The sequence below is a fragment of the Trachurus trachurus genome, assembly GCF_905171665.1.
Source record: "Trachurus trachurus genome assembly, chromosome: 10".
NCBI classification, from domain to species: Eukaryota; Metazoa; Chordata; class Actinopteri; order Carangiformes; family Carangidae; genus Trachurus; species Trachurus trachurus.
The window spans coordinates 16,096,351-16,150,306 of record NC_139894.1 but is presented as its reverse complement, the minus strand read 5'-3'; the positions used below and the strand labels follow the sequence as shown (position 1 = coordinate 16,150,306).

The 53,956-nt window shown below is 42.2% G+C and overlaps 3 protein-coding genes across 3 annotated transcripts; 2 read left to right on the top strand and 1 right to left on the bottom strand.

The window, feature by feature from the left end:
• The first annotated feature begins 6,934 nt into the window (after positions 1–6,934).
• On the top strand, positions 6,935–20,844 carry sesn4 (sestrin 4). The gene is made up of 9 exons (XM_083980706.1): positions 6,935–7,141; positions 13,618–13,815; positions 14,008–14,190; positions 14,897–15,142; positions 15,866–15,980; positions 16,214–16,335; positions 17,662–17,828; positions 17,951–18,095; positions 18,852–20,844. Exons 1-9 carry the CDS (start codon positions 7,076–7,078, stop codon positions 18,939–18,941), a joined length of 1,332 nt encoding a protein of 443 aa, XP_083836832.1. The 5' UTR covers positions 6,935–7,075; the 3' UTR covers positions 18,942–20,844.
• A 3,593-nt stretch (positions 20,845–24,437) lies between these two features.
• foxo4 (forkhead box O4) lies at positions 24,438–32,108 on the bottom strand. The gene is made up of 3 exons (XM_083980704.1): positions 30,531–32,108; positions 27,203–28,720; positions 24,438–25,733 (listed from the first exon to the last, which is right to left on the bottom strand). Exons 1-2 carry the CDS (start codon positions 30,981–30,983, stop codon positions 27,233–27,235), a joined length of 1,941 nt encoding a protein of 646 aa, XP_083836830.1. The 5' UTR covers positions 30,984–32,108; the 3' UTR covers positions 24,438–25,733; positions 27,203–27,232.
• A 5,882-nt stretch (positions 32,109–37,990) lies between these two features.
• ubl3b (ubiquitin-like 3b) lies at positions 37,991–48,761 on the top strand. Its single transcript, XM_083980724.1, has 6 exons — positions 37,991–38,127; positions 38,771–38,892; positions 42,429–42,537; positions 43,856–43,942; positions 46,701–46,778; positions 47,153–48,761. Exons 2-6 carry the CDS (start codon positions 38,866–38,868, stop codon positions 47,203–47,205), a joined length of 354 nt encoding a protein of 117 aa, XP_083836850.1. The 5' UTR covers positions 37,991–38,127; positions 38,771–38,865; the 3' UTR covers positions 47,206–48,761.
• The last annotated feature ends 5,195 nt before the right edge of the window (positions 48,762–53,956 follow it).

The window sequence follows — 53,956 nt, the reverse complement described above, 5'->3', positions numbered from 1 at the left end:
CTCATCTGAGTTCAAGGTGAGTGGCTCTGCTTGTTGGCCGGACCACAACAAAGGCCAGTCATGACACCACAAATGTCACCGACTGACTGAACCGCAGTCAAGCCGAGCTTGGATGCTGCAGGGAAGCAGAAGAGTACAATACACAATACCGGAGCCTCCCCTCTATTACAGCAAATAAACAACCTTCATTACTATATATAACATTGTTACTAGAGGAGGCTGAGGAAAAACTGAACATAAGCTACATTGATCAGAGAGAGCAGAGGAAGACCGTTTGCTAGAAGTGTAATAAAAGAAAAGGACTGAAAAAGAAAGATAGTTCGCCTCCTGATCATTTTATTTCATTTTATAATTTAGTACAGCTGAAATGACGAATCAGTCTTTGTCTTTCAATTACGTGTTTGGTAATTTGTTAGATTTTGTCGCAGCAATAAGATATACTAGTTTTTTACCTTGTCTTGCCATTTATTATGTCACTTCTTATACATATTCCTCATGTTGCCTTCCTCAAGACAGCTGCTTTGTGAAACTAGAGATGGAAAATACTTAATGCCAACCTCTAATTTCAGACAAACCAACTCACGGCATCTGTTTTATAGGCATCGCTGTTCACTAATATATGCGGCCACACAGCTCTTTAAAGCTTAAACTTATGGTGAACTTATATCTAATACTTCATTAGTAGACTGCTCTGTGTGTGAAGTCCAGACGGCTCTCTTCTCTATAGAGACTCAGATCGAACCTGCTCCGCCTGTAAGTCGGTCATTTTGCATTTTTCTTATTCTTTTGTTTCTTCCTGTCCCAATGCTGCAGGCTTTTCTCTTAACTGTCGGCCAAGGACACACCGGAGGGACCTAAAACTGCATAAAAATGTAAATTTATGTAAATTGAGGTCACAGAGTATATTTCATCAAAGGTGTCTATTATGAAGTAAAAATCTGAATAATCTAATCGAGACTGTACGTGGCTGTCTGAATATTAATTCACATTTCCATCTAACCTTCATTTATTAAAAAAAACAGACAAAATGCCACTTTGGTGTAAACAGCTACAGATAAACTACAGCACAGAGATACTAAAGGAATTTGCTGCATCACTGAGAGGAAAGTTGTACCAGTTCTTGCCACAAGGGTGAGATGATGTTTAAATGCATGACCTTGTAGGTTGCTTATCATGTGTCCTCTCAGCTCGTAGTGGAGCGTCGACCCACAGTGTTTGCCCATCCTGTTGTTCAGCTCTGAACTAAAGTCCGGTGACACTTAAATTTCAGCTTTAAGGGGAGACACTACAGGTGAATAGGGTAACAGATTTAAATAACAGATATCACCATGAAACTTCCCAAGTTTATCACTTACATTAAGACAAATATTTTTTGTATTACAAGTTTTGTCAAATTTTATGTTTAAATATGTAAATTAGGCAATATCTGATGAAATATGCGCTAATTTGCATACATTTCCAGAACCGAAATCTGAAAAATTCTTGTTTTATTTTGTTGACATATTAGAGTCAGAAGTTTTTACAGAGGGGATTTTGGATATCTCTTTTAATCACTCTGTAAATGAGAAAATACTGTCACCAGCCCTAAAAAAATCCTATTTCGCCATGTTTTTACGAATAAAATGTTGTATAAATCAGGCTTTGAATGATATATCAACAATCCCCTCTGTAAAAACCTTCAGAATATAGACAGGAATAAAACTGGAAGGTTTGGTGTCTGTAGATGCTGCTGAAGTGGAGGTTTCGCACCCAGAGTCCGAGGAAAAACTAATTTTGAGAAAACGGCCTTTAAAGATTGTACTGTAAAATTCCATAGATTGTTAATGTAAATCATACTTTAATGATTGGTTGCTGATACGGAGGAAATGACCATTTTTGAAGCCTACATCATTGTTCAAGAGAGAGAGAGCTTTACAATGATACCTGACATGACATGGGTCAGACAACAGGCACAGCACAGTATGTCACAGTAGCATGCTAACTTTTGGTGAATTTAGGAGAAATCTACCAACAAAAGAGACAAAGATATGTAAAATAACCACCTTAATGTGGATTTTCTACCATTTTGTTTGACTTTTATGAAAGAATACATGTTAAGGAAGAAAAATAGCCAAAAATCTCAAAATTGATCAGTGCATGAAAAAACAGTGTTTTTGCCTGGGGTGTCTCGCCCTATTTATAGTGTTTATTAACATAACTACATTTGTCAATACTTACTTAGCCTATAAGTGCCTACAAGCGTGTTATACTACAGTTATTACCCGTTTTATTCAATGATTATAAATGCCAAATAAGAAATTAGATCCGTCCTCAAATATCTCTGTATGTTTCATGACCTATTTTCAACAAAGATGCATCGTAAAATGTTTTTCTTAGCTGAGAAGAGGCACCACCATCTGCTTCAGTGATCAGTGTTATGAGAGGTCGTAAATCATAAAGATGCACCAAAGATGTGTACAATGTGTTTATTGGACCAGCCCGGGATTCGTTTCAGCTGGTTGAGAGTGACTACTTTTTATATTTATGCAAAAAATAACCTTGCAATACTGGTTTTTGTGCTGATGTTGATCAGACTGTGTTGATTCATCATTTCTTGTAGATACAGTTTCTTCACCAGGAGTGTTTTTGTTTAACAGGAAATGTTGAGTGAGAGGCAGCACGTAGTCGGGTTCATCCTCTGATCAGGGTTTAGTCATCACAGGAAGCATTTGGTCCACTAAATGCTGCAAAAGCCAGAGAGGCAGAGAGATTCAACAGAATTTTTAATTTCCCATTGGTTGTTTTTAGCTTCTTCTTTTTTAAATAATAGGACACTGTGGGGTGGTTTCTTCACTAGCCTCTTCTAGGCCCGACTTCCTTCCTAGGAATGACGCTCCTGTTTGTTTATAATTTCTAAGGAATCACTGGGAGAGGCACCTCTCTAGACTGGTGACATTTTTCAGTTCCTTCCCTCAGTCAAAGTCTTTCTGAAAAGGGCAGTAAATTAGTCTTTCATTTTCGGATTCTTTGGTTTACACCAGACAGCTGTCGTACCACCTCAGCTGATGTTAGGAAGTGGTTATCTTTGACAAAATAAAAATAAAGCCAGACTGAGGTCACAAAACAACAACACAGTCAAGTGGTCAAGAACGCTTGTTTAGTCTCACAACCCTCATCAGACTTCCAGCTAATTTCACTGAGACACAAATAATGTTGTGTAACTGTAACTTATTTAAAGTTTTACAGACAAGGGTCAATTAAATCGTGTTTAAGTCTAATCCAGCAAAAAAAAAAAAAAAAAACCCTCACTGCAGATATTTTAGGCCACAACCTTGCGTGGCTTTTCCTTAATTCAATTCAACTGTAGTTATTTGGTTCTCTCTGCCACCCCAGTATGATTCACATGATGTTTGTCCAAACTGCATGTTAATCTAATTGAGATGGACACTGGTCCAGTTTAACTTGTTTTCCTCTCACGCTGAAGCATGTCCTCCATCTTTGTTTTCATTTCAAGCTTGTTGTTTGATTCTCTGAGTTTCCCTTATTAATAATGATAATATATATAGTTGGTTTATGAGCAAAGTACCAATCTATCTTAAATTTAACCCTTATTTTATCAACACTCACACAAAATGTGGTTTTATATGATATAATTTCCTTGCACATCAGTTCATATATAGATCCAAGTCAGGCGGGGTGGCACTAAATTATTGTCTAAAGTGTATTTCCTTATTCGGCGAACTCTTTTCTTCATGTTTTGTTCATTTTTCATCATGCTTTCATTTTTGTTTCCACCAAACTGAAATTTCCAAAGAGAGAAAACTTTTTTTGGTCTGTGGTTGCTCTTCACAGGAAGAGTTATCTGAAGAAAGAAAGAAGACTGCAGCATTGAGCAGTTAATAACAAACTGTACATGGCTGATCATCTTATCCTAGGGGTTATTAAGAAAGTACAAAACACAGAGAGGACTCTTGTGTGTAACTAATTGAAATAAAAGTCGCAACTCCTGCACTCAGAGAGAAAAAAAACAACCTGATTTGAACCAATGCTACACCAAGATTTCTGATAAAGAACAAACTCCCCATTCATTAAGACAAGAATGGACTGAATAAGTCCATACAAGAAGAAACAAAGCAGAGGGTTCGTCAAACCAGCCTGAATGCAATGGTCAGCCGTGAATATCACATGGGAAGAGGGGCTGTTTTCAATGCTTGTTGTGTGTTTAGATCAACAAACAAAGCATGAATGATGCATCTCCCCTTTGCCTATAGGACATTTAAATGATTTGATGTGTGACAGATTTTATTGTCTCCTTTGTTAAGTCTTGCACGACACGGATGATATTTGAAAAAGATAATCAACAACTATCCAGTGATGGTTTTACTCCTGTAAACAACCACTTACAGTTTTGAAAAGTCAGATATCAATCCACCCAACTCCATTAGTGTCACTGCTTTAGACTCAATAGTTAAACCCAGTTTGACGCTACAGTCTTTACTGGGTTACTGGTGTCAGAGTTGTGCACAAGCCAGTCAGGTTCTTCCCCACCAAACTGGGAAAACCATCTCTAAAGGGGCATGGCTTTGTTGGCAGGGACATGCCATGTTCAAACAGGAAAGAGTCTTCACAAACTGTTACCACAAAGTTCAGAGCACACGAATATTGAAACATTGTTCTTAGTTTGCACGTCATAGATGGACTTTTGTTATGTGTCTCTGAAGGGGCTTTGTCAAGTATCTTAAAGAAAAACCCCTGGTTGTGTATCTTTGTCCATTGGGCCTAATTAAAAGACATTGGTCTTCATCAAACTGAGAGAGAACCAGTAGTTTGATGTACATGCAGAGTGTCAAGTGTCAAACTGTTCATGATGAATTAACAACTTCCTCTTAGGAATATCCCTCCTGTTTGTTTCTAGACGAATTTAAATGACTTTCTTCAGTTCCTTCCTTCAGTCAAATGCGTCACAGCTTAAAAACATAAAACATCTCCCTATGAAAAATAAGGGTCAATAAGTCAACAAATTTATCAGGAACCAGTATTTTTGCTGTGTATAAATTTCTTATCACAAAATCCAGTTGGATAGTTGGATACCATACTTTTGCCATTCATTAAATCTGTCTTGAAATAACTTAAGTAAACTACTTAAGTCTGTTGCACCACTGAATGAGTTCACGATCCAAAACCTCGATATGAGGCTTTTTATAGTCCTGCAAGCAGATACAGGAGCCTCCAGGTATTACTCAGCTAATCCAGGAAACCATGTAATGGCTGTCTGATGCAATACTTTTAACCAAAGTATATGTTATTGCTAAAACTACACAGTGAGCTCAAAATGGAGTTTACACAAGGACACTAAGCATGTTTCAAAAAACTAGATACGTCGATCGACAGAAACTGTATGGCAACAACTCTAGTTGGTTAGTAATTGGTGAAGTCTGTCACAGCTTTTTCGACACTGTGGTAGCATCTGCTGTCCTCTAAATTAATGTATGTTCCTCATGTTATTTCCAAGAAAAAGAAAAAAAACTTCTTCATGGACTTAAAATGGCTTGGATGTAACTCTACACCTTTGCCTCATTTATTTGCAGATCTATAAGTGAACTGGCCCAGCCTCTATTTACACCCACCCGACGGTCAGACACTATCTTGCAGCTCTGCTCCTCCTCCTCCTACTTGTTTTCTGTTTTGCTAGCTACTGTACATTGCACAATGGAAAGTGGTAATATAAAGGGGATTAAGGCGTGGGCTACATATATACATGTTTGAACTAGAAAATGAGGACAAAGAAGAGCAAATTGTGCAGGGTCTGCTATAAGTTGATTTATGGGACTGATGCCTTAGGCTTAACTACATCATCAAAAAGCTAATATGATGCTTATTCCACATACCCACTGGTCTTATTTGGGATTCTGACTCTGATACCTTACCCAGCTACTACGTCCACACTACTATGTTTTAAAATGCATCTCTTTGGCTATGTCTTGGCCTCTAGTTCACAGTACTCCTTTGTTTCCATGCACCATGAACAAGCACTTTGGAAATGCTGGTGACTAGTTTTAGTTTGTAAACCCTAGGGGTGTGTTGTCTGGACAGGCAGGCATCTACCAAAATACAGTTAGTTAGCTACACCTGGTTTCACCTTTGATACCACTCATTTCCAGTGAGAGGCTACAAGTTGACAGGTTTCCAATTATCCATTTTGTGGGAATACTCAGCCATCGTTATGTGTTTTTGCATAGCTCATGATATACAGTATCATCAAAACACCATGGGTATGTAAAAAAAAAAATGCAGTGAAAGATGTCTTTAGAAGACACAAAGACATGGGAGACAATCACAAAGGAATATTCAGTGAGCAGAAAGATGATAAAGACACAAAACATCCACAAACATGAAAAATTACTACATTTTTAGTCAGCAGGTCAGGTGTAGAAGTGAGGGCCTTTTGCTTGTCTGTACTTGGGAGTCAATTTTCTCATGATCCACCCATGATGGAAAAACATTACCTTGCCTGAGGGTTTCTCTGTATTAATGACTTGGCACACACGCACAAAAATTAAAGCAGTTTGATTAGGCATTAAAAAAAACAAAAACAAAAAAACAGCGCAAACTAAAGTTAAGGACTTTCACTTTAAAAACAAAAACAAGATGGAGGACATGTCACGGCTAATTCTTTATGCGAAGCAAAATGAAGTAAATCTGAGGGGCCTTGTTTCCGTGAACTTGTCTGAAGTTGGTAGTCTTACTGTGGGAGTCCTGCTGCTCTGCCTGTTTTTGCCTCTGCCTCTCTGTTGTTTGCAGATGTTCATTAGCATTTGGATATGACCAACCCTCCCTCAGCCAGCCAGTCAGTCAGCCGGCTCCGCCTCCTGCGCCCTGTGATTGGGCACACTGTTACCGGAGCTGTCAGCTCTGCTCCGGGAAGCTTTCCTCTCCTCAGTCCACTCTTCAGCTGAGGACTGACGGACTGACTGCGGCCGGCGGCGGGGCAGCCTCCTCTTCGCCTTTTGTTAGCCTGAGCTGGGGAGAGAGAGAGAGCACCAAGAAAAGACAAGAGCCGCCTCCATGCTCCAATAGCACACTTCTTTTTTGGAAAATGATCATCTGTACGAATAAAATGGAGTACCCCCTGAGAACCCAGTGCCAACGAGTCCAGAAACAGGTCGGTTGAAGCTGACATTAAAAAAAAAAAGTGTTAACACAATAAAAGCTAGCGGCTAACTGCATTAGCCTGAGTACCGTTCATTCATTTGTCCGAGCGACTATTTTATATCAAAGAGAGAGAAAAAGCTAAGTCTCTCTGCGAGCCGTTTGCTTTGCTTTGCTGCTTCCCTTTAGCTTTATTGAAAAACATTTTGTAGAGTTAAGAGTCGACGTGTGACATTAAAAGTTAAGGTTAATAGTTTTTCAGTCTGTAAACTTTCTAACAGTGTCAAGTGAGTGACGTTACAGCAAACTTCTCGTCCAGCTAACTCGGCTAGTTAACGGTTTATCGAGCAAACGAAAACGTAACTGTGACAAAAACACACTGGACTGACTGACTGACTGAATAGTGTTGTTGCTGTTTTGGTGTGAGTGCGATTCAGTTAAAGATTAAAGAGCTGACACATTTCCTCACCGTCAAGATCGTAGAAACGTTATTTTGTTGTTTCCATTCCCAGCCGTTAGAATGTCACGTAAAGCTCGTTCCGTTCCAGAACCGAATCAGCGAACGGTTGGTTACTAAGCGACAGAAACTTAAATATAAACGGTTTCCTTTCTTAAAAAACAACAGCAGCCGAGTTGTTCAGATTAACATCACGGTGGCTGCTGCTCTACCACCTCTGCTTGCTTTTTGCTTTTGTTCCTCCTCTACCAACGCTGATCTTTTAAAAAGCTTCCTTGTCATACGCGGGTATAGTGTTAAGTTTTTAACACAATATTTCCTGAAATGCTGACATTATAATGTATACCGTGGCCACCTGAAGTCGTTGCAGTGTGTGAGCAGAGGGGCTGTAGGTGAGGATGACATCATCTGAGGATTTGGGGGAGATGTGTCTCAAGTAATGCAGTGTCACTTATTTACTCATAAATAAGATATAATGTCTGGTGGAGGAGACGCAGCTGCAGTCTCTGTGCTGCTGTTAAATCGCAAAGAACCGATGGAGATTTTCTTTCTTTTTCTTTTTATCTTTTTTGTCCGGTTTTCCTGCTGAAGGGTTTGCGACTTTTATTGTGCTGTTTTTGCTGGCTGAACTGGACTGCCAATCAAAGTTGTTTTTCTCCTCTGTCGCTGTTTTTGCATTTTGCAACAGAAAGGGGGCGCTGTCTCGACTCCAGTCCAAAAAGGCATGTTTTGCTGCAGATTAGAGTCCAGAAATGGAGCAAAAAACAGGGAGGAATGTGAGCAGCAAGGGATTCAAAACCCCTCTGCTGTGGTTTTCAAGCACAGATTTGTGTTGTTTTTCACCAACAACATCTCACTGGCTTGCATTTACTGGCCTCTTGTGTATTTGGCCGCATAATTGTTTTGTAATTGTCGAAAACATTCAGTATCTGTAATAAAGCAAAATGTTGTTGCAGAGGGGGGAATAATCCAACATGCATCCCAAAAAAGAAATGATGTCTGTCTGTGAAAATAAACAACAAAAATATTTGGCAGCCGTTTGAGCACAACATAAATTCAAACACCTGACTTTGATGTGCTCGTTTATGAACAAGATGAGTAATGAAATACCCTGTGATCAGTGAGTCTTAACTCGCTCTACCTGCCTGCCATGTTTTCTGACAGGTCCAATCACTCATCATCTGTATGTGGGTTTGACTATGGGGCTGTTTTGTTTGTCTTGTTTTCACCCCTCCACCCCAACTCTGCCCCCCCTCACCCCCCCACCCCCCCACCCACCCCAAACCTCTTTGGGCTGCAGCTGGTTTGTTTTGTGCTACTCTCTGAGTTCAGGTTGCAGAGCCAAAACCGTCCCCTCTACTCGGCTGCTTGTGTTTCTGGTGTTTAGGGAGGGGAAGCAGTGGAGTTATGGGGGTGTGTGGGGGGTGTAAACGCTGTCAGGACGCCGGTGCATGATAAGGATGGACCCCTTCCAGGCTCAGTAGGAATGCAGATTGGATGTCCTTCTCCTGTATCTGCAGCAGCCCCCCCCCCCCCCCCCCCCCCCCCTCCCTCCTCCTCCTGCAGCCCACCAATACTACCACACACACATGCGTACAGACACTACATGCACACATGCACGTCTCATCTCAAGCTGACACATTTACCCTTGGTAAGACCGGCGGTGGCATCGTTTTTCCACGTCTTTGTCTGTCACCACGCTGCGCTCTCCTTCGTATTCCTGCTCGTACAGTGCTGCTGTTTTGTTTGTCAGCCTGCTATCAAAGCCCGTCTTTGTCTCCATTTACCTTTCCTCCCCTCACTGACGTCACCCCTGTTTTTCATTTCATCCCTGCCTCTTGCTCCTCTCTGATCAATAAACAAATGACCTCTCCTCCTGCGCTGGGAAAGGAGAACATTTTTTTTTTGAATGTCAAATGATCTGCACCTATGATTTTTTTTTTTTTTTTTTTTTTAACTCACAACAGGCTCTCTGTGAGTTGTTGTTATTTGTCTTTTAGCAGGCAGGCCACAAGTTTGAATTCATCTTGTGATTTGAATACAGCAGCTCTAATATCAACATCGCTGTCTCGCGTTTGTCGCCTGGGGCTTGTTTTTCACTTGCAAAAAAATGTTTCTCTTTTAAAATCTGCTGCGGGGCCTTCTGTAAGTAGAATTAATAGGTTTTCTGTGCACAAAGCCTCAGTGTGCTTGTGCTTTATGAGACTGCGTGCATCTATAACCAAATACCGTGCTCGACTGCCTAAACAATGATGTGTTCCTTTTCCCTCTGTTTTCTGTTTATTCATCCTCACGTACTTGTAACCAGCTTTTTTTCTTTTCATGCAGGTGTTTTTTAAATCGCGTGTGTCGCCTTATCAAAAATACTGCTGTGTGCAGCTTTGTGGCTTGTTTTCAGACAGCAGAGATGAAGCAGCGTGGATGAGTGTCTGCACAGATTTAACAAAGGACATCTGCCCCAAACCACCTTCCACTAGTGTACATACATCACAGATATTGATTAGTTCTGATGAAAGTTAAATAATGTGGGATGGATCACTTTTGTGCTTAAACACTGCAAATTTTCAGGCAATTTTTGCCTCTCGAATCGAGTCCGTGACAACCGTGAAAAGGGGAAAGTGTCATTTTAGCTGGACCTTACCTTTAAAAAAGAGCTCTTTCAGTGGATATTTCATGAAATTAATGTATGAGAAATATTTATCATTTTGAACAGGAGTTATTGTTGAGTTTTCAATTTAGCTTTTGTGTGCATGTGTCAGCAAAGTGTAGGATGTGTCATTTCCTGCTGCACGACCATGCACGTCAGCTCCAGTTCCTGTTTCAATTTGACTTTTGCTGTGTATTTGTTCAGACATGTTTGTGGGATTACACAAAATACCAATTTCCCCTTTGATTGTGTGATGCCAGTAGCGGCAAATCACGTCTGTCTCGTCTGCGCAAGAGCGAGTGTCGTCACTTACTTTACCGTCTTTGTTACAGCTCTGGACTTTACAGTGGCTGAATAAATGACAGGACCTGGCAGGTAAATCACTGGTCTGTAGAGATTGTTTCCGTTTATCTGTTTGTCTTTACTTCTCTGCGGCTGTTACATGTATTTTGTCTTGATGAAAACTGCGATGTGTTTATTACCGGTGGTGGCTGGTGTGGGCACTGGTGTCACAGTGTCATGAGTGGGCACAGGGCTCCGTGTTCGTTACACAAGACTTGTCATTTCAGCCTCTGCTGGTCTGACAACAGCAGTGACCTATTAATCTATCCACTCTCATACAGAAATGGTGTTTTTCCCTTATTTCCTGTACAAGGATCCACAGCGCAGGCAGACCAGTACCCAGGTTCATTACATCACCTGTTCATTTCCGATGACCCACTTTGATAAGGTTTTTTTTTTTTTTTTCAAGACCCAGTGGGATCTGAGTCGTCTGGCTTTTCATAAACGACTGTCAGTGTCGGATATGTATTTCCAGATTGAAATGTTTTCCATACCTAGAAGAGCGGTGCACGTACGAAACCTAAAGGCCAAATATACTTATCATGAAACTTAGATGCTATTTAAAGTGCAACCGATGATGATTTTATTGATAGAGAAATTGTTTGGTCTCTAGAATCTGTCTGCTGAAATACCAAACCAAATATATGTTAACAATGATTTATAAACACTGATGTTACCATTACATGTAGTAAGTCCCTGATCTGACACAACCAAATTGTTTTTTTTTTAAATGTCCTAAATTTATTGTAATCAGATATATATTTTTAATTTTGATCATATGTATCTGAGCTGAAGAGAGCAGTAGAGCACTGAACATTTTTGCGTGGCTCGCTCATAATCAGATGAAAGTACCAGTTAATGTTACAACCCCAGCTCTTTCTGCAGCCATAGAGGGGGAAATAGGTTAAGTGGTCTTTAGAGGACTTAATAAGTTGCATGTTTTGTGTATGGTGTCTCTCTGAAACGCAGGCTAGTCCAACAGCCCTGTTCCTTGTCTGATGGAGCAGTAACCTAGATTCTGCGGTGCAGCATACTAATCAGTAGCTCTTGTGTTTGGAGAGAGATACTTGTGTGAACGTACTCTCGTCAAAAGGCCTTTGATTGGCAGGCACCTGTGTGCTCTGCGTCCCCCCTCTCAGCCATTTCCCATGTCCGTTTGGCGTTGACAGACGAGAGTGGGTCAGGGTCTGTGTCCGAGTTTCATTTAGGGTAAACTCCCCTCGTTCAGTCGGTGCCTTTTCTTTTTTTATCTTCTTGCTCCTTTCAAGATTTTTTTTCTCTGTTGCTTCATATAAACGGTGAGATTAAGGGAACGTAAACACCAGAATGAGACTCGAGGTTTGTTTAACGTGTCGTATGTTAACATGTCTTTTAAGATTCAAGCTTGGACTTTATATAGGTCAAGAGGTGGAGCCTGTTGCAGGATCGGGAGGAAACCCTCATTCACTGCAGGAAGAAGTGATATATCACATGGAGCCACTGGCCAGATAAACACAGTGCTGAATGTTAAAGAGCCTAACTTAACCTGGCACTATCGTCTCTGACTATCTGTGACACAAGCTGGAGTGATTTGACAGGACAGTAATAATCCTAGACAGCAGCCTGCGCTGTTAAAAGCAGAAGTCTGCGCCAACTACTCGTATGGTTCAAACTGCAGTGAACCATTTGGCTTTGATCAGCGCCGAGCACTCGGGTTTCACATGGAGGAGAACTGAGTCCTCGGCCGTGGCCTCGCTCCCAAACACCTTCTCCTAGACCTAGAGGCTATTGTATGAGAGAGGTAATAAACGGCTGCACCTATGAGGGCAGGCCAGCTTCCCTCTCCACATGGGTCTGTTTCTCTTGGCCCCGGGCTCGGCCTAGTCGTTCCTATGTTTGTGTGTTTGGTCTCATCCGCTTCTTTGCCGCTGCTCGGCTTCCCTCTTTAAGGCCTCCTAAGCCCAGCAGTCACATTAGTTCCTTCATCTGTGGTTCCTCCCAGCATGTAAATCCCCTTTTCAAAGGACAACGCTGGGTGTTTTCTTGCCTCTGGTTTCAGCTGTGAATTGGGCTTTTATTGTTTTGTTTACTTTAGTTTCAGAAGTGAAATGAATACCTACTAATGCACGGTGCTTCGTCTACATCTGACGATGGAGTAAGTGGAGTTGTACGGAGCGTCAGACTGGACAGGAGTCGGTGTCTGTCTGTCGAGCTCCCAGCTGAGCGCCGTTGTTTGCTTGTTTTATTTGGAGAAAGAATAATGTAAGGAATGCACTGACTTGCCAGTGGCGCCAGTATCTCAGCATCGCGGCTGCTGCTGCTCTTCCAAGACTTGCCTGTCTTCGGCTGATTTAAGGTGTGGAACATGAGCTTAGTCCAAAGCACAGCCTGAGCCTGTCATCACACGGAGCGGATGCTGAAGGCCGACCGACCTTATCATGAGCCAACCTACTTTGGCTACCAAATGAGTTTCAATAATTCCCCAAAGGACAAAGCGTGTTACTGGTTGCTTCTTTGACTAGTCTGCTGATGACTTTCACGCCTAACTGATGAAGTCTATGAACGAACATGAAAATAAAACTGTTTTGGTCCAACCCACTAAACTGAATCGATGGGCATGTAACAAAGAAAAGCAAAAAAAAAAAATCATTGTATTCAAATAGCAAATGTTGTTGACCTTGTTTTTGTGCTTAAACGGGTTTATAGATTATATAGCTGCAACTACAGTTCATCATTTTTGCTACAAAATGACAAACTTTACAAAATACTGAATACTGAACAAAAGCAAAAGCTGTTCAGTTTAGTGTCCTGTATTATGAAGAAAATCATCAACTCCTCACATGAGAAGCTAAAATCAGCAAACATTTGTCTGTTTTCAAGATGAAAAATATGATTTAATTCTCTGTCACTTTACTTGGTTCCTGGCCTTGGCTGCTGGCTCGACACAAGCTTCACAAAAACAACATCTCCTGCTTGTTCTGCAACAACAAGCGGCCAAATGTTCGTGTCCTTCCCCATCGGTAGATAAATAACCTTCTCCGCCCTCTGTGTCCTGTTTCTGTAGGTGATGGTGAACAGTGAGAAGGAGCGAGTGTCACTGCTGTTCATGAAGGCTCTGGTCAGCAGGGGGAGCGTGGACGCCGTGTCTCAGCAGATGGCCTCTCACCCTCAGTACTTGGAGAGCTTCCTGCGCACACAGCACTACATCCTGCACATGGACGGCCCCTTGCCGCTGCCCTACCGCCATTACATCGCCATCATGGTCAGTGACCTGCGCTGACTGTGCAGCACGTAACAAAACTAAACACATAATCGTTTGTTAACCGTCTGTTAAAGCAGCAGGAATCAGCGCGGATCATAGCAGCATTATCCAAAATGAAAGAATAACAAGACGCGATGTTGGAGTTGGTCATTTCTCTAAATCTGTTCGACCCTCTCTTCCCACGACCTCCAGGCTGCAGCACGACATCACTGCAACTACCTGGTGTGTCTGCACTCGGCTCAGTTTCTGCGGGTGGGCGGCGACCCTCTGTGGTTGCAGGGTTTGGAGGCAGCGCCCCCTCGCCTTCGCCTCCTCGACCACATCAACAAGGTGCTGGCTCACCAACCCTGGCTCACGGCCTGCCCACACATCCAGGTACGGCGAAGCAAAACACACACAAACCCATAAAACAACATGTATATTAAAGGGATAGTTCAACATTTTGGCAAATTGGCCCAACGGTGGAGCAGAGCCGCGAGCTGCTCAGAGCTACGCTACGGAGGCTCATGGGATTTCTTGGTGTCCCTCATCAAACTCATCAAATACACAATCCAACAACTCCAAAACGCTCTGGTGGACAAGTTGCGACCTGCACATTCACCACGCTATGAGATAATAATGGAACATTACGAGACAGAGTTGTTTTCGAGGTAAATTCATGCAAAACCGCTGATGCTCGTTCCCGTCGGGGGCAGTTTTTCAGCAAGCAGTCTCTGCATTTACCTCAAAAACAACTCTGTCTCGTAACGTTCCGTTATTATCTCATAGCGTGGTGAATGTGCAGGTCACAAGGTAACGAACCTACTCCTAAGACTATAGGGAATATGGCAATGGGCCAATTTTCCAAAATGTTGAACTATCCCTTTAATTATAAAAGACGCTATTGAATGACCAAATATGCCAAATTACAGAGAAGCTGAATTATTTATCATGATTATTGTTGTTACTCTTTTGATCACTACTTTTATAGGTAGTTAAACTTGTGAAATGTTCTCTGGTGTTTCTGTTTTTATTTGTGCAGTGAATTTTAATAAGACAATTATTATTTTTCAATCCGACCTTGTGGCCCTGTTCCCTCCAGACGCTGCTGAAGTCCGGCGAGCAGTGCTGGTCGCTGGCGGAGCTGGTGCAGGCCGTGGTGATCCTGGCTCACTGCCACGCCCTCTGCAGCTTTGTGTTTGGATGCGACACAGACTCAGACTTTGTCCCCCTCTCCAAATCTCCAAACGGTACCCCGCCGACCTTCTGCCCCTTCGATGCTGCCAACGGCAACACCAACGTGCCTCAGTCTCTCGCCACTCCCTCGGAGCACAAAACACGACGACGGGTAACTAACCAGGCTTGTATTTTATTATCACAAGTGTCATAGAGAATTAGAGCATGAGAAACATGTTTTAGACCTATACCTCCCATCTTTTCAATTTCTTAAGTAGAATATGTGGAAATGGACATGAAGGCTTATGTTTGATGTTTCCATGCTGATCTGTCTGTGCTTCATTTAAGACGGCAAAACATTTATTCTTTAATCCTACGTGAATTCTTAAAATGATATGTTTCGTTCAGAATCTGCTAATATTTCATATACGATGATATGACGCAGAGAAAAATTAGAAATAATCACAGTGATGAGGCTGAAACCTGTGGAGGTTTGATATTTTTTGTATAATTCATTAATGAAAAATCAGCATTTATTTGTTCAGTGACTAATCAGTTTATTGACAAGTTGCCTCCGCATGATAATATTGACGTGTTTTGCAGGAGTATGGAATTTTTGAAGATTCAACATTTGTAATTGCAGAAAAGATAAAGTTAGAAATAGACAACATTTCATACAGTGGTGTGAAATAGGGAGATGAATTTAGTATTTGTCTGCTTTAAATCTGAACTAACGCAGATCCACAAAGATCTCATTTGTATAAATACAAGGTAATAAGAGAAGATAATACGTGTATGATTAGATTATTTCCCCCCACAGTCGTTGATAGTTAATTTCTGTTTCCCCTGTGAGTGTTTAATTTAACTTCATCAGTCTGGATATTTGTGTCAACAGTCTCTGGACTCCAGCTGTGACGTGGTGTGTCTAAAGGAGAGGATTCAGAAGTCCCAGGAGGAGCGAGAGAAGAGAGAAGAGCGCCTTCTGCAGACCCAGACACTCCAACAAGCAGGTAACCTACTTGGCAGACGAGCAGAGACACACACACACACACACACACACACACACACACACACACACACACACACACACACAGATGCTGCTTAGATTGTCCCACTCACTTCTGATGGTTATCTTGAGCGTAACATTTCATTCGCATGATGTGAAACTTTAGCGCCGACCAAGTTGCACCGTTATTGACGCCCTCTCTCCACCTCCTTTGCTTTCGTTGTCTCTTTCTTGTAGATATGGAAGAAGAGGAGGAGATGATAGGCTTCGCAGATCCGTCACGTTTTATCACAGACCCCGACTTTGGCTACGAGGAGTTTCGCAGGGAGGAGGACCACTTTCAAGTATTTAGAGTTCAGGTGAGAACACAGGAATATGTAATTATAATTAGTCAGTAGATTCATGAGCCAGTTGTTAGCAATAAAACAGACAGTTTTTTAATTTACCATCAGTTTATCTACAGCAGAATGACATGTATATATGATAAAACCCCTGATATAAATGCAAACTGGAAGTGGGCCATTAAGTCAGACAGAGTGCGAGTGCACTTCCAAGTGGTCAGTGACCAAATTAAGATGTAAATTAGGTGTCTAAAGTCTGGCAGCCCCCGGGCACAGCAGCTTTATCAATATTGATTTTGACATTTTAATACATTTGTTTGGCTCCAAAAAACTCAAATGAGTTCTGTGAGAGAACTCATTGCAGAGAAAATAATCACAGGGACGAAGGTTTGTTTATTCCTTCATGAATTGGCAATTGTTATGTGTTTTTTTTTTTTTTTTTCCCCGTAGTGCACAAGACTGATAAATTAAATCAGGTTTAACATGTTCCACTGTTCTCCTGGCCAGTTGTTTAGTGTAACTGAACTGATTGCACGCCCCAGTAAAATAAAGTTATGGGTTATTTTTTCACACGTTACCTCCTCTCCACCATCTTACCTCCTGAGGCCTTTAAAGGGATAGTTCAACATTTTGGCAAATTGGCCCATTGCCATAATCCCTATAGTTTTAGCAGTAGGTTCGCTACCTTTAATTGTCGGTGTAAGCTATTTTTAGATACACTGAGCAGAGCCGTGAGCTGCTCAGAGCTACGCTACGGAGGCTAATGGGATTTCTTGGTTTCCCTCATCAAACTCATCAAATACACAATCCAACATCTCCAAAACGCTCTGGTGGACAAGTTGTGACCTGCACATTCACCACTATGAGATAATAACGGAAGTTGACTTGTTTTAGAGGTAAATTTGTGCAAAATAGCTGATGCGCGTTGCCTTCAGGGACAGTTTTTCAGCAAGCAGACTCTGTATTTACCTCTAAAACAACTCTGTCTCGTAACGTTCTGTTATTATCTCATAGCGTGGTGAATGTGCAGGTCACAACTTGTCCACCAGAGCGTTTTGGAGTTGTTGGATTGTGTATTTGATGAGTTTGATGAGGGAAACCAAGAAATTCCTTTAGCCTCTGTAGCGTAGCTCTGAGCAGCTCTCGGCTCTGCTCCGCCGTCCTAAAAATAGCTTGCACCGACAATTAAAGGTAACGAACCTACTGCTATGACTATAGGGATCATGGCAATTGGCCAATTTGCCAAAATGTTGAACTATCCCTTTAAAAACTACTTAAATAACAAATAAAAAACATATATCTCTGTGGTGGAAGGCGTCTCTAACAGCAGATGTGTCGTTGCAGGACTACTCGTGGGAGGACCACGGCTTCTCCTTAGTCAACAGATTATATTCGGACATCGGGCACCTCCTGGACGACCGGTTCAGGAGCGTGACCACCCTCCCCTCGTTGCACAGCCCCGACCTGAAGAGGGCAATCTGGAATTACATCCATTGTGTGTTAGGAATACGGTGAGACTAACAACAAAACATACACACACAGGCTCCTTTTATTTTTTCAAATCACACAAAAGTTTAACTTTTCTTTTATAGTTTGTAGTAAATAAATGTGTTTTGAATTCACGTGTTTACAGCTACGACGATTATGATTATGGTGAAGTGAACCAGCTGCTGGAGCGGGATCTGAAGCTGTACATCAAGGCTGTGGCCTGTTTTCCAGACGCCACCAAAAACCGAGTGTGTCCGCTGAGTTGGGCTGTACTTAAAACTTCAGAAAGGGTAAGAAGAGTGGGTGTTCACTGACAAAAACATTCGATTCAATTCAATTTATTTTGTTTGGGAGGGACAGTGCAAGTTAATGGACATCACTGTATGCAATACAATAATGTAAACATGCCAGATCTGTTGTCCCTAGCAGATGTCCCCTAGATAAAAATAAAAACACAATATAAAGAGTTAATCACATTCTTAAAACAAGAGAACAGTACATTCAGTAGCTACATCAGGTAAAGTGCGGACAATGGACATACCTCGATTACAAACAACAACAAAGTGCAATCAGTCTTAATAAAGTGCATACAATAGCAGTACATTGTATCGTAAAGTGCAATAGCCTGGATAACAGTAAAGTGCAGTCGTCATTACATGTTTCAATATCAGTCAAATATACATTCAGTGATGTAATTCTAAAGTACACCGTTGTTATATGCATTGTACCTGTATTATTTACACGTATTGCACAATCATAGCCAAAACTACATAATATTTTCACATATTGCACATTATCATGCCTACACTGCATAGTGTTGAGCACGCCACGCACACACTCACGCAAAAATACCTATTTCCTGTACACATTCTAATACAAAAGCTATGGTGATAATAGTACAAGTTAGTAAGTTATATCTCCCGGTGATTGTTGTATCTGATAAGAGCTATGTTACTAATAATTACGACTAGTGATATTAATCTGTAAACAGGAGGCGCAACACGTCAGATAAAAATAACACGTCCATGTTGTTTCCCTTTTTTTAGATACACGTGAATTTACTAATCATGGAGGCGCGGCTGCAGGCGGAGCTGCTATACGCCCTGAGAGCCATCACTCAGTACATGATCGCCTAAAGTGCTCGAGGGAGGCACCAAGTCAAAACTCTTCGCCGGTACAGAGAGACCCAGAGACACAAGGATAAAGACGCAGTGAAGTGGGACGAGAGCGGCACTTTTAAAGGACACAGAGCTCCATTGTTTAGTGGCTGTGCCTCATGAATGTGCTTCTCTCTTTCTCAGAGTTAATGTATTTATACCATAGTGTGCCACAGTCCCCTCCTCCTCAGCCCTTTCTGCAGACTCTCTTATTGTGAAGTCCTCGCATCAAACATCTCGGCTCTCGAAAAAAAAAAAAAAAGGTTGTGTGCAATTATTACTAGCGTTGTTTTAATTTTTACCTGTTGTCATGTGTTCCAGCTCAGTCTGTGATGAACTGCTTGGTTGTAGCAGCGTGTTACAGTGGCCAATACTCTCCTTCTCAGTTCAATCAGTCTCCCTTTGTATTAACTATGCTTACCCACCCCCCCCCCCCAAAAAAAAAACTTTTTGTACAAGTTGAATGAATGTTAATGGGAGACCAGGGCCTTTTGTTTTGATTTGTGTTTTTTTTTTTTGACAATCCTAGTCAGTGTTGGAGGAGGACGTTAAGTGGACTGTGAAGGACGACCGCTTTGCTCTCCCTGACATTTCATGTATTAATGCTGGTCAAGAACAAACACAACGGTGACACTGCTGGAAGTTATCACATCACTATAGTTTCTTTTAATAAGCACTTTTTAAAACTTTATATATTTATAATGCAAGGTAGCTCGTTAGTAGACATTGAGACGCACAGTGTGTGGGTCTGACGCCTTTCTCGTCACTGTATGATGTGTAACGAACATTTTTAGACTGTTTGTCCTCAAAACTTTCAGACTTTGCTTTTGTGCTGAACCCCAGATCTCTGAGTGAAGTGTCTTCTTAATCCCAGATGTTACATTTCAATAAGTTGTTGGAAGGATTTTGAAGTTAATGACGTTTGAAAAACAGAGAATTTACACCTGGAAAAAAAGAGAATTTGTAACTAAACTAAGCTGAAGTGGTCAGTGGGTTGTTTCCTATAGAGAAGATTAAGCTGAGCCATTTGCAAGAATGATTGTTTTGTTGTTTTGTACTGACGTGCTTCAGAAATGATCAAATCAGAGACGCAATTTCAGACCAAAGGTCGTTTAAAAACAAACAAAAGAAAACTTGTAAAGTGTTGAATTGGACAGAAGAGAAGTTCACAGTTGTAGATCTGCACTGGTCATAAGTTAAGGTTAAGTTCAGACTTTTGCTCCAAGCTTTATGCTAAAGCTTTCTTTGTGCGTGAGCTGTATCAAAGCCGATTATCAAGTCAAAATCCACGGTACGGCTCGGAGAGCAGAACAATGTGCAAACTAGTTGTTGAGACATTTGTATCTTTTTCTCTGTCTTTTTTTATTTTATTTTTACAGTTTTTGGAAACTATAGAGTACACTCTGTTTTTCTGTTTTGTTTTGTTTCTGGGTGTGACGGTAGGACCTGCTTGTTGTGCTGCAGCCTGGGTAGATGTAGAGGTGTGACCGACTGTTTAGATTTAGATTTAGAAAAAAGAAACAAGTGCATATCGGCAAAAGCAAAAGCGCTGTTAACACAGGTGCCTTCAGGCTAAAACTGGAGTGCTGCTGAAGTGGAGGGATGTGACTACTGGAGGTTGAATGTGGGCTTTGGTTGCAACTGGGAAACGCCTCCACCTGACAAAATGGAAAACTCGTGGTGTGTGTGTCCGACGTGAACGGGGACTTGTTTTCTCCTCGTGTTGGTCGGCTCCATTTCTGATGAATTACCGCGGTTGTGTTTTCTATCAGGCACCTTCTACGAGCCCCAGCAACTCAGCCAGAGCCTTTGACACAGATGGATGTTCCAAATGTTCAACCTTAGCAGATTAAAAAAAAAAAAAACGAAAGGAAAAAAAAAAGGACAATTATCTAAAAATAAAATGACCAAAAAAAGAGAACAAGTGGAAAAAACAAAAAAATGTTTTTTGAAAATGTGAAGAAATGTTTTCTATAAAGATGCTCTATGAAAATAACAGCTGCCTACTGTCATTTATTTATTTATACAGGAAGGTGTTTGTGTGAAAATCATATGAACCTTTATGTTGTGGTTAAAGCAATCACTTGGTTTTATACATTTATTTTTAAGCACAGTATATTCAGAAACTTCCTTGTTTCTTCACTTTGCAGCTTCATGCTAAAATCAAAATAAACTCACATATCTACATTCAGTACCCTACAACAACATGTTCAACAGAATTATAGATCATTTTCTTGCAATTTGAATTCTACTAAAAAGTAAAAAACTGAAATGTCACATTGTCTTAAAATATGAAAATAATATTCAGATTCTTTGACACTTGAATTTCCGTCTCTCCCACTTTGGGGCTGGAGCTCACCTGTGGTCAATCAGCTGATGATTGGGACACACACACACCTGTCGGAGGTTTCACAGCAGACGAGGAGGAGGAGGAGGAGGAGGAGGAGGAGGAGGAGGAGGAGGAGGAGGGAGCTGGCTGCTGCACAGCTCAGAGATAATAATGTGTTAAAGACCTTCACACTTTGTCCGTCCTGGCCACGGTGGCTGTGAGGAACCCCTCTGATGTAGCTGAGTTACAGTCTTTCTCCTCTTTCTGTTTGCTCAGCTTCTCCACGCCGAGCTGTAGTGGGCAGTAGAAACAAAGGTAACACTGCTCTGAACCACAGTGACTTTGAAAGGTAAATCAAACTAAATCAAACCTCTGACGTCCTGCAGCAGGTTTCAGTAACAGAAATGCACATTTTTTTTACAGACTATATCACTGAAATTGCATTAAGAAAGAATCTGCTCAGCTTCTATAGACAGGAGGAACGACTGCAGCAACCAAAGACTGTACACAAGCATGTGAGTACTATTATTATCACCTCAGGACAAAACAAATGAACACTGTGATTGGCAATATGTAAGATTAATTTGATTTGTACTAAATATGACAAAACTGGTAAAACATGTGCCTCTTTTGTGTTCATAACTTGTTCACTATCTAATATTTTGAGGAAACTATTTCCAAAGTTGGAAACAGTTGAATTTTTCAGTTTATTTTTTTGTAAGTTAAAATAATGTACAGTTTAAAGTACCTTGATGTGTGATTGTTTATATGTAGTGTATTTGTTTGGTTAATACTCAGATGTATTCATGGAGAGTAGCACCACCTTGTGGCAAACCTGCATAACTAAATTCAAAAACAAACAAACATACAAACTAAAATATGAAACACCAACAGACAAAGTGGGTTAAACAGTTTATTGAATTTATTTCTGCTGTTCAGAACTGTTTTGTCATCTGTGGCTGACTTTACAATGTGTAAAGAGAAAAATAAAGACTTGAAGGGGGGAGAAGAAAAGAGAAAAACTATTGACATTAATCAAAAAAATCATTAACACAATTGGCTTATGCACAATTTATTGTCACCCCCCGTCCACCCCACCCTCCCCTATGGAAAAAAAAGGAACCAAAACAACCCTCGCCGAATACTAAAATACTGTACCAAATGGGGCCATTTAAAATTTAAAAGCAAAAACATACAGGGACTAACAGCTACTTTAAGAAAAATGAAGGAAAAATAATATGTAGATAGTTGTAATTACATAAAGGGGGGAGGTGGAGAAGGGTGGGGAAGGGGGTATAAAGGAAGTAATAACACCACACCTGCCCTTTTTTAAGGCGGCAAAAGTAAACTAGAGACATCACAGCCTGTTGCGGCCGATTCTCATCAACCAACCACCTTAAACACGCTGCTGCAGCCCGTCCTATCAACTGTTAACAACATTTCCAACACCCGACCATTAGTGAAGAAAAACAGGGGGTTCGATGCACATACAACATCCTAAAAAATAATTACACGTTATGATTTTAAAATAATAACAATACAGAAAATCATGCAGTTTTAACAAGCTGGTCCTCTTGTTTCCAGATCTTTTAAAGTGACCAGTTTGTGGGGGATTATCATCGTAAATATATATATTAAAAAAACATAGAAAAGAAGGGAAAGGACCGTTGATCGTGTGCCAACACCGAATCAAAAATCCTCGTGCTGCTGAATACAGAAGATTCAGAGATTCAAGGGCCCTGATATGTACCCACTGCATCATGGCGTACTCCCTCCAGGGTACGTCTCAAATGACAACTAGCACCATTCAAAAAATAAAAATAAAAACATTTGAGGAAAAAAAAGAGAGTGCTTTTATATAAATCAGACATAACATATCCAGATAGCTACAGTGAAATGATGAATATTACAAGTTTAAACTGCTGGGATGTTACTGCTGATCAGCTATGAACAGAATTACATACAAACACAAAAACACAACATTTCAAGAGAGAGGGGGGGAAGATGAGGAAATAAAAAAAAGTCCATCCTGCTACAGAGTCACGTCATGCTATAGTGTTTTTAAATATTGGCAGTCAAAGAAGAAGAAAAAGAAGAACACACAAAAACAGGACAGGCGAGTGAGTACTGGTAGACACGGCTGGAGAGCTAAAATACTTTCTCTAGAGGAGGGAAGAAGTCAAATTTGAGATCAACTCGTTCCATTACAGAAATGTCTCCAGGAAAACAAAAAGACAAAGATGCTGCGTGTTGGTTTCCAGTCTGTCGTAACAGAGAGAAGTTAAAATGGGTAGGAATAGGATGAACACTTTTCCGCTATTGCCACGTGTTTTTGTGTGATTATGTCGTCTGTGCAGAGTTGTTTTCCTGTCGTCTTTTCTTCCAAAGTGGCCCTGAGAGGTAACGGTTGCATTAGTCTTGTTGTGAGATGAGAAAGTGACGTTTCCACCACGTTTCAGAGCAGATTTTTTCTTTTTTTTGTCTTTCTGTTTTGTTTTAAACTTGGATCCACAATTAACGCAGAAAACAATGAGGCAGATCACTGGGAATCTTTTTTTCTTTTTTTTTTTTTAGTTAAAATGGTCAAGTATCGATGCACTTTGCCTCATTCAAAGTCAGATTTCATGTTACAGGCGTCTTTTTTTTTTTGCAAAGCATATGTACACTGAGATACTGTGTCAGGCCCAAGCGCTCCCTAAATGCCATGCGAATGCAAAATATTAGTGTTCCTTTGGTTATGTAAAAAAAATCTACATGCATCTCATCCTTTACAAAAATAAACGTATAGAAAATTACCGTTAAAAATTATCTGAAAATGCTTCCTCCAATGTAAAAAAAACATCACTTGTCATTAGTAATATATTCATATGTATTAATATCTCATTTATTACCTCCATCTAAAATGTATATTAAAACTATAATCAAATATATTCTTTTTTTGTACTTCTCACACTGTGAATTAATTTCTTGAATGTTAGTACAGAATAATTAAAGTGTGAGAGGATCTGACATGAAGTGACCCCCCCCCTCCCCTTCCCTCCCCCGACCCTCCCAAAAAAAAAAACATCAGGAAAATGTTAAATAGCAAAACCCTTCAAGAAGACATTTTTTCAAATTTCCTTCAAGATTTCATTTTGTTCTCCTGATAAATCTGCATAGTGTGTCATCATGTACATGTGCAATGTGTACATTACATGTTTTGTCTTTATATTTTACAGGATTTAAACTCTTTTATAATGAAATGGCGTAACCCTAACGTGGATGTATTCTCTTAGTTTGGGGTCCCTGTGTTGCAGGAAACCTAAGTGCTTTGGAAATGCACAGACTCTAAAAAATAAAATTCATACTAAAGGAAGAAAAAGGAAGAGAAAACTCAGGTAGACCGACTGACAGTGGAGGCATATTGCTGTCTAAGACGATATAATACTTGGCCAACCAATCACTTGTTGGCAAATAAATTTACCCTTGAATGCCCCGTGTATGTCACAAATCACATTTCTTCATTTTGTTAGTTTAACTGCACATCAGGGATTTAAAAAAAAAGAAACACCATCTAACTGACATCTACCTTAACACACTGGATTGAAAAAAAAATGCCAAACTGCAAATACATACCCTCTTAACTGAATCACCAAATATAACTGAAAAAAGAAGCATCTTGTAAGTTTTTCTTTCTCTCAAGTGAGAAATTAAATCGTATATATAATCGTAGTCCGAGTACACAATGTGTAGCCGATGTTCAAATGTTTTATGCCTCCAGTCGTCCAGTCTTTTGTCTTTCACCCCTTCACAACACACTCGCGGTCCTCAAGGTTTTGTTTTTACCGACCCTCCTGCGACGAAGCGTCTCCTGGTTGAGGCGAGGCGTCGGTGCAGCATCGTTAGTACGTGTACCTCGTTCAGACAATCAAACAGCATTTGGTCTGGCAAAGTCATCGTAGGCAAGTGTCGATGGAAAAACTGGCCACTTCTCCAAAAAACAAAACAAAACAAAAAGAAAAGTCTTCAATACCAAAGCCATCGCGATCAGGGGGGGGGGGGTACCGTATCGACCCTAAAGCTATTCTGGTGAAACATAACTGTGATATAAACTCCCAGCAGAGGGGAGTTCATGATTTGTCTTTTCACTCTAAAAACATTATTTCACACGTCTTAAAAAAAAAAAATCATCATCAGTTCAGATTAAAAGATAAAAATGGCTAGCAGCCAAATTGTTGCAAGTGTTAACTTTGTTTTTCTTTCTTTCTTTTTTTTAAATTGTGCATAGTAGCCTGGATCTCCTCCCTGTCCTCTGCGTGCCTTGGCACATGACATGAGTGAGGTCTGGTTTTGTCTTTTAAAGTCCAAGTGAAGCGTCGTGTTTGAGAAATCAGCCAGCAGGGAGGAGGAATGCACCGGTTCTTCTGTCTCATTGTGAGGTCATCTTGATTGGGGATCAATTTCTGCAAGACAAGACGATCGGACATCACGTCAAATGTGAGGAAACGCTCACCTGAACGTCTTCAAACTAAAACCTCTGGAAACTGTGCTCTACAACAAACATAAAACACATAGAAGTAACACGTTCTCACATTGGAGACGGTAAAAACCTAAAACATTTATCTTCGGACAGTGACTGAAATACATTATTATTGCAGTTGTTGAGAATTTAAAGGTTGGGTCTGGAGTTTTGTGTCCAAAAATAAACACTAGACTTATACAAATGAAATCTGTCTTAATCGTCACCTATGGGCTTCTAGTCCTGTGTGGTGGTGGCTGTGTCTGCAGCGCCCCCTCCTCCTGCCTGTATTTTGGTCTTTTGCTGTGTTTTGTTATGCACGTGGACGTTTCTGGGTGGAGAGCAGAGTCGCGAGAGCATAGATATCTATGGCGAGAGAGTCGGTGTTTTCTCTCCAGCCAATGACGGAGCTCGGGTGAAGCTACGTGCAGCGGAGTAGGAGGCTCAGGGCTGCTAGCCGCACGAGCTGTCCCGGATGCTGCTGAGTGCTAGCGCGTCTCTCCCTCTCAGCAGCAGCAGCAGTCAGGATCTCAAGGAGAAAAAAGTCACTCTGAGTGAAGCGCTGGAGCCGCGGACCGATTCCCGACCGTCACCGACACTGGTAACAAGTATTAGGGCCGTTGTAGTGAGCTAGCTCGATGCTAACTTCGGATAGCGGTAGCGGTTAGCATCCGCCGCTAACACCGTCTTCCCAGCTCACCACAACGGCATAAAAACATACACGGAGGCTCCCGTTGTTGGTGATGGTCGGCTATCGGCCCACGGCTCCAGCGGTTCTATCGGACTGTATTTCCTTTCCATGGCGGTCCTGACAACGGCTGCTGTCTGGGGCAGGAGGCTACACAGCTTAGCCCGAGAGGAGGGGCTGAGTTTCAATGTTTTGTTTACAAACTGCAACGAACAAAACTACAGACTCTACCTTCAACTAAAATCTAATCAGTTGTTAATGGAGCCAGAAACAAAATATTGGGAAACCCATTCATTTACAGGCTGCTGATTAGTGATAATGTCAAGAAATAACAAGTTAGAAATCACGGTCACTTTCATAGTAATGTCGAGAAATACAACCAAGAAACGATTGATTGCGTAGAAATAGCCCAGAAATAATTGATTGTAATTGACAATTGCAACGACTTGCTGGAGAAAAATGACAAAAACATGACGTTATTATGAAATTAACTGTTATTTCTAGACTATTTCTTGACATTATCACGTAATTAGCAGCCTGTAAATTAAAGAGTTACCGGATATCGTCTTAATTTCAGCTTCTAAAATGTGAGGATTTTCTACTTCTTCATTTCTGACACATCGATCAATTTCTTTACAAACTCAGAGACTAAACGATCGATCAACAGGAGATTAATCGATACTGATCGATCGGTCTCAGCGCCTCTGTGGTCGTGATCACGTTACCTGGCCGACTCCGTGTGGTCAGCGGAGGAATTAGCTGGGCACCCAGTTGTGGGCGGAGCCCTGCGTGGTCGCCGGGCCGGCGTAGCCTTGGCCTCCGGGCAGAATGGGGTCAAAGTTGAAGTCGACGTCTCCGTCCATGAGGTCGCTGTTGATGATGTAGTCAACGTCACAATCCAGGTTCTCCGTGAACATGTCAATGTCCAAGTCCGTGGGCAGCCGGTCCTGGCCGCCGGGGAAGCAGGACGGCGCTCCGAACTGGCCCATCGCCTGCAGGCTCAGGCCGGGGTTGGCCGAGGTGGCGCCGTGGTGAGAGCCCACGGGCGGCCCCGCGGCGTGCTGGGCCTTGAGAGCGGAGAGCTGCGACAGGTCCTGAGACATACCTGAGAGGAGCATCCCCAGCCCCATGGGCGCGTGATGCTGGTGCGGCGGCGGCTGCTGGTGAAGGTGGAGCTGCTGCTGCTGCGGCGGCGGCGCCATCTGGGCCTGCAGCGCCATCGGAGCCACCGCGTTCGGCTCCAGCCCTTTACCCAGGAGCAGCTGGGTGGGTTTGGACCGCACGCCGACCACGGCGGCGCCCAGACCCATCAGGCCGACGCCGCCGGGACTCGGCATGAGCGGGTCGACCTGCGTCATCATGACGTCGCTGGGAGGCGGCGAGTCGGAGGTGAGCAGCGCCTCCAGGCTGGAGGGCACGTGGCCGCCGTAGTGGCCGCCGCCCCGGGACGCGGAGCTCGCCATCGGGTTGAAGAGGGAGTTGCTGAAGGTCGCCGGCTCCTTGTTGCCGGGGCCGCACTGGGAGATGGCGGCCGGGGTCCCGGTGTGGGCGGCGGGCTGCGGGAGGCTGGAGGGCTGCAGCTGGTGGAAGGAGGAGAAGCTGGAGCCGCGCGGCAGCAGCGTGGAGGCCGACGGCAGCGGCGTGGGCGGTGCCGGCGGCGCCGTGCTGGGGCTGGCGCCGCCCTGCTGCCCGGTCATCAGCGTGAGCCCGTCGATCAGGTCCAGCTCCTCCATGAGCGTCTCGGTGAGCGTGGAGGTCAGGCCGCCGGCGGCGTAGCGCCCCAGCAGCCCGTCCTCCGGCAGGTTGTCGTCGTCCTCCTGCCCGGGCGCGATGGGCGACAGGCGGCCGCTCAGCGTGCTGGCGTTGGAGCTGGTGCGCGGGCGGAAGGTGGTCCACATGTCGGCGTCGTCCAGGCTGCCGCGGGACGACGGGCTGCTGCTGTTCACCCCCCACTTGGGGAACTGCTGGGACGAGTTGGGGCTGTCCGCGCCCGCCGACCCCGTGCTGCCGTCGCCCTGCAGGGCGCCGCCGGCCGCCGCGCCCGCCTGCTTCTTGGTCTGCTTGGCCCGCATGCGGCTCTTGAGCAGTTTGCTGCTGTTGTCCATGGAGGCGGCGCGGCGGCGAGGAGCCTTCCCCGTCTTCCCGCCCTCCGGGTTGAGCATCCACCAGGAACTCTTCCCCGTCGACTCGTTGTGAACTCGCAGGAACTTGTTGTGGAGTGAAAGATTGTGGCGGATCGAGTTCTGGAAACAGATTAAAGAGAAAAATGTTGTTTCTACTCATTCAACTTTACTGTATTTACTCATTTATCTCATTAAGTTTAAATGAACTGAGAGTGAATCAGCGACGCGACTGCAGATAAATGACACTTAGCGGTGATTTCTGATGATTATTACACAGAGTTTTGTCTAAACTTGTGAAACTCAATCCGGGAGTCTGGACTTTTCTCTATATTTACCTCTTTCTTTGTGACACAGTGGATCATTTTACATCCTCTGATTGGAGCGTATTCGTTTTCTTCCCTTGTTTTGTTGTTTATGGGGGCGGGGTGAAAACTAAAACACAGACTGTGACGATGAGCCACAGGTGGTTTTAGCTTCGGGGAAATAAGTTGTTAACATATACACACACACTGATTTGTGTGTGTATATGTTTTATGTTTTGTTGAATGGACGAATAAAATTACTACTACTAAGTGCTATATAAATAAAATTGTACTTACTTACTTGGCCATGAATTTGATTTCACTGAATTGTGCAGCCCTATTAGTAATAATACAACGCTCCAGATTGTCCCTAAATGGATCATTTTGCCTCTAAAATTTGAGACAGTGCCAGTAAATTTTTCATCTACCTGCACATGTGCAACCAGTAAAATAGCTGTTCTTTTTGGTGAAACGTGGAAGAGGCGACTCAAAGAATCTGGACTCATCACAGGTGTCAGGCCAATGTGTGTGAGGATCCTGAATGAAAAGTTAATGTCAATATTTGTTTTGCAAGTCGATTTACACCCCTAAATCTTCTGATTGCACTCCTAAAGATTTATAGTTTGGGGGTCCCTGTGCTCCTCCTTTTTTTTTTAAGTAGCTAAGTCTGGAGTCCTGTAATAATAATAATAACATTGGTAATGTGATACACTTTAATATTGGGATGGGCTCCACTGGCTGCTGTGGCGTTTCCTTTCAGATTGACCGTACACATAAACCCCCAAAGAAGTTTAAATCAAAAGCAACTGGACTTGGTTATTTGTCTAGGAAGACGTTTCACCTCTCACGCAAGAGGCTTCATCAGTTCATGTACGCATCTGACCAGGCTGAGACTGGTCCTAACCAAGTCCAGTTGCTTTTGATTTAAACTTCTTTGGGGATAAGGATGTGACCTGGACAAATGAGAATATTCACAGGCTCATACACACAAACACAATGCAACAGTTGTAACATACAGACCACCACCACCTTTGGCTTTTACATCACTGCTTCTATGTAAATCAGTCAAATACACTGTAAAACAATAAACTTGAGGCTCTTGAAGCATCATATGTGTTGTAGCCAATTTGCATTTGTTTGTGTGTGTGTGTGTGGGTGTGAATGAATGAGTGTGGGTGTGTCAGTGGTGAGGCACTGTGGTTGGTAGGGTCTACCTGCACACCTGTGGGCTTGGGTGGTTAATCAGGCAGACAAAGGTTAGATGAGGGAGACACAGCTCAGTAGTGTCAGGGAATCAGGATCAGGGAAGCCACACAGTTTTTCAACCGTGTCTGTGTGTGTGAGAGGGCTGAATGAGTTTTGTATCACCGTCTTAGCATTTTTGTATGAGCTCATTTTTAAGTTTAATTAGCACCCGGCCTTTTGTAGGTGTTTTTTAAAGATGTAAAATTAATAAAGTGTTGAACTTATTGCCAATGGAGGACCTCATTTTTCACACACCACCAGGAGTTGAAAACGACTTCAGATTCCCTTAAGTGGCCTTTTTTTTTGTTGGTAGCTAGATTGCCACTACAATATGGTTACCACAGGTGAGACCACCGCCCCACATCCCCCTCCCTCCCCCTCACCTTCCAGCCGGCCGAGCTGTTGCTGTCTCCCTTGTCTCTGAAGTAAGGCACCGTCTTCACCATCCACTCGTAGATCTGGGCCAGGGTCAGCCTCTTCTCCGGCGAGTTCTCGATGGCCTGGCTGATCAGGTCCGCGTAGCTCTGGTTCCCCCACGCGTTGCGCCGTGAAGACCCCTTGCGCGGCGTGGCTCCGGCTCCGCCCACGCCCCCGCCGGCCGCGACCCCGCCCTCGGCCGCCGCTGAAGCCTTCTCCGGCTCGGACGTGATCTGCTGCGGCTCGGTCTTGATGCCGTCCTCGTCGGCGGGCGGCGTGCCGGCGGCCGACTCGGAGCCGTCCGCCGCCTCCGGTTTGACGGCCGAGATGTCGGGCCTGGGCAGCGGCCATGTGCAGGAGCGGGGCCTGCTCTGCGGCTCGAAATCTGGGTCGATGGGGGGCACCGAGGGGTCCTCCATGGTGGCGGTGGGTGCACTGACTGCAGCTTCCTCTCAAGCACAGAGGTGGGAGCCACTTAAAACATTTACCTTTAAAAAAAAAAAGTTTAGACTTGGCCTGAGTCTGAGCGGATGATGGGTGGAGGAATACAAAAAAAAAAAAAATCCTGACACAAAAACAAGATGCTTCACCCACTGAGGGGTCTGGAAAAGAGACGTAATAATCTGGACACACCAATAGCCTCGGTTAATCCTCAGATTGGAGATTAGGGAACCCAAATAATCTCCTTAATAGTAACTATCATAAACCTTCCGATTTATATAGCATGAAGGAGGAGGGCTGCGACCAGAGCCCCTTTGTTTGAATGAAATAAAAACAAAAGTGGCAGAGAGGCGGTGAGCACCAAAACATCTGGATCTACAGAGGTTCCGGCTCGCCTGGAAATGAATTACAAACTCATGAATAAAGCACGTGGATCCACAATAATGTCACTCGTGTTGATAAACACTCAATTTAGATGTTTTGTCAAAAGGGTAAAAGTCAGAAAACTATAACAGCCTACTTTTTTGGCTGTTTACTAAAATATAACCAGACAACGATTTAAGATAATTCAATCATATATCGATCTAAAAATTTGTTTCGTACCAGATTATCAATTCAAATAAACATTTTCAGATTCAAACCCACTTTTTTTTTTTTTAACTCCACACGGATTAGCCGGCTATGGTTGTAAAGGGGCTCCTCAGGAGAGACCCTGTCCGTCTCCACTTGTAAACAACGTGATGTCTGGTCTCTCCACAAGATAAAATACCTCCACCCAAGCTTTTTCTAAAAAAAAAAAAAAAAAAAAAATCCAGACAAGTCCGGTAGATCAAAGTGTAAAAACAACAACAAAAAACAGACAGATTATCCGAGCAGCGTGTTTGTTCACCGACTGTCTATCTAAAAGTGCCAAAATAATGATAATAAACAGCAGCACCGAGAGGCCGTGGTCTGTGAGTTAAAGGCTGGTGACAGTTTAATAGTGTTTTGAGTTTATATAAAATAAAATAAAAGAGTGAAGGCGACAGAAATGCGCTGACAAAAAAAAAAGTGTGTCCGTGCTTCAGGTCTGCTGGGTCCGCCACATTGCGGCCAGGCGCATGTCACCATCTGCCATGTTTCTCCGCTCTCCTGCCGCGGCACACGATGCTCCGAGAGGCGGTTACACAACCTCCTCCGCCGCCGCCGAGGGCTCGTCCGGCTCGGGGAAAGTGTCGGTAAACGGGGCCCCTCGGCCGGTCGGTGGCGGGGAAGCGGGGTGAACGCCGGAGGGGAAGCCGTGCAGCCTCGGAGCTCAGTCGGCTCCCACTTTGAAAACAGCACGACAGCCTCCGTAGCGTTAGCTGCTGTTGGTTAAGCTCCTGCTACTCCAGAGTTTACAATCCGTGGAAAAGTCCGCGAAAACCCGCACATACCTGCCTCCAAGTGACGGTTTTTGATCAGCGGTGAGTTTTGTAGGAGTTCCTGTCGTCGTTTCCGTCCGGATTTTCACTCCTTCGGTGTCTTTTTCACTTGTTTTGTTTTGTTTTGTTTTGACTCGAGGCGAAGACTCCCTTCTGACGTCTGTTTACCACTGTCAGGCGCCGCGCTCTGCGCATGCGCCGCCGGGGCGCCGCGGGGGCTTCTGGGAAACCGAGTCATTCACGTGACAGCGAGCAGCAGCGTAAACAAATCAGTAGCTCAGGGTGTCAATATGTACCTGTAGTGGGGCATTATGTAACTGTTTATGGCCTGCTTCCAGGGCTCAGGTTCACTTAGAGTATTAAGGCGTTGGTGGCGGAAGAACTAGTTAACCTACTTAAGTTACAAACAATGGTAAAAACAAATAAATAAATACATGAATAAATAAACAAAGCCCCTAGTACAAGCAGGTTACAAATTCTGCATTTTAAATCCTACTCAAAAAGGACTACAAGTACAGTAAAAGTACTTTTCGTCTCTTGAAATTGATGTATTATTATAAATAGAATATTTAGGCTACATGAGTAATTACATTACATTTGCAATATTATTGCATTAAGGGGCTAACCCAAATCCTTTAAAACTTAGATTTGAATTGCCTTTCTTGTGATTATCACTGGACAAACACAATCAGTGTGAGTGAAGCTGAGCATACAACTTAAAATATCAGTCTCTTTATAAAGAGTTTAGTAAGCCAGAACCGTTGCCATTGCTGCTATAAGTAAAATTAGGTGAATTGTTGATTCTTGGAACTGAGTCTTTCCATATCGTATATCTCTTCAGCTATGTCCAGCCAGTGTTTCAGAGTAGGGGGTTGGCTTCTTGGCCACCACTCACAGAACTTTAAAAAGATATCAGCTCTCATGTTGTGTATTATCTTGTGCCAACCCCCCTAAATATAGCATCATGTGCGCATGTCTTGGGTAATTCATAGCTCAACTGTACTGTCAGCTCTATCTATACATCAACCCCTACACTTTGTCACAGGTTCATAATATTTCTAGTCTGTATTAAAATAAAAGTCTGTTGTCCGCATGTGAACCTTGAAACACTTGTTGCTGTAACTGCCCCTCTCTAATCTGCCAAACATTGCGTAATTTGATCTCTTTAGATAATAATTCAAATACATTTTCAGTAATTTCCACAGAAATGTTGTGGACGAGAGTTCATCTTGTATTTGATGAACTCCTCAAACAAAGCCACCCACACTGTCCGTCACTGTAACTTCATTGCTCAGTGTCATAAACTGTCATAAACTGTTTACTGCCCTAATGTCCGTACATACTGTCCTGTCAGTGTCTGTACATTCAGACACAGCTAACATTGTTTGTGTCCTCAATTTAGTTATATTGATATTGCACCAATTGAAATAAATAAAAACATTCACCAGAAGAGACACACACACACACACACATGCTCTTGGTACACAACAAAAAATGAAATGGTAAATAGCCTATCTTATATCTATAGTTTCACTGAAGGACAGTTGAACTCAGGGCATCTTGTTTCACTGTTGTCACTGTCTTTATTTTTTCAAGGTTTAATTAAGACGTTAGACTTGAGTTTCATCCAATTTTTGCAGATCTAACTAATAACTTGCTACGTTTGCTACAATACATGTGTAACCCAGTTTATTATTGCCTCAATTACCAGTGTTTCAGACATAACAGTTGTCTGGGCCTTTGGATGACAGCAACCTAATGAACTGTGAATCACATGTGCAGCAGATATGATCAATTAGAAAGGGTAGAAGAAGGGGTTTCCTTTTTGCTCAAGGGCTTTCAAAGTGTGGTTAGAAGTAGCTGTACTTACTTAGCTGTGTATTGCTTTAAAACCTTTTTCAAAAGAGTTTTTAAATGTTAAGTCTGTTGCTCAACATCTTGACTTTGCTTTTAAATCCTGCACGGCTGAGTCAGACGTTGGCTTCCTGTTTAAGTCTTTGAATGGCTCCAGGTGTCTAATAGTGTGGGCCAACTTTTCCTGTTGCTCCTCTGTGACTAACCTGAGAGAGCATGTGTTGTCTGCAGGTAACCAGGAACTAGACAGGACCCACCGCAGTGTTGTTCTCTGTGTTAACATGGATCTCCTCTGTGTTATTAGTGTTTCCTGTTCTGAGCTTTGCACCGATGTCCTCAGAACGTCAGCTCAGGTTTTTCTTTATTTATTATTATGTTGAAGTGTGAAGCATTAGGATAACCTGTAAGCTGCTTCCACTGACTATGGGTTTAATGAAAATCATGTACTGGGCAGTGAATTTGCAATCATGCCTTCAGGTTGGCGGTATTATGTGCCGGTATGGAAAACAAACCGCTATGCAAATTATTTTATTCTGTCTGCCATAAAGCTGCTAAATGCACAATTGCAAAAATGAATTGTGAATTATTGCCATGAACAGTGAACTTACTGTGACTTGTGAATATTTTTTGCATCCTGCTCTGCTGTGCTGTCACCGGTTGTGGTTGTTGTTGTTGTTGTTGTTGTTGTTGTTGTTGTTGTTGATGTGATGAGGCTTGACTGTGCATGTTAACTGTTGTATTGTTTATATCTTGACAGCTTGACTGCAGTAGTGAATTTCCCTTTTGGGACTAATAAAGGAATCTGAACTGACCTGAACTGAAAATGATGAGCCTCTGTCCTCTTTCAAAAGGGGTCTTCAGCGAGATGTCCAGACCCCGCTGCTCTAATCCATTGGTTCACTGTGAGTCAGCATTGCACAAGACTAAAATCTGACGACTCTTGATCCTTAAAAGCTGCAAGTTAAATGAATCATTTGGACATTTTGTCCTAATACACTTCATGTTTGCTTACTTTCTGATTGTATTGATACAAACTCTGCTCTTTACATTGATACAGGGTTATTTAGCAAATGAAGATTCAAGCAAGAAGATGTTGCCTCCTTGGGTGGAGGCAACATCTTCATTCAAGCACCCAGACTATTCAAGTACCTAATTATCTTAATAATTATTCATTATCGCAAGAGGCATGATAGGAACAAGTTGTGACTCATGACACAAAAATTTTCCTGGGAAAGTCTCTTGACAAAATGTACCTGGTGGAGTGTAACAAACATGCTCTTGGTACTTCGTGCTGCAGCACAAATCATTTTCTATGATTGATCATATAACGCCTCAGGGCAAACGGCAGGAGGAAGACAGGAGTCCTCCTCACAGATGCTGTTTCTGATTGAGAGTCACACTTATCTTGACTGAGACCACGATGACTGAGTTTTGAGGCATTTAGAAACCACAAGAATGTGGCGGGAGGATGACGTGACAGCTGGTCGACCTGCAGACAACAGAAACCACACACATTCTTGTCTGTTTCGGGTTGTGTGTGCATTATATTTCGTATGAGCATTAACTTTAAAATTTTAACAACCTGTGAATGATTCCTGTCCAGCACATGAGTGGAGTAAAATGTTTTGGGGTTATTTATTGCCGTGCTATGAATAGGCCCACCAGAGGATATCTTTGAAGTGGATCTTAATTTCTTCCTCTGAAGTCTATCAAACTATCAAAGAGAGACACAAAACAACCACAAAGAGATGAAAAAAAAAAACCACAAAAAGAAACAAAACAAGCATAAAGTGACAAAAAATAAAATGACCACAGAAAGATGTAATCAACCACGGAGGAATGATAGACAAAAACCCAAACAAAAAAGGTTTTGATCCTGTGTAGCAGGGGACCGGGGCCTTGTGCCTGGGGGCCCACTGTCTCACAATCTGTCTGAACAATATTTGGTCTTTAACAAAACAACCTCCGCTTGAGGAGTTTGCTCAGTTGCCACAGCAACAATCTTCCCAGCAACTGAGCAAACTCAATATACAGATGAAGACTGTACGATACGTTTGAGGAAAAGTAGTGGACCCGAGAAAAGGCAGTTTTATAATAGGCTACTATTATATCCATAGTGTTTTTGAAAGTGTATATCCTATCTATTTATTTGCTAAAGTATGGCATGATTTATAAATTATTGTCAAATGTATCAATTACTCACTTCACATAGAGGAAGTGCTCTTTCACTAAAACTGTAAATACGACAAGGTTAGACAGTAAATCACTCTTCAGGGAAAGTGCTGTAAACTCACAGACCTCTGAAGGTGCATAAGCCAAAATGGCACATTGGTTTAATCTTTAACTGTTTTTAAATGAAAGATTCCTACATTTCAAAGCTTAATCAAAAGTAACTACATCTGTTAGATAGTTGTAATCAGTGGTGTAATCTACTCAGTTTTACTCAGTAGGCCTATACCCACTGAAAATGCATTAATATTTTGGTATACCCACTACGACAAAACTATCTAACTATAGTCTATGTGATATAGACACAAAGTAGAAACAGTCTAAAGTAGACTACAGGTTGTAAAAATTGCCTACTCAAGCACAGACATTACTTGAGTATAGGTAAGGCGTGGCAATTTTATTTGTAGGCTTTAGCCCAATTTTACAAACAGTTTGTCTCAAAGGGCTTTACACAGCATCATGTCAACATCCTCTGCCTGTAGACCCTCACATCGACTGAGGAAAAACTCCCAAGAAAACCTTTTAACAGGAAAAATTGGCGAAACCTCGGGATGAGCAACAGAGGAGGACATCCAGGACGGCCACTACACATAGCCTAGTTATGAATATGTTTACAAGTTTATTTCAGACACAATTAGGTCCATATAAAAAAATAAAAAACAAACAGAGACAGCCTAAAAGTCAAACAACAAGTTACTTCCCACCACTCCTCTGGGACTACATCAAATATGCCCAGTAGTCGAGTTGAGGGGGGATGAGGGGGGATGGCATCCCCCCTGAAATAAAAACGATCAAAATCATCCCCCCTGAAAAAATGCCATCCCCTCTCTCCATCCCTCCCATTTTTACATTAAATGTTGGACATATAACTTGTAATTATAGGCTGTCAAATCAATTGTAACAGCGTACATTTAAAAAAAAAAATCTATTGATAGTTGATTTCATTAAAAAACATTTGAACAAATCAAGCCTATCCACTTTTCCATGTTGATAAAAGTATTAAAATGATAATTCAAGGGATATTTAGGCTATAATAGCCTAGATAAAAATGTGCGATTAATTTGCGATTAATCATGAGTTAACTATGACATTCAGGAGATTAATCGGGATTAAATATTTTAATAGATTGACAGCCCTCATTATTTCATCATTAGAGAGTAGGCCTACGCATGTTGAATAAAAGAAATAATAAAATCTGAGGGCACAAATAAAAAAATTCAAATAAACTTGGCTTGATTTGATTTGAGAGGATTAAGAAGTCTTATTTTCAGTGTTTTGTTTTGATATCGAATTTACATGAATTGACCATCCCCCCTGAATTTTTTTTTACAACTCGACTACTGAATATGCCTATATGAATGAATATGTTTTACACTGAATACAGTTGGTATAAGGTGACTGGTGTCCCAGAGCTGCCTACTCGGCCTGGACTCCAACTCCCAGACGCCTTTGCGGTCGCTCCACTGTGTTTACAACCAGCTGACATCCGGCGTCTCTTCCCGTCCATTAGCCACCGATACCCAACAGCCAGCGATCATATCCGTGTACACTCGATGTTTTTACCCCTCGAATAACGCTCCCCACTGATTCGTCAACTCAACTGAATGCAAAATTTCATCATATTCATCCGATGCAGGTGAGGTCCACGACACAGAAAACCCGCCGTTGCACATTTATCTATCAGTCTCGCCCACAACTCGCCAGCGATTAGCAGGACTAGCGCCAGCTAACCTAGCAGCTAATGCTAAGGCTAAGGCTAAGGCTAACGTTAGCGCAGGGTTTCTGTGTTAGCTCGGCTCAGTTTCGACATCCGTCAGAGCGAAACTCGGTGCTTTCAAGGAAGACGAGTTCTCTAACAATTTAACAACACACACTGCTTTATGAGTGCAACCCATGGTGGCTCTTCGGTGGCTGACTCAAACCGATATAGCCAGTGTTAGCCCGCTAGCTTTACTAGCCTAACGTAAACTGTTCACCTGAAGCTGCGACGCTCAGTTTGTTATTTTTAAATTATTGTATTATTATTTGCCAAACCACGGTGTTGTCAGTCTGTTTGCTCACTATCTATACTTCAGGGGATTAATTAATCACGCACATGCACGTTGTGATGTTAGATTTTTTATTAGATGTTGACGTTAGCGACATGTCAGTGGGATGGATGAGGGGAGATGTGCGGTGCCGCTGCGGTGCCAGGCGGTGGGAAGCAGCAGCAGCCTGAGCCTCACACTGTCTGTCTGTGGTGTTGTTTGTTTGTTTGCGTGTGTGTGTGTGTGTGTCAGGGCTCTGGCCCCGTCTCCAGCAGCTGAAGCACACCACCACTCCTGTCCTTTTCTGCTCCACGTCCACGGATCCTGCTCCTCCTCATCCCTGAGCCATGACCAGCCAGAGGGAAATTGATATGGTGAGTTGAGGGTCAGACACCTTTCTGGAGTTCATTTGTTTTTATTAATGTCAACACACGTTATGCTGATAAAATTGCACACACGTTTCCCCCCTAAATTAAAATTATTTAGGGTTTAGAGGCAGCAGGAGGAGGAGGAGGAGGAGGGAGGGGTGGTGGTGGGGGGGTCATGGATTAGCCAACGACCACAAACACTTAGCTTTGACAGTGACTGCTGCTCCTGTGAACACCATCTGTCTAATCTCAGTTAAAACGTTGCCCTACTTTCCTTTCAAGGTTTAGACGCCAATTGATTGTACCCTCTTACTAAGCCCCCCCAGGCACCCCAACCCCAACCCAACCATAGGAATGGACAACAGTCATTTAGAGACCGACACGAAAGGATAATCAAACTTATAGACAAGAGTAAGATTTCATGGTAAAGTGTTATTTGACAAAGAAAAGTGACAGATCGTTGAGGAGTTGTTTGGTAAGAGATTAATACATTTAATTAGAGGCCAAATCAGTTGTTTAGTGCTAATATAAGGAAGAAGGAAATATTTATTCAGGTTAGACAGAAATTTAATATGCAGCAATTCTGATCAATTAATTTCCGATTTTTGTGAAGTTATCCCCTTGAGTTCTGAAAACTATGATTTGATGTTTTATTTGTTATTCTGTGACAGCCAAACATTTGCTTAATTGAGGAAATATTTTGGTTTATGGTTGCAGCACGTGAAACACCTGCATCTTCATAGCACACACCCACATAATGATATTTAAACAATTGATCTATTAGACCAATATCAGGTAAAAGCCCCGTAGCAGAGCAGATCGTCTTTGTCAGCGTTTGTGGTTGGTTGTGTTTATAAGAAACTTGGCCAACATCAAGCGTGGATAAGCCCCTGGTATCTATGTTAACCCTCGTAAAAGTAAATCATAACAGCGCTGGAAGAATTTAATATCTTTCTCTGAACTGGACAACATTGAGGACATTTATGATGGAGGATGTTGCCATGGGTAACCAGGCAGCTTTGACTTTGTTTTTATTTTGTAGTGGGGGAGGTTGGAGGGAGGGAGGGAGGGAGGGAGGGAGGGGGACAAAGCTCGTTAATGATGACATGGGTATGTAACTCCACATCGGGGTTATTCAGTTCAGATGGGGGAGGGGAGGGAAGACGACGACCACCGAGGGAGGATTGTATTTGTAAACAGATCAGAGAGCGGGGTCGTCCCCCGTTGACGTCACACCTCGTGGTTAAGTCTCTTTGTTCTCTCCACTGTGATTTGTGAACCAAAGAAAGTTCATCTTCGACCTCTTTAAGAAGGGCAAGTGTCAAAGAAAACCAATTCCATTTTGTCAATTCTCACTCGTTTCCCACTAGAAACATTTAGTTAATGGGGTTTTTTTTTTCTCTCCAGAGTAATGTTTTGGGGTACCGACATGATTGATTGATTAAAGATGATGGATTAATGGATTTATAAGGAACAGTAGGTGCTGTAGCATACATTAGACTACTTAAGTCCAAAACTGATCAATAATTCAGCTCAAAGTGACGTTTCACTCCTGACCATGAGGTGACCATGAGCCGACAGTCGAAAAGGAAGTGGGCAAATTAGTTAAACATCCTGATTTCACACATTTTGCTGGATGACATCTAGTTGGTATCAGAAATATTTCAAATAAATAAAAATAATAATAAGCACCACTCATGTCATCATTTATTTGTTGGTACAGCACGTACATGTGTCCATTTTTAATCTGATGATAATCCAACTGGGATCAAAACCTTGTCTATTCATTTGAATATAATATTTGCAGACAATATGCTGGAGTTATTCTTTTCATCAATATGTGAAGTCAATGACCCAAAGACATCAGCCTGCTGGATTAACAATTGATTTTTTTTTTTTTTTGCCACATGTATCAATTTTTTTTTTTCCCATCAGACTGGTCTTCACCTGGTCAGGATTTAGGTCAGGTCAAAGGATTTCCAGGTCAAGGGCACCTCCCTACTCTTGAAGTGTAACCACACAACGGTGGCGGAGCTGTGTTTAGCAGCTTGTCTTTCCTCTCTCGTATTTCTGATGCTGGTTTGTTTGTGTTAAACATCCAAGAAGTTAAAGAAGGACTCTCGGTGGTCTTCACTTTTGATTAATACACGTTACCAACTAATAGAGCGATTAGACTGCAGACCCTCGGCTCACCTCGACCACCGCTCTGTACAACATTACACTGTTCAGTAATGAGATGCAGTGAAATCACATTTTAAGTTACTGGATGCAGTTCAAGCTCTATTGATCCTAGTTTGTAGCTCACTGTTGCTCTGCATTGCAAAGTACACAAAGACTGTGGGGGAATATAAAACCTGATGTAACCTCGTATAACTCGTATTTAACAATGAAAAGCAAACTCCTTAAATCCAGTTTTACAGTGTTTTTCATTTTAATGCAAAGGAGATAAACACATTGTTGTGTTCTTTTGGGATCAATCATTAATGATTTTACATGTGCAGATAATGGTAATACAATATAGCTACAACTAATGTCTTTATAGAAATTAGTTTCTCTAATTATTTATTTAGTCCATAAAATGTCATTATTACACCTTCCTAAAGTCAATGTGACACCACATTCATATCACCCTCTTTGTTTTTTTCCATTGAAAAGACCATGTAAGACAGAAAATTAGCTGGTACTAGGTGGAATTTTACTTTAATGTTGACAATCAGAATAGTTGCAGATTCATTTTTTGTTTATTATTTGAGCGGTTTATTGTGTCACACCACCACAACAGGCAGCATCTGTGCTCTGTTAGTGATATTTATAAATCTTGTAGAAGGTGTACGGTGTGTCCCACATGGATTTCCTGATGTTGATGTACTATTTAGGCCTTGAAGGCATCCTAGACAAGCAGCGCCTACTTTTTTCCCCCCTTTTTTTAATGTTTCTTTTATTTATTTTTTTCAGACAGACTTGCTTTTGCGTAGTTGCCCAGAGGATAAAATTTTCGAGGAAGCCCCATTGTTAAATATCCTCCCACACACACACACACACACACACACACACACACATATGCACAGTCGCCCCTCCAGGCTACGCACTGGCCATGTAAATTTAATAACATGGCCCAGCGCTGTCTGGGACACCTGGGGTTATCGCATTAGGCCGACAGCCCGGAGAGGAGCTCGCAGCACCCGGGAACTAAGGGGCCTGTGTTCTCCCCCCCCCCTCAGCCCCACCCTTATCTGTTGTCGTCCCCGGCAACAGGGGCTCACTTCAGTGTAAGCCCTCGGTGGATGAAGTCGGCCCAGTCGAAGGGTGGAGATCTGGTGTGGATAAATCTAATTAGGCTGGAATGCCCGTCTCTTCACAGCCCAGTGAAGGTCACCTCATGTCTGCGGAGGTTAGGGTGTGTGCAGCGCCAAATCCGCCGCCGCCACTTTATTAGGAAGAGTTTTTATTAATGCAGGTTTGGTTGTTTGTGGTGTTGTCTGATGTGGCATTTCAGTGGACTAAGATGAGGGTTTGTTGTTTGTTGTTGTTGTTGTTTTTAGGTGCACCTCCGCCTCATCCTCGTCAGTGGGAAAACGCAAGACTTCACTTTCTCCCCAAATGACTCGGCCACAGACATCGCCAAGCATGTGTTTGAGAACTGGCCTGCAGGTACGTTGTTTTATTTTATTTTATTTTATTTTTTCCCTCTGTGTGTGTTTTTTAGTTTATACATTGAGCTGAATTTATTTACTTTGTACAGAGTCGTCCCATCTGGTTCAGTAACAGTCTCTGCTGATACATACACTCTGTTTCTGCCAATAGCTCGCAGCTTCTTTCCATTTTGTTTCCTATTGTGTCTTCTTGCTACTTCATGTAAATACTGTAAAGATGCAATGCACACAATGTTTGTATTATGTTGAAATCAACACAAGCTAATTGTACCACAAAATAATGAAGAAAAAGTGACTGGATGTGTCAAAACACAACTTAATTATGTTAATAGGTCAGGGTTATCTGATGTTATCTGTATACCATGATCTGTATGTACTATTGATTGTTATGTGAAAATGAGGTAACCCTTTATAATAAGTACACACTATTAAGCATTAGTTAAAGCAGAAGTGAGTGATATATTTGTGTTAATATAAGTCTTAAATAGTTATATCTTCCGACAGCAATCACTTACATAGAGTGTTTGGACTGAAACACGGGTCTCTCAGTCCCTCTGCTCTGCTCTGAGCCGAAGAGAAAACATTTATCGTATCCTACAGTTTTTATCCAATGAGGAGAGAGAACGGCATGCAGGGCTGTGTGTGCAGCCAAGGAACGCCGTGAATGTGGTGACGTAGCGACGAGGACTGTTATGGTGCGTTCAAGGAAACTCGTATTTTTCCGACCGTGAAGTGGTACCAGTTCGATCTGGTACGAGTTCACGGGTCGGAAGTTACGAGTGGCCGTTATAGTGACTTTCACCGGTAAAACAGGTCGGAAAAACACGAGTGGGTTGCCTGAAACGCTACAAAGTCGTAAGTTGTGACTTGAAGCTGTAATTTACGATTTCAAAAGCCTACCTGGAACGCAGCATTAGCGAAAACGACCGGATCACTCACTTCTGCTTTAAGCATTAAATACTGAATTCATCATTTATAACACATTGAATACTCATTAGTATGTAGTTTATAAACACAGTTAAATGTTTTACTCATCATTGATAAGCATTATTTATAAACTACATACTAATGAGTATTCATGCGTTATAAATGAAGAATTCAGTGTTTATTAATGAACTAATGCTTAATAGTGTGTACTTATTGTAAAGTGTTACTCAATGAAAATGGTAATAATGATAATAGCCACAGGTCCAATAGTGGTTTAAATATTATGATTATAACAATAATAATGAAGATGAGAAAGATGATGATAAAAATAAGTAAAGGAATAGAAACATAATGTGACGTGATGCACTTGTCTCTCTGCTCTCTGCCAGGGTGGGAGGAGGAGCGGGTGAGCAGCCCCAGTATACTGCGCCTCATCTTCCAGGGACGCTTCCTTCATGGCAACGTCACCCTGGGAGGTGAGACTGACTCTGAACAAAGACACCGACACAAAGATAACTTAACTTCTGGTCGTCATACTGTTGAATTGTCTTTGGCACAAGTTCCATTTACTGGAAATCTTCTGGATCCGTCAGCCGCACTGTGAACGCAGTTTGCTCGCGTGGTTCAGTTGTTACCAAGAGACGTAACTCTGGACCGTCGTTCGCCACAAGGTAAAAGGTGACGTCCTCCTGTCACGTAGGCCGAAAGCTCAGAAAAGTTTCCAGTAAGTGGACCTTGTGGGGCTGCGTTTCAAGACCAATAATGAACCTTCAAGCTCAGTTTGGAGGATTTTTACAATACAGTGAAACTCTTACATACTTTTAAACTTCTAACTTGCTTAATTTTACTCAGTGAAATCGCGACATGATCACAGCAGAGCACAGATTCTGAGTCGCTATAAACAAAAACATGAAAGATACTGAGAGAAACTTGTTTGTGGACAAAAATACATTTGATTGAGTTGAACCCAAAACTCTGGCCACAGTTTTGTTTATATTTCTAATCGCACCAGCAGTCGATTGACACATAAAGAATATTTAAATACTGACGCATAAGATCCTTTTTTAAAGAGCCAAACTTCAGCCACAGCAGTAATGGACGAATCCAGTATCACAGATGCACGTTATGACACAATTAACTGATCTGTTGTCAGAGCGACAGGCGCCGGTGGAAGTCGTTTCCCTTCACCTCGCGGTTTTCGTAAAGGTGAAGTGGACACAGTTTGACAAATGAGCAGCTGAGTCAAAACAAAGCTATGTAAGCACCACGTCTGATTTGATTATTTTAATCCTGTTAAACTTCTGACCTCGTGGACTCTGTGGCCCGTACCTGGCTTTACGCTTGTGCCATCAACAACTGGGATTTACTGACCGCCAATCAGACGGGCCGGTTCAGTGGTTCAGCGCTGCTACTCGGGCGCAGCCGTTGGTGGACAAAGCACTTTTCTTTTCCTCCCCTAAAGCTGCAGTCGGACTGAAATTCATGAGGTCTAATGAAAACAAGGTGGGACAGGAAACGGGAGTGGATTTGGTTGTAAACAGTTTTGTTAGCAGCCTAGCAGCAGTCACAGCGTTGTTGAATACACAGCTCCTTATGTAATACTTAACTCTTATCTACCACTATCTCTGCCCTTACACTCACTATGTGCAGTCAGCGTCCGCCCCTCGCTGCTGCTGCAGTTTATAGAAAAGGTTAAAGCTGCACGCCACATTAACACAGACTTTATTCCACACCTCCAGGCCTTCGCCATGAGGCGACGTTCACTGTGTCCCTGTTTACCAAGTGTTACCCAGACCATGAAAATGTCAATTAAATCATTCAAAGGTCACGGCCTGTTTACAGTCGGTGATGCTACGACCTCATACACAGGACTCCAGCACGGGACTGCAGCTGTCAACCATGATCTAAACAATTATATCATAGCCATAAGAATTTACTATTCCATTTTGAGACATTTAAATCTGTTGAAACATTAAATAAAAGACCAGTTTTCTTATTGAGGCATCATCCAGGGCTTCACCCAAAATCAATAATTCACCAATTTTCTACTCACCGTCATGCCAAGGAAGGGTTTGGAGAACTTTTGGAGTCATCAAAAAGCTTTAGGAGTTCCAGGGGGGGTCCGGCTGGCAACAGATTTTCTTATAATGGCGGCGGATAGAGCTCACTTTTGAATCGTCCAAAACACACACTATGAAACATCCAAATACCTCCATACTGCTCGTCCGTACTGACCCAAGTGTCCTGAAGCCAGAGATTAAAAAAACAGAGATCAAATTATTTTTTTCTGAACAACTTTTTCATGTGGCGGCTTCAGGACACTTGGGTCAGTACGGACGAGCAGTATGGAGGTATTTGGATGTTTCATAGTGTGTGTTTTGGACGATTCAAAAATGAGCACTATCCGTCGCCATTATATGAAAATCTGTTGCCAGCCGGACCCCCCTGGAACTCCTAAAGCGTTTTGATGACTCCAAAAGGTCTCCAAACCCTTCCTTGGCATGACGGTGAGTGGAAAATTGGTGAATTATTGATTTTGGGTGAAGCCCTGGATGATGCCTCAATAAGAAAACTGGTCTTTTATTTAACTTCTCCAAACCCTTCTTGGCATGATGGTGCCCTAAACTCAAACCTGAGTTTAGAACAGTAACAACAATGTGTGTTGGAGTTATAGCAGCTTCCTCCGTCATGGCCAATCATCAGAATTCAGCATGCTGCCACGGAGAGGTCGTCCAAAGAATAACTTTGTTTAAATTTGTATAAATCATAGTGTAATACAAAAGTGTCACAAGAAAAAAATAACAACATAAAACAAAAACTCCAAACCACAAGAGTCGAAGGCAAAAACAACTGACATCAGCAATAATCCAACAGTAATTGATAACAAATGGTGGACATGTTTTATTGAGACAAACTGAAGAAACTTACAAGTAAATTTATTTAGTGTAAGGAAATGAAAAGCAGAGTGGGGAATACTTGGCTGAACTATGACTGAGTATGAGGGCCACAATGATGGGGAAACAAGTCCTAATACTTGAAATTTATGTCTTTTTTCCCCCTCATTGTTGCTTTAATACCATGTCATAGTCGGTGAAATGATGGTCTGAAAACTTCATCACTGACATGAATCTTTCATTACATAATCTTTCTTTCTATCTTAAAGTATATGCCTCCACAGTTTCATATAATACAATAAAAACAATAAATGACAAGATTTATTTCTTTGTTTTGAAGCTTTAAAGCTGCCTCCGGGCCGAACGACCGTCATGCACTTGGTGGCCAGAGAGACTCTTCCAGAGCCCAACTCTCATGGTGAGCATCTTCTCCCAGACTCCTTCATTTATTTACTTACTGCAGATATTTGACATAACACCTGTAGCATCAGCCCGATTAAAGGGATAGTTCAACAAACCTACTGCTATGACTAGGGATTATGGCAATGGGCCAATTTGCCAAAATGTTGAACTATCCCTTTAAAGGCTTCTTCTGGACTCCTTTTTTGTATTTTTGAACTCTTTTTCTCAGCTAATGACAGATTCGGTTGCACAGTCATCATCACCCAATCCTGCTTTACTTTGACCTTTCACCATCTTCGACAAAGTCGGCCTCGGTATCTGTGCTTCTCTTTGTGCCAAGTGGTTGTTTTTATTTTGTCTCACGTCTCTGATGTCCCGTCTCTTTTGTAGGTCAAAGGAACAGAGAAAAAACCACAGAGAGCAACTGCTGCCTGCTCTTGTAAAGAAACAGAAACACCCCCTCCTCCTCCTCCTCTTCCTCCCCTCTACCCAAAACCTTTACACCTAACAACACACACATAACACAAATATAAACATACATACACTCTGCTCTCTCCTGCCCGTCGTCCTATCAGCTGTGGATTTGGATTAACTCACAGGAAGTCTGGTCGGAGGCTGTTACCTGCTTTGGTTGAACTCTTTGTCCAATCTGAGGCTTTTTTTGTGCCAATATGTTCAGTTCTTGCCCCCGAACTTTCACTTTATCAACAGAATTTGCTGTGGTTTCTCCTTTTTGGTTGAACACCCCGACATCTATCGACCCCCTCGCTGCTGGACAAGTTTTAAAGAGCTGTCGTACGTAGTGGAAAAAGACCCAGGAGCTTGTTGCACACGGAAGTGCTACAAAGGATGCGTGGGCTTTAACCCTCCCCTCCTTGTCACGTGGACGTTTCCCCAGGTCTTTTACTCAATGGTGTTAACCCTCTCATTGCACTTAACCAGTTTGTCCATTCAGAAGTGTTTGTGTCATCCTCTCTCCCCCCATGGCGTTTTTTTCTTTGAACAGACCTTAATTCCCCCCAACGTGGTAGAAAACGTGCCATCCTCCTCCTCATTGACTGTTTCTGCCTCTTATTAACTGAACCGTTCGGTCTGTATCAGCACCAGTGGCGTTTGTGCCATTACCTACACCCTGTTTGTTCCTGGCGAAGGACCAATGGAGAAAAGACTTAAAAACCAGGAGGACCTGCGTTAAAAAAAGTAAAATAAAGCACCTGAGGGGGGTGGGGGGTGGGAGGGCGCACAGGGACGGACCTCCCACCACGGCTCGCAGAAGATAGAGACGGAGGCGGAGGATTTTGCTCGTGCGCCACCGGGTGTCATGTACACACTTGTTGTGGTGACTTTATTGACTAGACTGTCGACGCTCCCTCGTATCGGGAGCCAACATGGCGGGCCAGTTAAACGCAGACAGTAGGAGATGGTTGAAGATTGGAGGGGAGGTGTGCGATCGGTGTGGGACCCTCCTCTACTGGACACTGAAAACGAGGCAGAGGGAGACTGATCTCCCACTGGAATAAAGTGTAAAAAAAAAAAAAAAAAAAAAAATTTTGGTGGTGTTTCACCTCCGTTTCATTTGGATGCTGTCTTTACTTCTCGTTTGCCTTTTATCGTGGAATTCAGTAATATCATTAATATTGAAATTTAAATATATCAATTTTTATCTTGTGTATAGGTATTTGTTGAATTTTAGTGTGAGTGAGTTTGTGTGTGAGTGTGTCTGAGAGTGTGATGCACGTGGCATAGTGTGTGAAGACTAGTGAGGGCATGTGGTCTTAAAAAAACAAGGTGGTGCACTGGGAGTGTTGATGGGCTGCGGTTTCTTCAGAAACAGTCGGAAACCTTTTGATTCCTTCCATTGAGTGTCCTTTGGTTTGTGTTTTTTGTCAATCAATGTCACTGCTATGAAGTTTAGCTCAGTATGAATAAATGTAAAAACTAAAATGCAATGTGGTCTACATAAAAGCTTGTATTATAAATTAATAAATCTTTAAATAAGGCAACATCTTTTGATTCATTTTTACCACCGTATTTAACGAGACAAAAGACAGAAGCTGCATCGTAAGTTTCAGCTAATGACTATTTACCTGTCAATTTATTTAGTGTATTTTTAAGTCAACTTCAGACCCAAATATACATTCAATTTACTATCACTTAATATTAAGACCAGAAAATATTCATTTAAGAAGCTGGAACTAGAGGATTATTGTACTTTTAACCTTAAGTTCAGCTAAATGATTAAATTGGTGATCAAAATGGATTCAATTGTTTCCACTTTTACTGAAGTACATCATAATAAAAGCGATAATAATGATGAGCAGATTTTGTATGGCATTCAAGATCATTAAATTACAATATGCTTGGACAAAATATCTAAAACAGTGCAATGTTATAGAAGAAATGGTGTAAGTAGATGAATTTACAGAAAAGCACTCTTTTTTTTTACTATGATGGATAAGTCACAGAGATCATTTCTGTTAATGGAAAAATTTTATACTTATTTTTCCTCAGATATTTCTGTACTTCTCTACCTTGCACAATTAAGTTTTTTTTTTCCTCAAAAACTATTGACGATGTCTCCAATTTCTCTGTGCATAGTTTTGTGGAGCTACATATTCTTCTTCAGCGCTCAAAAATCAAAATCAGGTCTGTTTTAAGTCATAAGATCTCGTCCACATGTTCCAAAAATAAGAGCACAGCATCAATTTAAGTCTCATGGTTTTGTCACATAAATTAAATCATCTCATAATTGCATCTGGTGTCCTGTTGCCCCTTTGGAAAATAAGCTGCTTGTTTAATTACTGGGAATAATGTTTCTTTACTAAAAAAAAAGGTCCAACAACAACAGTAGTTGCACCAGGTCGCACTGTTTCATATTGCTTCCACACCAGCTGTCAGAGTTCATATTTATACATACACAAGTTAATTTGTTAAATTCTTGCATATTATATCAGCTAGAATCTTTATTTATTATAAGTAATTTGCAACTACACACATGTGCCAAGACTGTTATTTATCTTTCAGGCCCATAGTTTTGTCTCTTGGCCTCCAGGTGGCAGTGTTTCTCCGTGCGCCCCCTGACTGAGGGTCACCACGGGCCTCTGACTGGTGGAGAGCTGCACAAATGGATGATGGGAACATGTGAGTTTATTCTGGCTGTGCCGGCTGTATTGACGGGACTTAGAGTAGAAGCGTAAGTTTATAATTGGTGAGCTACCGTTTCAAATCTGTGTTAACCTCAAACTGTCCAAGCTGAAGTAAAACTAGATGAATGTGTAGGCTACATACACTCAGGTGAGGTGACACCGACCCCCCCTCCAGACTCAGATGAGATGAATCAGTCGTTTTGTTGTTATGCTTGGGCCCTGACTGTGTGTTGGAGCTGATGTTCAGCAGCTTTCTCCCCTCGTCAGCTGCTGACCTGTGGCTGCGAGAGGTCCAGGTTTCCAGTTGACACTGGCAGGTTTCCTTAGGAAAAGCGCCGTCAACCCGCCTCCCTCTCCACACACTCTCCGCTCTCAACCTGCTATTGTGCTGAGAGTAGACTGTTTGTCATTCTGTGTCTCTTCACATTTTCCACTTCGCTCTTATCTGGACCGTGTTTTGCCATTAAGTCAGGGGTTTACCAGAGGGTTAGTGGAGAGTGAAGTCTGCACAGAAGCGTCCGACTGACCGCAGAGGCGATTGGGCCTCTTTAAATGAGAGTCCGGGGGGAGAGAGGCTGTTGAAATCTCTGCTACTTAAGTCCAGTGTGCACTGCAGTGTGTGTGTGTGTGTGTGTGTGTGTGTGTGTGTGTGTGTGTGTGTTTCTGCTGCACGATGAATCGCTGTCTGCCGTCGACATGACTCGAAGCACGTGTGCAGCCAGTTTCTTGGTTGGGCTGCGGTCCAGTCAACACACACTGCTGGTTTGTGTGTCCCGGGAGGGCGGCCTGCACTCTCAGCCACCTGGCCTGTGTCTTCATCCTGATATGAAGGTCTTAACCCCCTTACTGCTGCAGCTCCGTCTCCTGCTGTTCGGAGCAGAGGAACATCCAGCCCCAGTAGACAACAGCTCAAGTAGGATTACTAGTGTTTAAAAACTGCAGTAGGCCACAGAAACAGCTCACAGGAAGAGATAATGATGCTATCCAATGTTTTTTTCTTATTATTTTACTGTTTATTAGTTTTTGTCTTAACAAATACACATCATGCACTCAAACACAAAATAACAAAAAGCAAAATCTCACAACACATCAGAAGAGTAAAGAAGCTAAGGCTAAACTAACAGTACACACATATGTAATAATAATAATATCTGAATCATGTGGTATGTCGTTATAAAAACCAAACAAACTGAACTTATTTTAAATGTTTGTCTCCTTGGAAACACTTGGTTGTGTTGTGGGTTTCTGGATCAAGTTTTCTGCATTTGTTGCACATTTGTGTCTTTGCATGTGTTTGCAATGAGCCCTCAGGGCCACCGTATTTTTGTTTTTCTTATGTTATTGGAGATTTTAAGAAGTTAAGGAGGGAGAGGGGATGACGTCTAGGTGATGTGTGTCCTACCAGGTGAGCCACAGGGTGACCTCCCCGATCACCCCATTGTTTAAAATGAAATAAACTCACTGCAGTGTTATAGATGTTTCTCTAAAAGTGGAGTGAGACTCTGTGGCTTTATCGACAAAGCAAAACATTCGAGAACATTTGAATGGACCAAATAATTAGTCTAACAATCAAGAAAAAATAATCCCAGAAGAAAAAAACAATGCGAACTATTCTGTTATCACAGCAGTTACTTTAATGCAGACCTGATGTTCGCTGAGCTCGGTCTCACAGGTCGGCTCGATGTTTTTCCTTCAGTGTAGAGATGAGTTGAGATTTGTGGAACAATCACAATAAACAAAATCATATAAAATGTGTATATGAAGTCTGGTTAAACAGCTAAACTATACATATAGTGGAGCAGCTTTGGTGTTTCTTCACAGCGTCTTGGCTCTGTGTTTATCCACACACCGAGATGGATTAGATCGATTATAGAAAATAGCCAAATACCTATGTCAACAGGACTGTTTTAATGTATGTGTTCTTTTCTTTTATGGTATTTAGCTCCAAATCCCTTTTTCCCTTCACTGGTTTTGACAGTTTTCTGATTTGCCAGTTCCTCTGATATTAAAACCAGCTGTGAACACACACACACACACACACACACACACACACACACACACACACACACACACACACACACACACACACACACACACACACACACACACAGCACGTACAGTAGGGCTACTGATACCAAAAACTTTGACTTTCTACACATATATTTATCTTATCTAATCTCACCCACATGCATAATGTCCCTTATTTTCTATAAAGGGATAGTTCAACATTTTGGCAAATTGGCCATTGCCATAATCCCTATAGTCTTAGCAGCAGGTTTGTTACCTTTAATTGTTGGTGCAAGCTATTTTTAGAACAGCGGAGCAGAGCGGCGAGCTGCTCAGAGCTACGCTACGGAGGCAGAGTTGTTTTCGAGGTAAATTCATGCAAAACCACTGATGTGTGTTCCCGTCAGGGGCAGTTTTTTGGCAAGCAGTCTCTGTATTTACCTCGAAAACAACTCTGTCTCGTAACGTTCTGTTGTTATCTCATAGCGTGGTGAATGTGCAGGTCACAATTTGTCCACCAGAGCGTTTTGGAGTTGTTGGATTGTGTATTTGATGAGTTTGCTAAGGGAAACCAAGAAATCCCATGAGCCTCCGTAGCGTAGCTCTGAGCAGCCAGCGGCTCTGCTCCGCCGTTCTAAAAATAGCTTGCACTGACAATTAAAGGTAACGAACCTACTGCAATGATTATAGGGATAATGACTCAAAAATACCATTAGTGCCGTTATACGTTGTTAAAAAATATACTTGCACATTTCTTTTTTGACGTTAAATGGTTTTATCCAGACTCATTTTTGTGTCTTGTACTTTTTTTTGCATATGCAAATCCCTGAAAACTTGAATGATTAACAGTTTGTATGTAGACAAATGAATTACAATGATATACATGGATATGAAGTTGTGTTATATGCTCATGTTATTCTCCAGGGAATAGACAAAGCTTAGTTTAAATCACAGAAATCTGAAGCTCAACAAAAAGCAATAGAGACAAACTTTTTAAATCCGTGCTTCATGATATGTTTAGTTTTGTCAGTGTGAGTGTGCAGCTCTCTCGCGGCTCCATCATGTGTTCATTCCTTTGAGTCTATTTGTCCACACCAGAAGTCCTCCGATGGCCTGAAATGAAAGAGTTCAGTAGGCCAGTGTGAAAACATACACACTCATGCAGGGGTTGAATTAACCCAGCGGGGTGTTAGCAAATGAGCAGCTTTCATGCTGACTCCAGAAGCTGCTGCTGTCTCTCCTCATCTCCAGAGCTCCTCTCCTCTGCTAATTGGGGAAATGACACTGGTTTATATGGTTGTTTGTTTCCACATGAAGTGGCCACGACCGGGAGCTTTTGACCAGGTGCGTGCATGTGAGCGTAAAGAAGGAGGAAGTGTTACAGCTTTAGTGTTTCCATATTTAACATACAGCAGGAGTGAAGTCGGAGGGAGGGAGGGAGGGAGGGAGGGAGGGAGGGGAGGTCAACCTCTTCTTTTTTTTTTTTATTTGACCGTTTCTTCTCCCAGATGGTTTCCTGTTGCCTCTATAACGTGCCACTGTAAAAGAGTCACGGCTTTGACAACAATATCAGCTCTGTGCTCTGGAGAGGGAGAGATGGAAACTTCTAGAGTTCATACCCAAGATCAAATATTTCTCAGCATTATACTGTGGAGCAGGAGGTGGAAAATCTCGGGCCTGTCCAACAAACTCTTCTGTTATCATTGGCTGTGAAGGAAAACACCAAACCGCAGGGCTCCTGCATCTTCTCATCACAGTGAAAAAGAATCAGCGATAGATATTAGCTCACCAACCCATCAATACAATATCCAGCTCCTGTGTCTGTACCGGCACATAGACGCCTGTGACCGCCCTGCGTGTTGTGTGTTTGCTCTTGTGACTTTTGTTGACATGTATTTGTAATGTGTTTCTTTCTTTTTTCACACTTTCACGTGTTATTTGTGTATGTGTGAATCTTTGAATCCCTGAATTACTCTTTTAAACAGCTGGATATCACACACTCCAAGCTGTGTAAGTGTAATTAATATTATTATCACATCAT

Bases quoted from the DNA above. Each gene is read 5' to 3' on its own strand.
- sesn4 (XM_083980706.1), top strand. From the start codon at position 7,076: ATGATCATCTGTACGAATAAAATGGAGTACCCCCTGAGAACCCAGTGC. The intron at 14,191-14,896 runs GTACGGCGAAGC...TGTTCCCTCCAG, and splicing joins CGGCCTGCCCACACATCCAG to ACGCTGCTGAAGTCCGGCGA. The intron at 16,336-17,661 runs GTGAGAACACAG...GTGTCGTTGCAG, and splicing joins TTCAAGTATTTAGAGTTCAG to GACTACTCGTGGGAGGACCA.
- foxo4 (XM_083980704.1), bottom strand. From the start codon at position 30,983: ATGGAGGACCCCTCGGTGCCCCCCATCGACCCAGATTTCGAGCCGCAG. The intron at 28,721-30,530 runs GTGAGGGGGAGG...ATCTGTTTCCAG, and splicing joins ACAGCTCGGCCGGCTGGAAG to AACTCGATCCGCCACAATCT.
- ubl3b (XM_083980724.1), top strand. From the start codon at position 38,866: ATGACCAGCCAGAGGGAAATTGATATG. The intron at 43,943-46,700 runs GTGAGACTGACT...TTTGTTTTGAAG, and splicing joins TGGCAACGTCACCCTGGGAG to CTTTAAAGCTGCCTCCGGGC. The intron at 46,779-47,152 runs GTGAGCATCTTC...TCTCTTTTGTAG, and splicing joins TCCAGAGCCCAACTCTCATG to GTCAAAGGAACAGAGAAAAA.